This window comes from Schistocerca nitens, chromosome 1, assembly GCF_023898315.1.
Source record: "Schistocerca nitens isolate TAMUIC-IGC-003100 chromosome 1, iqSchNite1.1, whole genome shotgun sequence".
NCBI classification, from domain to species: Eukaryota; Metazoa; Arthropoda; class Insecta; order Orthoptera; family Acrididae; genus Schistocerca; species Schistocerca nitens.
The window spans coordinates 620,897,563-620,969,651 of NC_064614.1; positions in this window are offsets into that span (position 1 = coordinate 620,897,563).

Consider the following 72,089-nt stretch of genomic DNA (forward strand, 5'->3'; position numbering starts at 1 on the left):
TGTGTACTGGTCAGGTTCGCAGCACCATATCGGCATGGGTAGTATCATTATAGGTAGAGTGTTTGGGCATACCTTCGATTCAAAAGCGTACATATCACTCTCCCTGATATACAGGTGGTCCATTGATAGTGATGGGGCAAAATATCTCATGAAATAAGCGTCAAACGAAAAAACTACAAAGAACGAAAATCGTCTAGCTTGAGGGGGAAACAGAACGGCGCTATGGTTGTCCCGCTAGATGGCGCTGTCATAGGTCAAACGGATATCAACTGCGTTTTCAAAATAGGAACCCCCATTTTTTATTACATATTCGTGTAGTACGTAAAGAAATATGAATGTTGTAGTTGGACCACTTTTTTCGCTTTGTAATAGATGGCGCTGTAATAGTCACAAACATATGGCTCACAATTTTAGACGAGCAGCTGGTAACAGGTACGTTTTTTAAATTAAAATACAGAACGTAGGTACGTTTGAACATTTTATTTCGGTTGTTCCAATGTGATACATGTACCTTTGTGAACTTATCATTTCTGAGAACGCATGCTGTTACAGCGTGATTACCTGTAAATACCACATTAATGCAATAAATGCTCAAAATGATGTCCGTCAACCTCAATGCATTTGGCAATACGTGTACCGACATTCCTCTCAACAGCGAGTAGTTCGCCTTCCGTAATGTTCGCACATGCATTGACAATACGCTGACGCATGTTGTCAAGCGTTGTCGGTGGCTCACGATAGCAAATATCCTTCAACTTTCCCCACAGAAAGAAATCCGGGGACGTCCGATCCGGTAAACGTGCGGGCCATGGTATGGTGCTTCGACGACCAATCCACCTGTCACGAAATATGCTATTCAGTACCGCTTCAACCGCACGCGAGCTATGTGCCGGACATCCATTACGTTGGAAGTACATCGCCATTCTGTCATGCAGTGAAACATCTTGTAGAAACATCGGTAGAACATTACGTAGGAAATCAGCATACATTGTACCATTTAGATTGCCATCGATAAATGGGGGCCAATTATCCTTCCTCCCATAATGCCGCACCATACATTAACCCGCCAAGGTCGCTGATGTCCCACTTGTCGCAGCCATCGTGGATTTTCCGATACCCAATAGTGCATATTATGCCGGTTTACGTTACCGCTATTGGTGAATGACGCTTCGTCGCTAAATAGAACGCGTGCAAAAAATCTGTCATCGTCTGGTAATTTCTCTTGTACCCAGTGGCAAAACTGTACACGACGTTCAAAGTCGTCGCCATGCAATTCTTGGTGCATAGAAATATTGTACGGGTGCAATCGATGTTGATGTAGCATTCTCCACCCCGACGTTTTTGAGATTCCAGCTTCTCGCGCAATTTGTCTGCTACTGATGTGCGGATTAGGCGCGACAGCAACTAAAACTACTTGGGCATCATCATTTTTTGCAGGTCGTGGTTGACGTTTCACATGTGGCTGAACACTTCCTGTTTCCTAAAATACATAACTATCCGGCGAACGGTCGGGACACTTGGATGATGTCGTCCAGGATACCGAGCAGCATACGTAGCGCACGCCCGTTGGGCATTTTGATCACAATAGCCATATATCAACACGATATCGACCTTTTCCGCAATTGGTAAACGGTCCATTTTAACACGGGTAATGTATCACGAAACAAATACAGTCCGCACTGGTGGAATGTTACGTGATACCACGTACTTATACGTTTGTGACTATTACAGCGCCATCTGTCACATAGCGAAAAAAGTGGTCCAACTAAAACATTCATATTTCTTTACGTACTACACGTACATATAATAAAAATGGGGGTTCCAATTTAAAAAAAAAACGCAGTTGATATCCGTTTGACCTATGACAGCGCCATCTAGCGGGCCAAACATAGCGCCATCTGGTTTACCCCTTCAGGGTAGACATGTTTCTTTCTTTGTAGTTTTTTCGTTTGACGTTTATTTCGTGAGATATTTGGCACGGTCACGATCAATGGACCACCCTGTATACCTCCCGCAACGTGAGGGTACGTCCAGCATTGGCGCACGCGATCCTTTTGATGGTCCAGGTGTTATGGTGTGGGGAGGGCATAATGTTACGTGAGTGTACTGACCTCCAAATCCTTGAACACGGTACACTCACGGGTCAACGCTATTGTGGCACTGTGCTCACTCTCCAGGAGCGTCTTTTCAGGTATACATTCGGCCCTGACTTTATTGTTATGGATCACAAGCGCGATCGCATAGGGCAGCGCAGGTGGAGGAGAGGATATTCGACGAATGGGGGGGGGGGGGAGGGGGGTTGGGAGATATTGCGACAAGTGGAACATCAGCGACCTTGGCGGGTTAATGTATGGTGCGGCATTATGGGAGGAAGGATAATTGGCCCCCATTTATCGATGGCAATCTAAATGGTACAATGTGTGCTGATTTCCTACGTAATGTTCTACCGATGTTTCTACAAGATGTTTCACTGCATGACAGAATGGCGATGTACTTCCAACGTAATGGATGTCCGGCATATAGGTCGCGTGCGGTTGAAGCGGTATTGAATAGCATATTTCATGACATGTGGACTGGTCGTTGAAGAACGCACGTTCACTGGATCTGACGTTCCCGGATTTCTTTCTGTGGGGAAAGTTGAAGGATATTTACCATCGTGAGCCACCGACAACGCTTGACAACATGCGTCAGCGCATTGTCAATGCATGTGCGAACATTACGGAAAGCGAACTACTCGCTGTTGAGAGGAATGTCGGTACACGTATTGCCAAATGCATTGAGGTTGACGGACATCATTTTGAGCATTTATTGCATTAATGTGGTATTTACAGGTAATCACGCTGTAACAGCATGCGTTCTCAGAAATGATAAGTTCACAAAGGTACATGTATCACATTGGAACAACCGAAATAAAATGTTCAAACGTACCTACGTTCCGTATTTTAATTTAAAAAACGTACCTGTTACCAGCTGCTCGTCTAAAATTGTGAGCCATATGTTTGTGACTATTACAGCGCCATCTATCACAAAGCGAAAAAAGTGGTCCAACTACAACATTCATATTTCTTTACGTACTGCACGAATATGTAATAAAAAATTGTTCCTATTTTAAAAACACAGTTGATATCAGTTTGACCTATGACAGCGCCATCTAGCGGGCCAACCATAGCGCCGTTCTGTTTCCCCCTTCAAGCTAAACGAGTTTCGTTCTTTGTAGTTTTTTCGTTTGACACTTATTTCGTGAGATGTTTGGCCCGGCCACGATCAACGGACCACCCTGTATAACTGCTCTCTTGTAGCATCAGACACTGGAGTTTGTTGAGTATCTTCGCAACTCTCTCGAGGCGACGAAACGATCCAGTGGCGAAACGCACCGCTCTTCGTTCAACCTCCCTCTCTGTCTTGTATTAATCCCACCTCAAAAATGTCCCAGACTGATGAGTATTACTCAAGAATTGGTCGTATCGGCAGTAAGTACATTACGTATTACTGACACCATCCTTGAAATTCCTTGCAGATACTTCGTTTTATATCCGGTTAATTTGTATCTAAAGTAATTTCTCAAAGTTTTTATACTTTCTTGCTATGTTCTACCCCCTAAAATTGTGCTGCCTTATCCTCTAAACGTTCAAATTTGTTCTCATCATTTTTTGTTGTTTTTCCGTTTTACAGATACAAATTTCATGCCGCTACACATCACTACTAGGCCGAACTCATATTTCTGGCCAAATAAGCAATGCAGTGTACTCTTTTGAACTTAATCTTCATGTAAAAATTATACATGCTGGAACTTCATTACCTATTTTAAGTGCACCTCCACAGTCACTCTTCCTTCATTGTTCCTTTCACCTAGACCTTATTTTACAGCTATTTCACATTCATTTTTCTCTTCACTTATGACACCTTTTGCAGTTCTTCTGCATTCTTCAGTATTATAAAATACAGCAAACTAATATTTAAAACTTGCACGGAAATCAGAGGACAGTCGAAGGACATGAAAAGGAAGCAATAGTTGAACAAGGAGAGAGACAAGGCTGGAACCTGTCCTAGTGTTATCTCCTCATTGAGTGGCAGTAACGGAAATCAAGTAGAAATTTGCTTGAGATTTTGCATATGACATTGTAATTCTGTCAGAGATGGCAAAGGAATTGAAATACCAAGTGAAGGGAATGGCTAGTGTCTTGAAAAGCAACAAACGTAAAACAATGGTGACAGAATGTACCAGAATTAAATTAGGCGATACTGAGGCAATTAGATTAGGAAAGGAGACATTAAAAGTATAAGATCAGTTTTGCTCTTTAGGCAGCAACGTAACTGACAGTAATCGCAGTAGAGAGAATATAAAAAGTAAACTAACAATAACAAGACAAGCGTTTCCGAGAAAGTGAAATTTGTGAACATGGAATGTAAATTTCAGTGCTGGAAGTCTTTTCTGAAGGTATTTGTCTGGAGTGTAGCCTTGTGAGAAAGTGAAACTGTGGCGATAAACACTTCGTACAAGACGAGTGTGAAAGCTTTTGACATTTGGGGCTACAGGCGAATGCTGACGATTAGACAGGTAGATCGGTTGAAACGTCCCCTTGGAAAAATTTATGAATTACTGTGCTGGTAAACCCCTTACGTTATTTGATTTTCAAACAACTGAGCAAAACTGAACATACTCAGACATTTCTCTCTTTACTTATTCTGATCATCACTAAACTGACACGCAAAATTTTAGCGCAACGCAATCTGACTTTCAATAATCCCTACAAAAGAATGGCCCTGACTGACAATAGCCTATACCTTTCATGAATCACTTACCTCACAAAAATCTTCGTTACTCGAACTACTGCAATACAGCGAGCGCCAATACTGGCAGCTAAATAAAAGATTCTAACTACTGATGGCACTAACTACTGATAGGCATAGTTAGCAAATTAAAGATTTTTATAGAGAACAAGCAATGTATTTACCTTAATAAAGTTCAAAAGTCATAATATCTTAAAAATTTACTGTCTCTGATGGACACACGTCCAGATCATCCGCTCTCAAAACTTCGCCATCTCTCTTCCCACATCCACCACTGCTGGCGGCTCACCTCCAACTGCGCAACGCTACACGCTGTTAACAGCCAACTGCCCAACACTACAATAGCAAATTGCAACAATGCAAACCAGCCACAGACTGCACATAGCACAGTCAGTGATTTTCATATAGAGCGCTACGTGGCGATACAAACATAAAAACCTAAACAGCCTACTTACATAGCCCCCATGCTCCCCACAAAAAATTTTACAAAGTGTTTTGGGCAGTGGCCAATACAGATTTGAAAAAAAAATTCATAATTACAATAACAAAGAAATCAAATGCACACACTTCTTGATACACTGTTCATCAAAAGAAAAAATCGTTCTCATAAAGATAGTCCTGATCATTCATCACAGTATAATTACATTGCACAAAGTCTGATCAGTAAAAGAAAATGCACACGCAAGAAGTGGATTTCTATGTTGTCTTGAAGAAGTAGTGTTGTCCTTCCAACGGAAAGACAGTGCTAACTCTTGACATGCAGACAGGTAATGGGCCACAACAAAGCAAACCCACAGCAGAGTCAGTCTAAGTTGAAGGATATTGGTAGGTAGGTCATCACAGAGCAGACCCACTGTGGTCCTGCTAGAGATTATGGTATTGGTGGGCCACCAGAAGTGCAGACCCACTGCATACCTTGTAGAAATAATGGTACTGGTGGGCCATCAATGATGCAGACCCACTGTGGTCCTTGTAGAGACAGCCAGCAGCCATCTGTTGTGACTGTGCAGGTGCACAATCACCATCGAAGAGGCTTGCGAACAATATAGCAAGTCCATAAACCACCACATGTGCACTCACAAAGTTTTTGGAACTGTCCTTAGAACCAGCAATGCTGTTAACCAGTCCCTTGCTGAATTATTAACACACGTGCAAACACTAACAGTCCCAACTTGTCACATATTGTGCATATACTATGACCAACGGAAATGTGTGCACTGAAATGGATGCTTACAAGTTACTTAATTTGATGAACTGGTGTCAATTAAAATTTTAAATTTACGACATGAGAATACAATTACAAAGATACAAAATACATCATTAAAAAACATAACAATACAGATAACATTTGTGGTAATACAGGCTTTACAAAAGAATAGAAATATACATATACATCAGTGTTACAGGAATTATGACATGAGTAAATACATAAAAGGCCAGATTAACTTTCGAAACATCAACGTCACATGTGAGCATTAAAACAAAACAGAATAAATAATGTCTAAACATCTTTACAAAGTAAATAATATATTATAAATGCAAATTATATTTGAGGATAACAGTATTCCTCATCATAGTGAATGTAGCTGAGTATTAGAAAAATTATACAACATAAGTTTTATCAGATAAACACATAAAGACAGGAAGAACACAAATACACAAGGTACACAGACACATAGTGGAATAACACAAAAGGACAGGACAGGGTTTATTTTCAGTGTGACATTTGGTACTGCAGTCCAACCCAAAATTTCATTTCATAGATGTTTCCTCTTATTTCACCTTTTTTTTTTATACCTTGTCAATGCATTTCTTCCAATTATCACAACTCATTCTCTTATATAGTCTACCCCTTCTTAAGCTAACTTAAATCTACTGAGCTCAGATGCTAAACTAAGGGACGAGGCAATGCAGCATCACAAAACAATTAACACAAACAGCAATGACAAAAAATGCAAATTGGCAAAGCAAGCAGCAATAAATATAAATTAGCAAAGCAAATGCAACATTATCACTAATATGAGCCAATGTGCAGCAAAAAGAAAAATAAATCAGTAGTAAAACTGGCTTAATAGAATGTAAAATTCAGTAGAACTATGTCTGGCAAACAACAGCAGCAAATGCTATAACTTATACCTAAACATGACAAAGCTCAAGCACAAAAAAAATATTACAGTAAAAATGGCCATGTTTAATACCTATGTCACATCTTAACACTAGAGTGGTGCATCACGATAGCTTACTCTAGCAGACAAGTTGCCAAATCGTAAAAAAATTATTTATGCAATTCCTGTGAAGGGAAATGTCTATTTGTGTTCCCTTTTTTTAAGAAAGTAGATCATAAAATTATTGTTTAATGGATCTGTAGACAGAAAATGTTTACATTAGTACATCTATTACATTTTATATTAACCAATGCTGCAGTGCAGCTAGAAACTAGATATTAAACAAAATAGGCAAATATATATACAAACCAAAGCATGAAACATCATTCACTAGCCATATGGCATTTCATAAGGCAGTAAAAAAAAATCTCTCAACTGGAAAGACAGTAATCATAATCAGGTGTATAGACATAAAATATTTCTCATCATTTCATTAGGCATTTCAGTAAATATCAGAAAGTATTTGAGATGCTTTCTACAAAGAAATGCCAATAGCGAGGTTAATGGCCTCTTTTTTTTACCTAATGGCTTTTCCTCCAGGCGACTGGCACTGCTCGGCGTCCACAACTCATTATGTCAAGGTCACTTAGCTTTCTTACCGAAATATTTACGACAGCAGTTTCTGCTACAGCGACAGTCTCATATAAAAATTTCACAGGTCGAGAATTTGCGTTACAAATGTGCAGAAACAAAATCGTATAAACATAACAGTGTCTAAAAAATATTCGTCGACATTGTGATACATTCACGCATTTACACACATTTCATAACTCTTAAAGTACGATTCTTGGTTTCCAACATCCTTTTTTACAAATCAGTGTCCCTAACCACTACTCATTATTCCTTACCTTATTACACATATACATATTCGTCGACACTTCTTCAATATTTCATTATAATAAATACGTAGCATAATCAAATTCCTCATATAACATCAGCTTATTGATCATAAACATACCTCAACAGCATAATACACATCGTCGTCGTAGTAATAACATCATAACACCTCAGTCAAATCTCAAAAACGTCGTAGCTTTCTGGAATAATTTCAAAACCTAAAAAAAAAAAAAAAATTCTCTGCTCATGTCAATAGTGTCATCTACCTCAAACGTAATTTAAAAATCATGAGCCCATACCAAATACATCATTCAAAGCTCTCATAGTATCACAATGGTTCCAAAAAAATATGAACAGTTCATGAAGTACAGACAAAATAAAATTTCATAAATGTGAAGTTATCCAACTGTGCAATTATTTAAACATCTGTCACTGATGTAGTAAAATAAATGTTTGTCTCTCTCAGTTAAATGATCAGATAGCTGTGTAATTATGTGTTAGAGAAATATGGTACCGATGTGTAAAGTTGTATAAGCAAATACCATATTAGCTAGGGCTCCTTGTGCTTGCCAAACACATGGTACACAAAGTAATCGTGTACCTCCCTGAGGATTAGTGTAATTATACCCCCAGGTGTTACAGATTACAGCAATGGAATGAAGTGTATCACGGAAAACCTTTGTATCTTTGTAATTCAAAAATCTTTAAAAATAAATGTTTTAAGTACAAAATTAATCACTCAATTACATGTACTGTAGCGCTAAACTGTGCGTCTTGTTGTAAGATAATCTCTGTCATTAGTTAAGGGTAAAAAAATGTGCCAAGTGTCGCAATTATCGTCGTCCGTAAGCAAAATTCTGTAGAAGTCAATGTACTTACCTCATAATAAACAAAAGCGAAATGTTATGCGTATAGATATCGTAGTTATTACGTACAGTACTGTGATCAAGAAAGTACTATACGGTAATGTATTGTTGTGCTATGAAAAAGGCTGTCTCATTGTAGCTATACCACAAAAGTTACTACTAAAACATGTTTTTCTTTCCAGAACAATTCAGAAAAACTGTGCAGATACAAAACAGATACACCGCAAAAGCAACAATGTAAATTGTGTCACACATTAGTAGTGTCGTGATATAATCGTGTAGCTGTCAAATAAACTAACCACTGTGTCATCTGATATCTCTCAGAAAGCACTTTAAATCAATAATGTATTTTCAAGTAAATCAAAATGTTGCATTAAAATCTCATTAGCAGTACTGGTGTATGTTCTAAGTATGTAAGCCTTATAGTCGTTATGTAATCGTGCAACTAACAAGCAAGAATGTACACACAAAATAACACCGTGTCCTCTGATCACTATAAGAATGCATTTGTAATTACTGTCTAATAGTTCTCTAGGTTTTTGACTGGATAGTTAACTTCAAACGTTGTTGCATGTTAACAGTTTCTAAGTGTGACAAAGCGTACTAGTAACGTGAAGTGAAAAATTTAATATCAAAGAGTAAGTTAAAAAGCAGATTATCTCTCAATAAAAGGTTTTACATGTGAAATGTGGTGCAATCCTTTAGTCTTCCTAGTGCGCCGAGTTTCAAGTTCAGAGCAGTTAACATGTTGTATACGTCGGTAAGGAATGCTAAAATTTTTCTCAAGGTTAGCGTGAATGTTATTTTTCTCTGAGCCAGCAGGCGCACTTGGCTGCCTGCGCTGCGAGTCATTGTCTGTCTCTTTGTTGGCGCGCGTCGTTATTAGGATTAGAAGACCTAATTTCTACAAATTCACCTTGTCGAGAGGGCCCTGCCCTATTTGAATCCCGCCAGTTCTGATGAAATTCAGGTCTGTCGTTTTGTCGGTAGTTTACATAGTTTCTTGTTTGTCGGTCATGTGGTGGAGAATTTCTCCTGGAATCGTAACCACGCGGTGGACCATTGCGTCTGAAGTTATTCTGGTCTCCATTGATAATAATTATTTTGGTTCCCATATTGTCTGTGTCTCTGATTGTCTCTGTGATAGTCATTACCACGGAGAGGTGATCTTACCCTGTAATTATCACTACTCTGCCAACGGTTGTCATGCGGCTGGTGTCTTGTTTCGGTCACGATTTACGTTGTAAGAGCAGCCTTGTCGTGTCAAGTTATTATTTCTTTCATCGCGGAATTGTGACGGATGTGACCTGTAATTGTTGTGTTCCTATTTTCGCGTCCCGCGATTGTCAGTGTCAACTTCCAATTCTTGTAACAATCACTGAAAAGCTTCTATGTCGTCTTTGCAACGTCCTGCCAAAATAATATGTCGTAAATGTTCAGGCAATTTGATTAAACAAATGCGGATGAGTTCTGAGGGGCTGTATGGATTTGACAGGTACTGATTCTTGTGCAACATGTCTTCAAAATATTTCACAAGACTGGAAAATTCAGATTGTTCGAAATGTTTCATCATTATGATGCTATGTTTTACTTGGTCTTGTGTGGCTTGAGACCAATATGCTGAGAGGAAGGCATGATAAAATTCTCCTTCACTGTGACAATCGTGAATGACCGATCGCATTCTTACAGCTGGTTCATTCTCTAAATAGCCACACATAAATTCTAATCTGTGCTCTAATACCCAGTTGGAAGGAAAACAATGAGAGAATTGATGAAGCCATGCTTGTGGATGAATGTCGTTGCCAGAATTCTTAAATGTTTTGAATTTACGTCTAGTAATGAACAGCTTATAGTCAAAGTCATCGTGTCGGCGAGTCGCGTATCGGTCATTGTTACGTCGTGTCGGCGGTTCCATCTCAAAATTCGGTGCACGTTTCCAATTTCTTTCATAATTTCCGAAATGCCCTGTGTTATTATTTTGTGGCTTTTCCGTATTTCTAAGTCCCTCTTCCTGCATTGGAGCGCGAGCGTCCTCTGAAATACGTAATTCTTGTATTACTTGTGCCAACTGATCTTGTACTTCCCGGATTTCTCTTTTGTACTGTGTATTGATTTGATTTTGATTTTGTTCGAATTTTCTAATTTGTTCATATCCTTCTGTGAACTGATTTCCTCAGTGTGTTTTTCTGAACCAAATTTCAGTGTGTCCATTTGTGTTGAAATCGTATCTACTGTGTCCTTTAAGTTTTCCTGAGTTTTTGCAAGTTGCGTAACCGAATCGGTAGATGCAACTGAGTCAATTTTAACTTGCAAGGTGTCATGATTTTCATGAACAATTGTTTGCAGTTCCTTTATGGCTAGTTCGTGATTCTGTAATGCATTTTCATGACGCAAAAAAATAGGTTGGAAATGCTCACAAATTTGTGTTTTTACGTCATTACAGACTTTTTGACATTTCGATTCGATTTTAAGAAACTCAGCAGTTAGACCTTCACGTGTTTGTTCAAGCGTGGTGTCTAACATTTGAAGCTGTTGCTCCGTTTGTCTCTGATGTTGTTCCATTGTGTCTAACTTTCGAAGATTTTGTTCCATTGTGTCTAACTGTTGCTGTGTTTGTCTCTGATTTTGTTTCATTTGTTGCATTAATTGCAATAATAATGTATTAGTGTCTGGAATCTGTACCTCTATACTTTCCGGCAGTGCATTTGCACCGGCAACATTCACATTTTGACAAGCAGAAAATGTGTCTTGACTTATTTGAAAAAACGGTGAGGACTCAAAACCTGAATCTACAGTATTTGCAATATTGTGTCCTGTCATTTCGGATTCCTGAGGCGAGCTGTTGCCGACCGATCGATCGATAATGCTTCCCTGTTCACTAATTGTTTCACTGTCTACACCATTATTTGCCGCCTGCTCCATTTCCCTATGCACAATTACCAAATTACTACGTTGAATGTCTGTTAATTCATTACACGGTGGTGCTGATAAGCTACAATTGTCGTCACTATCATTTCTCAATTTACTTTGGAGCCTAATGTTACGTTTTTCACACGCCATAATTATCACGTATTTCACACGATAACAAGAAGAGCACAATTTGAAGAGGAAAAACAAGAAAACACATTAGCATAGCACTGAAAATAATATCTCGTTAATTGCAAGCGCAGCTGCGAAATACTTGGTGCAAATCTACATGCATGCCACAACTGTTTTACTGTACAACAATGAAAAACTACAACTACAAAGGAAATTCTCTCTATAATTACGCGCTAGCAATAAACAATAGCTACACTAATTACACAAACTACAAGAAAAATTCAGAAGATTCCAGTGAGGTAGCCTTGGCTAAGGGTCGACATATGAAACGTCCCCTTAGAAAAATTTATGAATTACTGTGCTGGTAAACCCCTTACGTTATCTGATTTTCAAACAACTGAGCAAAACTGAACATACTCAGACATTTCTCTCTTTACTTATTCTGATCATCACTAAACTGACACGCAATATTTTTAGCGCAACGCAGTCTGACTTTCAATAATCCCTACAAAAGAATGGCCCTGACTGACAATAACCTATACCTTTCATGAATCACTTACCTCACAAAAATCTTCGTTACTCGAACTACTGCAATACAGTGAGCGCCAATACTGGCAGCTAAATAAAAGATTCTAACTACTGAAGGCACTAACTACTGATAGGCATAGTTAGCAAATTAAAGATTTTGATAGAGAACAAGCAATGTATTTACCTTAATAGTGGTCAAAAGTACAAATTTACTCTCTCTGATGGACACACGTCCAGATCATCCGCTCTCAAAACTCCGCCATCTCTCTCCCCACATCCACCACTGCGCAACGCTACGCGCTGTTAACAGCCAACTACCCAACACTACAATAGCAAATTGCAACAATGCAAACCAGCCACAGACTGCACATAGCACAGTCAGTGATTTTCATATAGAGCGCTACGTGGCGTTACCAACATAAAAACCTAAACAGCCTACTTGCACGGTTTACCATTGAGAAGGTACTGAATCTGATGAGGGGGGGGGGGGGGGGAGAAATGTATGGTACAACTTGATTAAACGAAGGGATATCGGTTGATAGGACACATCCTGAGGTATCAAGGAATGTGCGTTCGGTCATCATCAGTTTTCTGCTATATTAGGTCCTTTGCCTCTACATTTTCTGCGATCCATTTCTTCCTTCTTAGGGCTGTAGCATGTTGTACCGTCCATCACGTCATCCAGTATCTGAAATCTCTTCCTTCCTCGCTTCCTTTTCCCTTTTACGTAACCTTCTAAAACTGTTTTTATCAGTCCTTCATTCTTTCTTAATATATGCCCAATCCAATTTCTTTTTCTTCTTTTTATTACCTCTAGTAACTGTCTTTTCTCTTCCCCTCTTCTCAGTACTTCTTCATTTTTTACTCTGTCCATCCAACTTATTCTTTCCATCCTCCGCCATGCCCCCATCTCAAAAACCTCCAGCCTTTCTCTGTCTTTCTTCCTCAAAGCCACACAGAAGAACATACAAAACATTTTATGAGTTTTTTCCTCAGTTCTCTGTCCAGACTGCTGTAGAAAATTCTGTTTTTCTTATAAAATGCCTGTTTTGCCATTGCTATCCTTGTTTTAATTTCTGTGCTGCACTTCCAATCGGTGTCTATCCTGCTTCCGTTTGGTAATGGAGGCTAAAAATTGCAGACGGAAAGCAGCGCTTGACTGTCGTTACGCACAGATTTGCACCGAATAGTTTGGAGAGCTACAACAAACCAGTCTCCGGACTGAAAACTACATTAACAACAACAACAAAATTGTAGGGATGGAGGGCTATGCATCAACTGGATCATCTTATCAGCACTCTATATTCCGTAGACGCCACAAAGAGTTTCTTACGACGCAAATTTTTGTATGAGCCACAGCGTATTGGTAAATACCACCAATGGCCTTTGTACTCGCGTAGGCGCAAATTTCGTAAATCCGCCTGCGGTGACGAAGCCCTGCCGGCATGCGTGCAGAGGCAGATGAGGACAAAGTGAGCACATCTGGCCCGGCCCGCCGGTGTCTGCGCAGGCGAACCTGGCACCACTTGCTCGGTTTTAGGGCCCCCGTTGCCAGCAATTGCACCACTCTGAGCTGTTAATTTCTCTCTGCGTGCCCTAGAGCCCAGGCAAGTGTTCCCATCACAAATGCAAAGTATTTTGAAAAGAGTCATCCGTTTCACATGACTACATTTTCTACAAGAGTTAACGTAGAAGTTATAGGTATATTTTAAGTTACGCACCGAAACTCGATGTTTATCTTGGCGCCCGTTGTTCAAGTGGTTGCCGTCAGAGCCTCCCTCGAGAAGCTAGCTCGCTCGCGCACTCGCCATTACCCAACGTGCGTCCAGTCGAGATGTAAACGGAACAGAAGACGTTTTGCGCTCTCCATATCAACAGGTGCAATTCAGCTTCATATTTACGGCGTCATTTCTGTCAAGAGACCGGCACTAAACCTCCTATAACGTAAAGGGCGTGTAGATCTAGCGCTGCACCACTGGTTTCCAACGTCGCCTGATCTCACGTTATGTGATTCTTTTTCGTGGGGGTCTGTGAAAGACTCCGTCTACGTGCCACCCCTTCTAACCACTTCTGGGCGAACTGCGTCACAGCACAGCAGCAGCAGTGAATGAAATAACTCCAGACATGCTACGATGGGCGTTCAGTAAGTAATGCAACACATTTTTTCTCGCTCAATATCGGCTGAAAAAATGCGGAATTTGCTGTGGGACATCAGCCTCTATACAGGATGGTCCATTGATAGTGACCGGGCCAAATATCTCACGAAATAAGCATCAAACGAAAAAACTAAAAAGAACGAAACTCGTCTAGCTTGAAGGGGGAAACAGAACGGCGCTATAGTTGGCCCGCTAGATGGCGCTGCCATAGGTCAAACGGATATCAACTGCGTTTTTTTTTTAAATAGGAACCTCCATTTTTATTACACATCCTTGTAATACGTAAAGAAATATGAATGTTTTTGTTGGACCACTTTTTTCGCTTTGTGATAGATGGCGCTGTAATAGTCACAAACATATGGCTCACAATTTTAGACGAACATTTGGTAACAGGTAGGTTTTTTAAATTGAAATACAGAAAGCAGGTAGGTTTGAACATTTCATTTCGGTTGTTCCAATGGGATACATGTACCTTTGTGAACTTATCATTTCTGAGAACGCATGCTGTTACAGCGTGATTACCTGTAAATACCACATTAATGCAATAAATGCTCAAAATGATGTCCGTCAACCTCAATGCATTTGGCAATACGTGTACCGACATTCCTCTCAACAGCGAGTAGTTTGCCTTCCGTAATGTTCGCACATGCATTGACAATGCGCTGACGCATGTTGTCAAGCGTTGTCGGTGGATCACGATAGCAAATATCCTTCAACTTTCCCCACAGAAAGAAATCCGGGGATGTCAGATCCGGTAAACGTGCGGGCCATGGTATGGTGCTTCGACGACCAATCCACCTGTCATGAAATATGCTATTCAGTACCGCTTCAACCGCACGCGAGCTATGTGCCGGACATCCATCATGTTGGAAGTACATCACCATTCTGTCATGCACTGAAACACTTTGTAGTAACATCGGTAGAACATTACGTAGAAAATCAGCATATATTGCACCATTTAGATTGTCATCGATAAAATGGGGGCCAATTATCCTTCATTCCATAATGCCGCACCATACATTAACCCGCCAGGGTCGCTGACGTTCTACTTGTCGCAGCCATCGTGGATTTTCCGTTGCCCAATAGTACATATTATGCCGGTTTACGTTACCGCTGTTGGTGAATGACGCTTCGTCGCTAAATAGAACGCGTGCAAAAAATCTGTCATCATCCGGTAATTTCTCTTGCGCCCAGTGGCAGAACTGTACACGACGTTCAAAGTCGTCGCCATGCAATTCCTGGTGCAGAGAAATATGGTACGGGTGCAATCGATGTTGATGTAGCATTCTCAGCACCGACGTTTTTGAGATTCCCGATTCTCCCGCAATTTGTCTGCTTCTGATGTGCGGATTAGCCGCGACAGCAGCTAAAACACCTGCTTGGGCATCATCATTTTTTGCAGGTCGTGGTTGACGTTTCACATGTGGCTGAACACTTCCTGTTTCCTTAAATAACGTAACTATCCGGCGAACGGTCCGGACACTTGGATGATGTCCAGGATACCGAGCAGCATACATAGCACACGCCCGTTGGGCTTTTTGATCACAATAGCCTTACATCAACACGATATCGACTTTTTTCGCAATTGGTAAACGGTCCATTTTAACACAGGTAACGTATCACGAAGCAAATACCGTCCGCACTGGCGGAATGTTACGTTATAGCACGTACTTATACGTTTGTGACTATTACAGCGCCATCTATCAAAAAGCGAAAAAAGTAGTCCAACTAAAACATTCATCTTTCTTTACATACTACAAGAATATGTAATAAAAAATGGGGGTTCATATTTAAAAAACGCAGTTGATATCCGTTTGACCTATGGCAGCGCCATCTAGCGGGCCAAACATAGCGCCATCTGGTTTCCCCCTTCAAGGTAGACGAGTTTTGTTCTTTGTAGTTTTTTCGTTTTATGCTTATTTCGTGGGCCCGGTCACTATTAATGGATCACCCTATATATATATTAATGAAATGACCAATGTGGACGACCTGTTGCAATTTGTCGACCCGTTGCAACAGACAGAGTACTCCTTGAAGAAAGACGATGTAAAACGGACGAAACGTCTTTTGTTTTAGTATGCTAATATTTTAAGTATATTATATGGTGGCCAAAATGGAATCGCAGACCATTTCGCCGAACACTGCACTTGCTGTGAGTATCTTTTTGCGACTATAGGAGCCACTAACCTGCAACTACGAATTCAGACAGATCGAGGTAACAGCACTTTCAGATCTCCACTATGTATTCTTTGTCAGATATCGATAAAATGAAGAACTATGTAATATCTGCATGGGTTATAATATTTTATTTTTCCCATTAAACTTTTCGACATTTAGATCATCATCAGATGGAAGACATCTTCCACATAATGGTTCTTCCTGTAAAGGCATTGGCATTTTTCTTACAGCAGTAAGCGAAGTGGAACTGCTGTGTGTAGCATGTTAAGAATAATGGGATACGTATTGTATAGTGGTACGCATAGTTATGTAAAGAGTAGGAGATAGATAGAGAGAGGGAGGAGGAGCTACGGACAGAGGGAAGGGGAAGGAGGAGCTAGTCAGAGAGGGACGCGAAGAGGAGATGCACAGAGAGAAAGGGGGAGTGGGGGTGGGGAGAGAGAGGTGCGCATTTATGTGAAATGAGCGTATGCGCGCGAAGCCGCGGGTAAAAAGCTGGTATATTATTAGTTACAAACATCAATTGTCCTATCACATCACCACGTGGAAGCCCTGAAATTACCTCTACACCCGTCGACTCTGTCCCATTAAGAGGGACGTGTCGAGTTTCACCTACAACGAAATCCTAAATTCAGTTAAAAATATGATCTGCTGCTCGTAAGCTAGTATTTTGTTCATTAAACGATAGTGTGGAACTGTATCATATGCCTTCCTAAAGTAAAAGAACACGACATCAACCTGGGCGCCCACGTCTACGGCGCTCCGAGTCTCATGGACGAACATAGCGAGCTGAGTTTCGCAAAATCTTTGCCTGCGGAAGCCACGCTGTTTTTTGTACAGGAGATTTTCGCTCTCCAAAGACGTTATAATACGTGAGCAGAAAGCATGTTCCATAATTCTACAACAGATTGACGCGAACGATATAGGCCACTAATTATCTGCGTCTGTCCTTTGACCCTTCTTGCTCCAGTAACCGACGGTAAACTCCTGCTCGAAAGATAACTGAAAGGAGACCATTATCTCTGTAGTACCTCATAGGCATCTGTCCGATCCAGCTGCTGGAACATGATTGTCACATATCGCTTTGCGATTTTTATTTCAGCTCTGTTACGATTACTTGATAATTTACTGCGTGTACTTAGTGCTTTGCTGGGAGTGGAAAGTTAACTAGTCTCTCATAGGAAGCGAGTGAGTCTGGTGTGCATTTCAGTGCACCGTTTGATCAGCAAGAGGCTTTCACTGTGTATCAAAACCAGAAAAGCGCCCAGTTTTCGCAGCAAGGTACTGTTTCCCGAAATGTTATTATTGTCAGGCCCCGGTGCTGACCCACTGCAATAGGCACGGTGCCACCAGCCCCCGCATTGATCATCTGTGGGTATCTGAACGTGAAATCTTTGCTTTCCCTCAAGTTTATGGACTGTTCGTTTCGAAGTATCACCCCTACCAGCAGACGTGGCACCAACGATGTTAACCAATGGAGAGAGACTGTTTGATACCAGTAATAATCTGATGAATCATAATATGCGTCTTTGTACGGCTTGAGTGAGAAGAGACTCAGCGTTCTCCTGGGTAAAGGACAGCCTCGTTTGTCATACTGGCAGCGGCGTTCAGTCACCCCTCCAACAGGAGTTTGGAAATTGTGGGCAGTTCAGGTGAGAGAACTTAGATGTAGAAGTCTGTTCGTATCCCGACTTTCGTCTCGTTCCAACTGGCGCCCACTCGCTGTTCTTTGAAAATGTAAAGTGTCGCTCAGGTTTCGGCACAATCCATCCATTCTCTATGCAGCTCATAGTTAACTAATTCTTTTACGCGTCTTGTGTGCTCAATTCCTGGAATACAATATCTATCTCGTTTATGTTGAATTTGCGAAATGGAGTGTTATTCCTTTTCCTTTCTGCAGTCTTGGAATAAAACGCAAGTCCCACAGTTTTTAGCATAATTTTTTACCTTAATTTACTCAGTTTTTAAGAACATGACTCAGCACTATCTTGTTGTCAGTCTTCCACTTGACTTTGCTTAGAAACAAACGCTTAATTTTCATAGCAATCGTGCCACCATTCTTTCCTTTAGTTCCGTCTGTGTCCTGTTGCCAGAACGTCACAGTGAAGTGTATCTTAGGATGCAGAAATTGTAGCAACGATTTGCTAATCTTTCTTTCTGCGTGCAAAACAACTGTGGCCGCATCATAGGCATTGCTAGCTTGGCGCTTATGAACCGCGATTTCCTTGTACACACATCAAAAAAAGTTTTGCATTACCTCGGTTCCGAGAGTTCTGGAACCTGTACAGAAAATTAGAATAGAGATCAACATAAACATCATTTCCGCCCTTTTTATTGCTCATGAAAACCACACATTGGATGATGTACCAACATACAGTGAGACCTTCAGAGGCGGTGGTCCAGATTGCTATACACACCGGTACCTCTAATACACAGTAGCACGTCCTCATTCATTGATGCATGTCTGTATTCGTCGTGGCATACTGTTCACAAGTTCATCAAGGTACTGCTGGTACAGATAGTCCCACTCCTCAACGGCGATTCGGCGTAGATCCCTCAAGAGTGGTTGGTGGGTCACGTCGTCCATAAACACCCATTTTCAATCCATCCCAGCCATGTTCGATAGGTTTCATGTGTAGAGAACATGCTGGACACTCTAGTCGAGCGATGTCGTTATCCTGAAGGAAGTCATTCACAAGATGTGCACGACGGGGGCGCGAATTGTCTTCCATGAAGACGAATGCCTCGCCAATATGATGCCAATATGGTTGCACTACCGGTCGGAGGATGGCATTCACGTATCGTACAGCCGTTACGGCGCCTTCTATGGCCACCAGCGGCGTACGTCGGCCACATATAATGCCACCCTAAAACAGCAGGGAACCTCCACCTTGCTGCACTCACTGGACAGTGTGTCTAAGGCGTTCAACCTGACCGGGTTGCCTCCAGACACGTCTCCGACGATTCTCTGGTTGAAGACATGTGCGACACTCATCGGTGAAGAGAACGTGATGCCAATCCTGAGCGGTCCATTCGGCATATTGTTGGGCCCATCTGTACAGCACTGCATGGTATCGTGGTTGCAAAGATGCACGTCGGGAGTGAAGTTGCACATCATGCAGCGTATTGCACATAGTTTGAGTCTTAACACCACGTCCTGTGGCTGCACGAAAAGCATTATTCAACATGGTGGCGTTGCTCTCAGGGTTCCTCCGAGCCATAATCCGTAGGTAGCGGACATCCACTGCAGTAGCAGCCCTAGGGTGGCCTGTGCGAGGCATGTCATCGACAGTTCCTGTCTCTCTGTATTTGCTCCACGACCGAACAACATCACTTTGGTTCACTCCCAGACGCCTGGACACTTCCCTTGTTGAGAGCCCTTCCTGGCACAAAGTAACAATGCGGACGCGATCGAACAGCGGTATTGACCGTCTGGGCTTGGTTGAACTACAGACAACACGAGCCCTGTACCTCCTTCCTGGTGGAATGACTGGAACTGATCGATTGTCGGACCCCCTCGGTCTAATAGGACTTGCTCAAGCATGATTGTTTACATCTTTGGGCGGGTTTAGTGACATCTCTGAACAGTCAAAGGGACTGTGTCTGTGATACAATATCCACTGTCAACGTCTATCTTCAGGAGTTTTGGAACTGGGGTGATGCAAAACTTTTTTTGATGCGTGTATTTTTCTGTGCATGTAGTCTGGGGGCTGGATTTATATATCTTGTGTTGCGTGTGAAGATTTTTTGCGTATGAAAATTTTTGCATTTGATTAGGCTTATTTTTTATATGATAAATTTACAGAAGCAATATTTCCCAGTCTTTAAGAAATGGTTCAAATGGCTCTGAGCACTATGGGACTCAACATCTTAGGTCATAAGTCCCCTAGAACTTAGAACTACTTAAACCTAACTAACCTAAGGACATCACACACACCCATGCCCGAGGCAGGATTCGAACCTGCGACCGTAGCAGTCCCGCGGTTCCGGACTGCAGCGCCAGAACCGCTAGACCACCGCGGCCGGCCCAGTCTTTAAGAGCCAGTTCTTTTACTTTATTTGTTAGGAAGCTCTTTCAAGAGAGACATGAAAGATAATTAGTCAAGAAGTTTATATGGACCCCTCGGAACTTTCTGAGGGGAAAGCATTAATGTGAATCCCATCACCCGAGACCCAGGAAACCACACTATTTACGGACAATGTGAGACTAGTACAGTTCAGAAAATGGAAACTACCACAGCACAGAGCAATTCAAACTCTGGAACCGTGGGTTACACTCCATTCTGGATTAGGCGGATCTTAGAACAAGCAGAAGCAGGTAGAAAGACAGGAGAAGCAGACAGAAAGAGCAGGGACAGCAAGCAGAAGCCGGTAGAAGGAAAGCAGAGTTAGACAGAAAATAAGCGCAGTCCGATAGCGTCTTAGGAAAGAGACTGAAGCACTATGTACAAACTGAAAGTCGTCATTCCGCTTAGGCTGTACCAAAACTCTTTATGGTTTATATACCACGATTACAATTTCAACATGTTGTCATCGTCAGATGGTTTGGAAGCAATCGGTCGTCACCGTTGTCGTTGCTGTTGTCGCCGTATCCCCTTTCTCTTCCTCTCCAGCCCTTCTCTTCAACTCCATTTTATTTAATAATTTTTTTCATTTCTGTTCCTTTCTGTCTACATGTTCAGAAACATGATATCGTCTCTGTATGACGAGCGTCTTTCCGCTCTCAGGTTCATGTTCACAGTCTGTTAGATCTTTTAAACTTTTCCGCGATTTGTTTCTTCCACCACGCTGGTTACATGGGACTTGTCTTATGAGTCTGTTGTGAACATAGGTTTTATCATCATGTCAAGTCTTTGCGGTTTTTAACCTACTGTAATAATATGTGTTTTCGCGTGGTGTTCTGAAGAATGGAGATGTTTATTTTATACCACCATCTACATCTACATCTACATCTACATGACTATTCTGCAATTCACATTTAAGTGCTTGGCAGAGGGTTCATCGAACCACAATCATACTATCTCTCTACCATTCCACTCCCGAACAGACTGCGGGAAAAACGAACACCTAAACCTTTCTGTTCGAGCTCTGATTTCTCTTATTTTATTTTGATGATCATTCCTACCTATGTAGGTTGGGCTCAACAAAATATTTTCGCATTCGGAAGAGAAAGTTGGTGACTGAAAATTCGTAAATAGATCTCGCCGCGACGAAAAACGTCTTTGCTTTAATGACTTCCATCCCAACTCGCGTATCATATCTGCCACACTCTCTCCCCTATTACGTGATAATACAAAACGAGCTGCCCTTTTTGCACCCTTTTGATGTCCTCCGTCAATCCCACCTGGTAAGGATCCCACACCGCGCAGCAATATTCTAACAAAAGACGAACGAGTGTAGTGTAAGCTGTCTCTTTAGTGGACTTGTTGCATCTTCTAAGTGTCCTGCCAATGAAACGCAACCTTTGGCTCGCCTTCCCACAATATTATCTGTGTGGTCTTTCCAACTGAAGTTGTTCGTAATTTTAACACCCAGGTACTTAGTTGAATTGACAGCCTTGAGAATTGTACTATTTATCGAGTAATCGAATTCCAACGGATTTCTTTTGGAACTCATGTGGATCACCTCACACTTTTCGTTATTTAGCGTCAACTGCCACCTGCCACACCATACAGCAATCTTTTCGAAATCGCTTTGCAACTGATACTGGTCTTCGGATGACCTTACTAGACGGTAAATTACAGCATCATCTGCGAACAACCTAAGAGAACTGCTCAGATTGTCACCCAGGTCATTTATATAGATCAGGAACAGCAGAGGTCCCAGGACGCTTCCCTGGGGAACACCTGATATCACTTCAGTTTTACTCGATGATTTGCCGTGTATTACTACGAACTGCGACCTTCCTGACAGGAAATCACGAATCCAGTCGCACAACTGAGACGATACCCCATAGGCCCGCAGCTTGATTAGAAGTCGCTTGTGAGGAACGGTGTCAAAAGCTTTCCGGAAATCTAGAAATACGGAATCAATTTGAGAGCCCCTGTCGATAGCGGCTATTACTTCGGGCGGATAAAGAGCTAGCTGCGTTGCACAAGAACGATGTTTTCTGAAACCATGCTGATTACGTATCAATAGATCGTTCCCTTCGAGGTGATTCATAATGTTTGAATAAGTATATGCTCCAAAACCCTACTGCAAACCAACGTCAATGATATAGGTCTGTAGTTCGATGGATTACTCCTACTACCCTTCTTAAACAGTGGTGCGACCTGCGCAATTTTCCAATCTGTAGGTACAGATCTATCGCTGAACGAGCGGTTGTATATGATTACTAAGTAGGGAGCTATTGTATCAGCGTAATCTGAAAGGAACCTAATCGGTATACAATCTGGACCTGAAGACTTGCCCGTATCAAGCGATTTGAGTTGCTTCGCAACCCCTAAGGTATCTACTTCTAAGAAACTCATGCTAGCAGCTGTTCGTGTTTAAAATTCTGGAATATTCCATTCGTCTTCCCTGGTGAAGGAATTTCGGAAAACTGCGTTCAATAACTCCGCTTTAGCGGCACAGTCGTGGGTAACAGTACCATCGGCACTGCGCAGCGAAGGTATTGACTGCGTCTTGCCGCTTGTGTACTTTACATACGACCAGAATTTCTTCGGATTTTCTACCAAATTTCGAGACAATGTTTCGTTGTGGAAACTATTATAGGCATCTCGCACTGAAGTCCGTACCAAATTCCGCGCGTCTGTAAATTTTAGCCAATCTTCGGGATATGTTGTTGTTTTATAATGTTCGGTACCATGTTGCCGCACATGACGACATCATGTTGTTAAGTATGTACCGTTACCGCACGAATGTAATTATACAATCTTCTTTTTTATTATGATCGAAAATGTGAACTTCGTGTAATTTTTTGGGGGTGGAGAGGGGGTGGAGTGGGGGGCTGGTTGCATCCAGACCACCTGATGATGACAAAGTGTCGAAATTGCAATTGTGATATATAAACAATAAAGATTTTTGGTGTAGTCTAAGCGGAATGACAACATTCAGTAGCTTTATCAATGTTGTGGACCCACTCCTTGTCAAAACTACGTACAAAATTTGAGTCTACTAAACGAGAAGTTGGAAGACGTAATGAAGATGGTAGAGGACTATTTGTCTAGGCTGCGACCGGCTGAATCGAGCTTGGACTCGTTAAAGAAGAAAGTCGAGGACGTAAACTCCTCATATTCGCAAAGGGTGCAGAGTTTAGAGGAGCAGATCGTGTCTGGTGTCATGGAAGCAGTTCACTTCTCCTATACTGAGGAATTTGTCACGCTACGACGAGATGTGGACAGATTAAAGGTGGAGGGTGAGAGATCATGAACCGTGGCGCCGGCGATGTCAGATGTAGAAAGAATTCTGCGGCACATACCCGAAAAAAGTAATTGTAAGACACCTTAGTCCAGTGACGCGTTTTCACCAGTGCAGGCAAGGCCTATGGCAAGAGGGGCATGCGTTGCGTCAGAGGCTGTGTCCGTCACCGGGCAAGATTACGAAACAACAATTTGTTTTCGTTATGAAAATTTCTCACGTACACCGCAGGCGAAGATATGCAAACAAAAGCATCGATCGGGCAGTTGATGGATAGCTTATGAAAAGCGTGGAGGTTCAGCAGAACTTAGAGTTTATGACCAGGCATGTGAGCTGCGAAATAATTGAACGAGAGTTTGCCAGTATGAAGAGACTGCAGAACGTTTGCAGAGTTTGATAGGGATTTATGAAACGGTATTGGTCAACCGCGGAACAAAATCGATTGTGCATAAGCATCATAACAGTCCTGCCACTGACAGCAATGCGAATCCAGACATGCCCGACGTACTCTTTGAAACACATGAATGGTGGCGAGCTGATACTGCTCTTCATCCATATTATGCCGACGGAACAGAGGAGGTTACTGCTCCGTGTCCAGAAAGGTGATCTAGAAGGATTCAGATTGATTCTAACGAATCTGGACGAGTATGTGAGGGAGGACAGAAGAGAGAATCTGGACACCAGTGCACTAATTCACATGAGGATGAGTTCGCGAGCGAGAATTTTGGTTACGGGGCGATGGCAACTGGTGTCAGAAGCAGAGAAGCAACTGGCGTAATCAGAGTCTAGGAAACAATGGTGATAGATTCCGTCAGCCAAATGCTGTGAAAGGCCATCGAAGAGAGTGGAGAAACGAAGGGACAGATATTCGAAATCCAGCTCGCAACGGAAATTAACAGACTTGAATGAAATATGAAAGTATTTATTCAGTTGATTTTCATTGGTTTGTCTAGCGTTATTTTATGTCTATACTTAGACTTTTAGACATGGGTGAGTTTAATTCTGTGTTCCTAACCAATCAGTATTTGTTTGTGCAGCCTGTTTGATATACTGTGAACGGGTAAACATGCCGCCCATAGCATCTGTGTTATGATGATTTTGTGTGTGGACAGAAGTATTACTTTTTTACTTCTGGTAAAAATTCTGTGCATTAATAGTCACATGGGGCAATACCATGTTATTCTTGAGCACTGGCGCAGTCAGCAATGAGGTGTGTTAATGTATTTATTTACTTTTGCTTGTGAAGTTGTGCGCTGGGGCTCGGAAACAGACGCGCATAGCAAAACCTCATTGTAAGACGTGTCAGAGTATCCAGTTATTTTCCTGTTGACCTGTCTCCGTACAAACACATGGCTTGTTAATTCTGTAGTGCAAAAGTTAAATGTCTGTTTTTTTTTAATGTTATAGATGAAGTGTTGAAGCAGCGATCAGTGAGGATATCGGTGAGATGTGTCGATCATGTTTCTTTTTCTTTCAGTGATCTTGAAATGTGACGGAAAGGCTAACAATATGTTATCTATCAGCCTTCTTTAAAGTTTCTATGGGTGGTACCCTGTTTCATGTCGTTTGTGAGGTGATCAGTTACAGCATGAATATAATTTTCCGTGTGAAAGCTTTTTTTTGTGGATAGTTCCTCTCACTCTCATTAAGTTACGAAGGGTGAGTCTGGTTTTGCTTACATATAAGTTTTATGTGTATAGCATTTGGAAGATTTACAGATTTTTGATGATCTGAGTGGTCCAACGACACACTGCAGACCGTATTTTGTGGCATACGACTTACATCGAGACAAAATACCGTGAGTACTGCCGAAATATTTAAAGCTTTTGTCAGATGCCAGTTTTGCCCCAAGGAGCACCGAGTAATCTTTATCTCATTTGTGTTAGGGACTATCTTTTTCTCTGTGCCACTTGTGAACACTTACTACCTATGACAGCTCGAATATGTTTCTTTATCTGAATTTTCGCCATCCTGTATGAACTTCCTGTGGTTAGCAAACATCTCATTTACATTACCATTTGGAAAAACAAATAGAAAAGCGCTTGAAAACTTATATAATTTTTGGGCCTGACGTTTTAATTTTATGTGGAACTTAAAAAGAGAAATGAAAAAGGCCTTGCAGTTAAGAAACAGTACTGTGGAAACCGTATTTTGCATTACATTGCTCTGCTATTTAAGAAAGTGAATTATGGATTTCAATGTTAAAGATTTTTTTTCTTGAATTGCACGGTTACACAGATTGTCATTCCTTTCTAGAATCATATTTTGGCCAAGAAGTTCCATGCTAGGATTACCATGTATGATGTAAAACTGTGTGTGACTACAAAACTTGCTAATTGTAATCCTTCCCGACTGTTGCAGAAACGGGTGTTGCGGAACCAGGACGATGGAGTTCTTCCCAAGCTGTAGAATGCGGAGCCATCACAAAAGGAAGGCGGCTGGGTGATTAGGCGATCTTCGGCCACAGAGGGGGCATCAAAGGAAGATCTTTGTCACTGTGTCACCGCCGAGACATGGGTAAATGTGGCAGCCTCTGAGGCAACACTTTGAGCTGGCGTCATTTTACGCAAATCAGCCGAGAGAGAGACAGAGACAGAGACAGAGACAGAGACAGAGAGAGAGAGAGGAAGCTCAAGATGTGTGAAACCCTGTTGTTACTGAGAAGATGCTCAGATCGAGAAATGTTTGTCTTGTTTGCTGTGTTACATACACACATGGGCCACACTCCAATTTTCTGGAAAATATTCTCATTCGTGAACACTACTTATTTAAAAGATCTTAGCCCCAAGTAGGAGGTAGTCAAGTACAGATGTAGATAACTGCTTGTTTTGTAAATTGAACTTGTGGCAAAAGCTACCACTGAATGGAGCAACTTATGCTCACATCTGCTACATGTTACGGTATCTTTACTGAACAATCTCTGTAACAGGCTAATATAAAGAGCTACTATATCCTACTTTGAGGAGTAAGTTTCATTTTTTGACATTCTACCAAGAAATTAGCTTGTAGTTGGTTAAATAAACTGCATAATTATATAAAAGACATTTTTTTTAAACAAGCACATTAAACTTCAAACACATCTTGTTAGTTGTCATGGACCCACAGGTATATGAAACCTTTTTTGTGATCAACTGTATTTTTTCTTACAAAAAAATTTTTTGTTTGGATGTAGGGTTTTGTTACATTTAAGCAAACACATTTTTTGCTGTAACGTCGTAACAGCCTGATAAAAGTGGAAAAAGACAATTTTTGTACAACTGTACATACCGATTCCCGGCCGGATCGGAGATTTTATCCACTCGGGGACTGGCCGTTGTTGCCATCATTAATTCTTTTTCATCGACGCTTAAATCACCGAAGCGGCGTCAAATGAAAGACTTGCACCAGGCGGCCGAACAACATCAAATGGGGTCTCGCGGCTAATAATGCAATACGATCATTGCATTTCGTTTTGTATAATCAAGCACACACAATTGATTAATTTGAAATTAGTTAACAATATATCTTTGAAATCAACCCTGCGTAGTCAACACAGGCTGAGAAGTTACTCACTCTCAATTTCAGTTTTATCCAGGACTGAAGTTCTAAACCACTGAATGTTACTCTACGAGTTGTGGATTTTATTCTTTTTTTGAAGAGTGATAACAGAGTGACGTAACATACCGCTTCACGATTTTTACTTCAGATCTGCTACAGTTACCTGATAATTTATTGCGTGAGCTTGGTACTTCTACTGAGAGTGGAAAGTTATTCAATTTCTCCCAGGAAGGGAGTGAGTCTGAATTGCATGGCAGTGTACCGATTGATCAACAGAAGGCGTTTACTGTGTCTGGAAAGCAGGGAACGGCAACCTCTTCGGAAGCGACCAGTTTTCGCAGAAAAGTCCTGTGTCACGAAATGTTACTGTGATCAGTTCCTGGTGCTGATCTGTTGCAGCAGGCGCAGTGCCACCACAAAGTTCCCCTGTCCCTGTGGGCACTTGGGTGTGAAATTTGCGTTTCTGTGTGTACATCAAAAAGAGCCGCCTAACGGCGCTACCCTGCCCGCGTGAGGAAATTCGTTGCTTTTCCTCCAATTTATGGACTGTGACGGTTCGTTCCGAAGTATCGCCCCTGTCACCAGACATGGCGCTAACCATGCCAACCAATGGAAAGACACTGATTGGTACCAATACTGACCTGATAAATCATAAAATTCATCTTTGCACTTGTGCTCAGTTCTTTGAATTTTTACACTTAATGCTTGTCTCCTTTATCTTGAATTCGCGAATTGCCCAAATTAGGAAGTGTTATTCCTTCTTCTTCGTGCAGTCTTCCAGTAAAATGCAAGTCTCACACTACTAAGCATAATTTATGCTTTTGTTTACTCAGTTTTTAAGAACATTGCTCTGTGCCATTTTGTTGTCAGCTATTCAATTGACGAGTGCAAATAAAATTTTTGTATTCACAATCATGGCTTACATTTCGAGATCCCTGATTTCCTACAATTTCCTCAGGGTTAGGTGATCCGTAAAATACACTCCTGGAAATTGAAATAAGAACACCGTGAATTCATTGTCCCAGGAAGGGGAAACTTTATTGACACATTCCTGGGGTCAGATACATCACATGATCACACTGACAGAACCACAGGCACATAGACACAGGCAACAGAGCATGCACAATGTCGGCACTAGTACAGTGTATATCCACCTTTCGCAGCAATGCAGGCTGCTATTCTCCCATGGAGACGATCGTAGAGATGCTGGATGTAGTCCTGTGAAACGGCTTGCCATGCCATTTCCACCTGGCGCCTCAGTTGGACCGGCGTTCGTGCTGGACGTGTAGACCGCGTGAGACGACGCTTCATCCAGTCCCAAACATGCTCAATGGGGGACAGATCCGGAGATCTTGCTGGCCAGGGTAGTTGACTTACACCTTCTAGAGCACGTTGGGTGGCACGGGATACATGCGGACGTGCATTGTCCTGTTGGAACAGCAAGTTCCCTTGCCGGTCTAGGAATGGTAGAACGATGGGTTCGATGACGGTTTGGATGTACCGTGCACTATTCAGTGTCCCCTCGACGATCACCAGTGGTGTACGGCCAGTGTAGGAGATCGCACCCCACACCATGATGCCGGGTGTTGGCCCTGTGTGCCTCGGTCGTATGCAGTCCTGATTGTGGCGCTCACCTGCACGGCGCCAAACACGCATACGACCATCATTGGCACCAAGGCAGAAGCGACTCTCATCGCTGAAGACGACACGTCTCCATTCGTCCCTCCATTCACGCCTGTCGCGACACCACTGGAGGCGGGCTGCACGATGTTGGGGCGTGAGCGGAAGACGGCCTAACGGTGTGCGGGACCGTAGCCCAGCTTCATGGAGACGGTTGCGAATGGTCCTCGCCGATACCCCAGGAGCAACAGTGTCCCTAATTTGGTGGGAAGTGGCGGTGCGGTCCCCTACGGCACTGCGTAGGATCCTACGGTCTTGGCGTGCATCCGTGCGTCGCTGCGGTCCGGTCCCAGGTCGACGGGCACGTGCACCTTCCGCCGACCACTGGCGACAACATCGATGTACTGTGGAGACCTCACGCCCCACGTGTTGAGCAATTCGGCGGTACGTCCACCCGGCCTCCCGCATGCCCACTATACGCCCTCGCTCAAAGTCCGTCAACTGCACATACGGTTCACGTCCACGCTGTCGCGGCATGCTACCAGTGTTAAAGACTGCGATGGAGCTCCGTATGCCACGGCAAACTGGCTGACACTGACGGCGGCGGTGCACAAATGCTGCGCAGCTAGCGCCATTCGACGGCCAACACCGCGGTTACTGGTGTGTCCGCTGTGCCGTGCGTGTGATCATTGCTTGTACAGCCCTCTCGCAGTGTCCGGAGCAAGTATGGTGGGTCTGACACACCGGTGTCAATGTGTTCTTTTTTCCATTTCCAGGAGTGTATTAAAAACCAGTTGCATTTTTAGAATGTTACTTCAGCGTGATGAGTTTCGGTTGTATGCAGAGGCCATGCATTAGATTCAGGTATATGAGAAATTCGGAAGTGATAACAGGTGAATAGGGTTCACGTGTTTCATAGCAGGATTAATTTGTGCGCAAGCTATTGAGCTTCATTTCTACCTATTCCAGGTCTGTTATTGTGCCGTCATTCATGTTAATCGAGTCATGCGATCCGGAACAGAACATTTGCATACTTTCCATTTAGTTTCCGTTTGCACTTAATCATAGCTAATTACTTGGTTGGTTTCATTGGTGATCGTTCCGCAAAACATGCTTCATTTTATGACTAGTGTTTAATTTTTCACTTTTAAGCCCCTCCCCGCAAATAACCCGTTAATTTTCGTGATAGGTTTCTCCTGGGATAGAGTTGCTTAATTTGAATTGCTTTCCCACTATTAGGCAAGGGGTTGTTCAATATCTGTCACTTCAGCGTTCCTGCAAACACTGAAAGAAGGAGCCTCGTTATGATCTCCCATTGTGAAACGGTTTCAGAAGACCGAATGAAGTATTTTGGTATTGTCTCTGCAATCTCGCACTTCGACGCCAATATGGTCACTGAGTTACTGAGTATATGACATCGATAGGCTTAATGGATTTGCATATGACCAAAACTTCTTCATGTTTTAAGTCATATCGGTGGAAAATATTTTAGTTCCAGTCATATCGCTTCATTCAGCTTTTATTTTTCATCTTAGCTTTGGCTTCGCTTAAATCTGTTATAAAGCGCTCTTTGTTTACGTACCAGTTTTATAACGCGGGTTTTGTAGCATGGTGGGTCTTTTACATCCCTTAAGATCTTGCTCGGAACACATTTGTCTACGGAGTGTTGAACAATGTTTTTGAGGTTTGTCCATTTGTGCCCCACATCTTCGTCCTGAATATGTGATGCTGACTGCTCAGATGCTTTGCAGTTTGTGTCACGTTATTCTTGACAGTGACAAATACATTCCTACCTTTTTTACCATCCCTCGTAACATCCGTAGTCATTGATGCTGCCACAGCCTAATGATCACCGATGCCCTCCTCTGCGTTACCTGACTCGAAAAGTTGGGGTGTATTTGTCACTAGGTCTAAAACGTTACCCTGAATGGTTGGTTCTCTAAATACGTACTGGAAGTAGTTTTCGAAAAAGACATTCAGAATAATGTACCTTGAATACCTCTTTCTGGCACCAGTTTTGATCTCTCCAACTCTCTAGCTGACAAATTGAAGTATGTGCGTGTTACAAGAGTGTGACCAGGAAACTTATTTGCATTACTGTGAAATTTCGCTCTGAACCACTTTGCCACTACAGCTCCTGACGCAAGTGATCCGTAAAGGCAACCGATTATCATTTCTGACCCATCTCTGATGCTTAACTTCACTCAGATTATTCCACATTTGGAATCCGTAGTAACCTCACTAGACATTATCGTAGGCAGCCACCAGGATTTCGTTGCTATTCACTTCTGGTTGCAACCATCCTTCTGTCCCTTATACTTTCTGGGCACTGTAAGCAGTACTCATTCTGGACTTTACCATGGATGATCCTGCAGCTTACTAATATCATATTAACCTTTCCTACATTCGATGTACGAGGACGAATGTTGTCTGAGAGTAATGTCGCTGATTTTACTCCAATTTGGTCAGGCAGTTCGTCGTTGATCCCAAGGAGGGGTTCTTCTAACCTAAAAAGAAAATCCTTCGCACGCCACACCTAATCTAGAAATCCAGAACGAATGTCGTCGCAGAATCATATGAACCTCTGATTTAGATACGAGATTCACCACCGACATCGCAGGACAACGGCAGCTAAATCTAAGGGCTGACAAGGGACTCATAATTTAACTATCACCCAGTAGAGTTTCACTGGAATACTATGTCGGTTATGATAAATCGCTCCCGCTTTCTCCAGATCTTTGTTGACGCTGCACGTGGACAAAAGAACAGATCGCAAGGGTTTCCTGACATCCAACAGTAGGAGACTCTTTCTCACGAATTTATGTCATACGTTCCAGGTTCCAGTGTCCAAAGGCTTTGTTACTTACGTTTTCCAAGAGAATGGAGTGGAAAACTTATGGACGGCTGTAACTTAGTCATGACGTGTTACTGGCAAGTAACATACCTCGACGAAATTTCCACCACATACAGAAGGATCTGCTGCAATGAACTACAGAGAGTAACTGATAGGAATACGGAATGAGACGAACAGAAATGACACTTTTATTCAAAGACAGTAATTACACTGACGTCACGGCGACTCATGATGCTTCCCTGGACATTATAAAAGGTGGGAAACGATTCTTAATAGGGTGTGTGATCAGCAAGGATGGCAATGCACACTCTGCAACGTGCTCTCATGCTGGCCACAAAGTTGGCAAGGAGTTCTTGTGGTAGGGCGTTCCATTCCTGTACCAACGCGGTTGACAACTGTTGGATTGTCGTCGATGCATGTGGATCTGATGATGATGTTTGGTTGGGGCGCTCAACTGCGCGTTCATCAGCGCCCATACAAAGTCCCAATTTTTTTTCATAATCCAATTTTTTACACTGTACAAACTAGACACTGTCACGAATGATGATGATGAAATGATGAGGACAACACAAACACCCAGTCCCCGGGCTGAGAAAACCCCCAACCCGATTCCGCGTCCGGCCATCCTGATTTAGGTTTTCCGTGATTTCCCTAAATCGCTCCAGGCAAATGCTGGGATGGTTCCTTTGAAAGGGCACGGCCGACTTCGTTCCTCATCCTTCCCTAATCCGACGAGACCGATGACCTCGCTGTTTGGTCTCTTCCCCCAAACAACCCCCAACCCGGCCGTGAATCGGACCCGGGACCCCGTGATCCAAAGGCAGCAACGCTAGCCTCTAGACCACGAGCTGCTGACGCATGTGGATGTGCTGCAACATCTCCCTACCTCCCCCCACTCTCCTTCCCCCATTCGCCGAATATCGTCTCCTCCACCTGCGCTGTCCGATGCGATCGCGCTTGTGATCCATAAAAATAAAGTCAGGGCCGAATGCATACCTGAAAAAAACGCTCCTGGAGAGTGAGCACAGTGCCACAATAGCATTGACCGGCGAGTGTACCGTGTTCAAGGGTTTTGAGGTTACGCCCATGTAACATTATGCCCTCTCCACACCATAACACCTGGACGATCGAAACGATCGCGAGTGACAATGCTGGGCGTACCCTCATATCGCGTGAGGTATATATTGTCCAGTTTTCATCGAGCTTGGTTAATTGGCAGCGACACATCATGCGAAAGTTACTTTTGCTTTGCACACCAGTCTATTAATCCCTATCTTACAACGAACAAAAATTTTCTCACGCATGATGATAAATTACGATCATGATTTGTGGTCTGGTGCGTTAAACAGCGAGATCATCAGCGTTCTTGCTTAAAATAAAGAGCTATGAGGGTGGTGAAAGTCTTTGAAAAAATTAACAATACATTTGAAAACAGAGTTGTATTGACACACAGGAACTGAAAATACAACTCTGCGAGGCAATTCATCATTGATCCCAAGGAGGAATCCCGTGCTCTAGTAATCCACAACCGATATCGTCGCAGAATTGTCTGGGACCCAAACGTACCCTCAGGTCATTACATGAAAATCACTCAATTGAAATATTGTCGAATGAGAACAGGAAGTGTAAACTAAAATATGAAGCATTAGAAGGCTAGCTGAAGTTGTGAGTTGTTCCTCTGTTTGCTCGGACACTTTGTAGCTCCCTCGCTCGTTAAACACTCCGGTGACGAGAATTAAGTGCGGCCCTTCAGCGTGGCGCGGCGCCAACAGGTTTCCTGGTAACGCAGCACTGTAAAACGGGCAGCGAAAACAAGACGCTGCTGGCGGAGAAATGAAGTCTGCCAGAGACGATGCCAGGCAGCAGCCAATTGTAAAAATTATTTGCGCACAAGGAGCTCTTGCAATTGTCGACATGCTGAGAAACGTACGGACATTATTTATTTATTTGCAATTTTCTTTTAGTCTGTTATCTATATAACAGAAAGGACCGAATGATGCACATGAATTGGCATGAATGAATAATGTCAATACGTTAGTAACAACTAAGCATTAAGCTATTTAAGAGGAGAAAATCTACACAGAATAATAATAACAATAATAATGACTTAATAATAACTAAAAAGAAGTCTGCACACTACCGTTTGAGCATCCGACGCAGATATCTGTTCATCCGGAACCCAGAAGGAATACGCTACTGGCTTGTTACATTATGCGACATTGGTAGGTCGCAAATTTTGTAATTTATAGTTCTGGACTACACTACTAAGAGGGTAATCCCAAAAGTAAAGCCGGCCGGAGTGGCCGTGCGGTTCTAGGCGCTATAGTCTGGAGCCGAGCGACCGCTACGGTCGCAGGTTCGAATCCTGCCTCGGGCATGGATGTGTGTGATGTCCTTAGGTTAGTTAGGTTTAATTAGTTCTAAGTTCTAAGGCCAGACAAACATGTGGTTCCTGAAGAGGGGCAGCAGCCTTTTCAGTAGTTGCAGGGGCAACAGTCTGGATGATTGACTGATCTGGCCTTGTAACATTAACCAAAACGGCCTTGCTGTGCTGGTACTGCGAACGGCTGAAAGCAAGGGGAAACTACAGCCGTAATTTTTCCCGAGGACATGCAGCTCTACTGTATGATTAAATGATGATGGCGTCCTCTTGGGTAAAATATTCCGGAGGTAAAATAGTCCCCCATTCGGATCTCCGGGCGGGGACTACTCAAGAGGACGTCGTTATCAGGAGAAAGAAAACTGGCGTTCTACGGATCGGAGCGTGGAATGTCAGATCACTTAATCGGGCAGGTAGGTTAGAAAATTTGAAAAGGGAAATGGATAGGTTAAAGTTAGATATAGTGGGAATTAGTGAAGTTCGGTGGCAGGAGGAACAAGACTTTTGGTCAGGTGATTACAGGGTTATAAATACAAAATCAAATAGGGGTAATGCAGGAGTAGGTTTAATAATGAATAAAAAAATAGGAGTGCGGGTTAGCTACTACAAACAGCATAGTGAACGCATTATTGTGGCCAAGATAGACACAAAGCCCATGCCTACTACAGTAGTACAAGTTTATATGCCAACTAGCTCTGCAGATGATGAAGAAATAGATGAAATGTATGACGAGATAAAAGAAATTATTCAGGTAGTGAAGGGAGACGAAAATTTAATAGTCATGGGTGACTGGAATTCGTCAGTAGGAAAAGGGAGAGAAGGAAACATAGTAGGTGAATATGGATTGGGGGGAAGGAATGAAAGAGGAAGCCGCCTTGTAGAATTTTGCTCAGAGCATAACTTAATCATAGCTAACACTTGGTTCAAGAATCATGAAAGAAGGCTGTATACATGGAAGAAGCCAGGAGATACTGACAGGTTTCAGATAGATTATATGATGGTAAGACAGAGATTTAGGAACCAGGTTTTAAATTGTAAGACATTTCCAGGGGCAGATGTGGATTCTGACCACAATCTATTGGTTATGAACTGCAGATTGAAACTGAAGAAACTGCAAAAAGGTGGGAATTTAAGGAGATGGGACCTGGATAAACTGAAAGAACCAGAGGTTGTAGAGAGTTTCAGGAAGAGCATAAGGGAACATTTGACAGGAATGGGGGAAAGAAATACAGTAGAAGAAGAATGGGTAGCTCTGAGGGATGAAGTAGTGAAGGCAGCAGAGGATCAAGTAGGTAAAAAGATGAGGGCTAATAGAAATCCTTGGGTAACAGAAGAAATACTGAATTTAATTGATGAAAGGAGAAAATATAAAAATGCAGTAAATGAAGCAGGCAAAAAGGAATACAAACGTCTCAAAAATGAAATCGACAGGAAGTGCAAAATGGCTAAGCAGGGATGGCTAGAGGACAAATGTAAGGATGTAGAGGCTTGTCTCACTAGGGGTAAGATAGATACTGCCTACAGGAAAATTAAAGAGACCTTTGGAGAGAAGAGAACCACTTGTATGAATATCAAGAGCTCAGATGGAAACCCACTTCTAAGCAAAGAAGGGAAGGCAGAAAGGTGGAAGGAGTATATAGAGGGTTTATACAAGGGAGATGTACTCGAGGACAATATTATGGAAATGGAAGAGGATGTAGATGAAGACGAAATGGGAGATAAGATACTGCGTGAAGAGTTTGACAGAGCACTGAAAGACCTGAGTCGAAACAAGGCCCCGGGAGTAGACAACATTCCACTAGAACTACTGACAGCCTTGGGAGAGCCAGTCATGACAAAACTCTACCATCTAGTGAGCACGATGTATGAGACAGGTGAAATACCCTCAGACTTCACGAAGAATATAATAATTCCAATCCCAAAGAAAGCAGGTGTTGACAGATGTGAAAATTACCGAACAATCAGTTTAATAAGTCACAGCTGCAAAATACTTACGCGAATTCTTTACAGACGAATGGAAAAACTGGTAGAAGCCGACCTCGGGGAAGATCAGTTTGGATTCCGTAGAAATGTTGGAACACGTGAGGCAATACTGACCTTACGACTTATCTTGGAAGAAAGATTAAGAAAAGGCAGACCTACGTTTCTAGCATTTGTAGACTTAGAGAAAGCTTTTGACAATGTTGACTGGAATACTCTCTTTCAAATTCTGAAGGTGGCAGGGGTAAAATACAGGGAGCGAAAGGCTATTTACAATTTGTACAGAAACCAGATGGCAGTTATAAGAGTCGAGGGGCATGAAAGGGAAGCAGTGGTTGGGAAAGGAGTGAGACAGGGTTGTAGCCTCTCCCCGATGTTATTCAATCTGTATATTGAGCAAGCAGTAAAGGAAACAAAAGAAAAGTTCGGAGTAGGTATTAAAATTCATGGAGAAGACGTAAAAACTTTGAGGTTCGCCGATGACATTGTAATTCTGTCAGAGACAGCAAAGGACTTGGAAGAGCAGTTGAACGGAATGGACAATGTCTTGAAAGGAGGATATAAGATGAACATCAACAAAAGCAAAACGAGGATAATGGAATGTAGTCAAATTAAGTCGGGTGATGCTGAGGGAATTAGATTAGGAAATGAGACACTTAAAGTAGTAAAGAAGTTTTGCTATTTAGGGAGTAAAATAACCGATGATGGTCGAAGTAGAGAGGATATAAAATGTAGACTGGCAATGGCAAGGAAAACGTTTCTCAAGAAGAGAAATTTGTTAACATCGAGTATAGACTTAGGTGTCAGGAAGTCGTTTCTGAAAGTATTTGTATGGAGTGTAGCCATGTATGGAAGTGAGACATGGACGATAACTAGTTTGGACAAGAAGAGAATAGAAGCTTTCGAAATGTGGTGCTACAGAAGAATGCTGAAGATAAGGTGGGTAGATCACGTAACTAATGAGGAGGTATTGAATAGGATTGGGGAGAAGAGAAGTTTGTGGCACAACTTGACTAAAAGAAGGGATCGGTTGGTAGGACATGTTTTGAGGCATCAAGGGATCACAAATTTAGCATTGGAGGGCAGCGTGGAGGGTAAAAATCGTAGAGGGAGACCAAGAGATCAATACACTAAGCAGATTCAGAAGGATGTAGGTTGCAGTAGGTACTGGGAGATGAAGAGGCTTGCACAGGATAGAGTAGCATGGAGAGCTGCATCAAACCAGTCTCAGGACTGAAGACCACAACAACAACAACAACAAGTTCTAGGCGACTGTTGACCTCAGAAGTTAAGTCGCATAGTGCTCACAGCCGAGCCAAAAGTAAATTCTCCTGTTTTTTATAAGTACATAGTCCTGTTTATTTGTACAATGGTTTACATCAGTTTACAGCTTGAACATTTAGCCACTTTTCGACATAATCACCATTTCTGTCGATGCATTTTTGTAGACGCTGTGGCAGTTTTTGTATGCCCGTGTCATACCAGCTCGCCGCCATACTTTTCGGAAAGTTATGAACCTCTTCTGCTTGGTCTCAGGTGTGAAGTGGCATGCCCAGGTTTCGTCACCCGTGACAATTGAGTCCAGAAAGTTGTCCTTTTCGGCTGCAAGGCGGTGAAGAAATGCGCAGGAAGCATCAACTCGTTGCCGCATGTGGTCCTCAGTCAACATGCGTGGCACCCATCTTGCGCACACCTTCCAGTAGCTCAATGTTTCCGTTAAAATTCTGTTAGCGGTACTTCGGGAAACCTCAGGAACCAACGTGCAGAGATCATCCAGGGTGATCCGCCGATCTTCACGCATGCTTTGCTCAACCTTCAACACTGTCTCCTCAGATATTGACGGTCTCCCGCTCTCTTGTTCATCGTCAAGTTTGGTCCGACCAGCTGCAAACTCTCTATACCACTTACGAACATTTTTGACATCCATACACGACTCACCATACACTTCCGTCAATTGGCGATGGATTTCAATCAGCGCAGTGCCCTTTGCGTTCAAAAACCGTATAACTGTGCGCAATTCGCACTTGGCGGTAGCATCCAACGGGAGCTCCATTCTCAATGGCTGCGAAGCCAAGACTGAGCACCTCAGCGTGGCGTGCGCATGTTTACATACAGCACACGAAGCATTCTTCATAACAGTGTTACCAACTGCCACACAAACAGTTCTGTACTTATAAAAATACAGATGACATTACTTTTGGGATTACCCTAGAACAACACAATGCTACACAACACTAATGTACTTGGTATTAGAATCAAGCTGAATCTCTCATTTGTCTGGACGGTTAACCCCCGACGCGCTGAGATGCAACTCAGGATTCACAGGGACTGCGCTGCTGTGCCACCCGAGGTGTACAGAATGGCAGATGGCTGTCAGGGTCTCAGGAAGTCCTTCCAGGACCTCCCCGAGGCTCCTCTCCTCACTGCTTCCAGAATGCTGTTATAGATGGGTGTTCTGACGTGGCGCGTCTCGTAATCATGATGTAAGGTCTCTTCCTGGTTATCTGTTAGCCACGTAGGCTTGCAATTTATAAGTCGATATCATAGCTGTAAGCGATTTCAGCTTATGCCAGAGTTCCTCATTCCTTACAGACAAAATGTAAGTTTACTTCTCATGCGGATTCTGAACGTGATTCCATTCACGAATGATACAAATAAAGTCTATAACGAATTACGCTGACTGTTACGGATGAAGAAATGTCACTCCGAGAATATTAGAAAAAACATGACCTAATGCGTATGGTTTACTTTTATTTGTATTGACCTTAATCTACGCAAGCAGTAAGCTGATGAGTGCAATGGGATCAAATTGTGTTTTTCAGAGGAAACACGGAGTTAATAATATAGCCGCCAACGGCATTGAGAATTCCTCATGTCAACACATTCCAGTATTGAAGAAATTATGCCTTAGCAGTGAAAACTAAATTACTCGGTCCAATATTTTGTAAGTAGTTTCTTCGGAAATGTATCGTGTCTAAAGTTTTCAAACTAAACAAGGTATCCGTTTTTGAATTGAATAAATATTCTCATTTACGTCTTGCAGAGGCATACTACTGTAATTTCGCGATGAGCTCTTGGTGATGTAATTAGCCTGTTTGTATGTTGGCAGCCCTATAGACCGTATTAATATGGCTGACAGCGCTCTGCGCCCTCGGCAAGAGATTCTGTGGTTGGACGGACTAGCAGTTAGCGAGTAGACAGTGAAGGGTTTGGACATGATGTCTTAGTGGAGACTCAGTGTTGGTAGGACATGCATTGTAAAATGAGGATGGATGTAGTTGGTAATGTTTGGGTAGTGGGTTTATTGGCAACTATATAATTTTTGGAACTGGATGTCACATGAATAAGGTAAAATCTTCTAAATACATTTTTGCTCTTCAGCGAAATCTTTCTTTTGCTAAGCATATGCCTCCTAGTAGTTAGAGTCTATAGTAGTTAGAGTAGCTGGCTGTAGCTGCTGCTTGCTGTAATTGCTATGGTTCGTGTTATGAAGAGGTAAGTGACTTATGAAAAAGTATGGGCTATTTTTAGGATTTCTTGCAATTCAGGGTCATTCTTTTGTGTTAATTATATGAAGCCATGTTGTCATTGTATAGCAGTCAGACTGTGTTGGGCTTGTATATTGTGGGTAATAAATGAATAGGTTAAGTCTGAGTTGTCTTTGTCAGGAAAAATTCTGTAGGTCAGTGTTGAAATGATAAAAATAAGTAAAAAGACCAGCAGTTACACCCAGAAGTTTCAGTGGGACTTGCCCCTTGTGGCTCGAAAGTGGGCAGAAGTCTTTGCTCATCAAGTTACGCTTCAACACTGACGACTTTGACGCGAATGTTTCGAATTTGAATACCGATTTGAATCTGATAAAGACATACTCATGTTAGAACAGTTTTTAAAACTATTTTTGAGTATTTTAACATCTCATGTCATTTACAACTAAAGGAGGACAGTGAATCCACTTCGTACGACATCATCTGATAGCTGATTACTTGGAGACTTCTTAAAAAGGACAGCTTCTAGCCGGTCTCCTCCTTGCTGGTCCAGCGAGCTTGGTTCGTGGGCAATATTGAGATGAGAACTCATTGTCGTCCTACAATCCAAAGAAATATAGGCGGGAGGCAGTGTCTGGTAAAGAAAAAGAGAATCTCATCCCGAGCCGTAGGCACCATGGCCCGTTTCGTTTACAAGTGGTACTGTCAATAAAACCAGTTACCACTGAGCTTGTGAAGTTTACTTATTTCAAGACGGTGTGACATAGTAGATTTTCACACAGTTTGAGAAATAACTTGGCCTAGTTCGTAGAAAGAGTCCTTGACGGATGGTAGCCCATTCAGAAGGGACAAGCCGTCTGCTGTCAGTCCCTGTTGAACAATTCATAAGATCATTACAATTACAGGTCTTCACCTGTAATTGTTATGATCTCTAATAAGATTTCTAACAAGAAAAAATGTTCAAATGTGAGTGAAATCTTATGGGACTTAACTGCTAAGGTCAGCAGTTCCTAAGCTTAGACACTACTTAACCTAAATTATCCTAAGGACAAACACACACACCCATGCCCGAAGGAGGCCTCGAACCTCCGCCGGGACCAGCCGCACAGTCCATGACTGCAGCGCCTTAGACCGCTCGGTTCTAATAAGAAATATGCCACTCGGGATTAGTAATACAATGTCCACAACAAAGATGGCATTCGTTAATAGCGACGCGAAACACCACAAATGATATCTGTACCCATTGTCTTCAAAAAGTACTTGTCTACAGTCGTAAAATTCTCAGAGTGAAGACAAGACCAGGCAGGCGTGATGTATCGACCGAATTCCTTCTGTGCTCGATAATGCTACTAAAAAAGGAAAGTTGTGACGTTTTAGAAACTCTGTAACTCCTTCCCACTGTGAAGTAAAAGTTTGACATTTGGCTCACAGGTGCCTATAACCTTCCTCTGTAATGCTGCAAAGACGTGGCGCCCTGCGACGTCACCCTCTGGCTCGGCGACGCTTCACGTGGCAAGTGTCAACACACGCGAGGAAAAAGCCGCAGCTCAGACGTTCTTGTGAGGTGTAAGGTGGGTTAATGAAGTAACATTGGCACCAAATTCCACCAGAATTCCGCCCAGCGCCATTGTGAGCCTGTCACACGGTGGGAACGTCGTCACGGCCCGTACTACCCACATTTCGTCCCTTCTTTTGACACCTTTGCGACGGAACACGAATGGTGACGTCCATTGTTGAAATCACGCGATTTTCTAGTTGGTGGCCGAGGAAAACATTTCAGACATACCGCCACTGAGAAACGACAGGAAAAGTCCTCAAGATGTAACCTCCCCCTCACTTATCGACCTCAATGACAGTGAAAAATTAAACCGCGTGTACCTAATGGAAATTTGGGAAAAGCAATCGTCACCGAAGTTAATCTGTCGGTAAAGAGGGTGGAAATGGTTACATCTAAATGAAAGGAAAAATGCAAATGAAATTGGTGGAAATTAATTTTGAAAAGGGGTAAAGTTAATAAAGAAAGTAAATGTGCGGTCGTTACGTTAACAATTAACTGGCGTTAATTAGATATTTGAGATTTGGGGAAAATTACGGTCGCCAGTCCTATGGACAACTATTATAATAACTGAAAAAGAAAGGTTATTGCACATATAATTAGCACTAAAAGCGTGGCAACTGAAGATTGACACGTGTTGTGTGAAAACTGAATGTTTGTCAGAAGTAATAAATTTCGCTACACTCTGACTTAATTTAGCAAAAGAATTAATAAAACCGGAAAATTGAAAGTTAATTTAGTGACTGAAATTAATAGTGAGCTTTGTTTCTGAAGCACTACGGAATTCAGTAAAATAAGGTTAGTGTTGGGCTACCTCACCAATCATTTCAAAAGCTACTTGAATCTATGCAATTTAGAAATAAGAGATTGAACTTTGAACTTGAATTAAATGATTCTGAACAATTAACAATAGTAAAATTTAGTACGTACCAAGCTGAGCTGCAGTCACAGGTAAGCTACAATATGGTAACAAAACTCGCACTCTTAGTTTGTGCTTGTGTAATCTAATTATTGTAGCCAGCTATGAATACCTTAACTGAACTTTGAAATTAAAGCAGTGAACTCGAATGATATTACTTTAATGCTGGCGTTTGAATTTTAACGACACCCGGGTTCATTCCGGAAAGGGAAGGGAAGGGACCCTGCTTGGTAATGCAGTTGGGACAATGAGCAACAAAGGTTCGTGCTAAGTTGCTGTAATTTTGTGAGGCAAATGGAACAATTTTAGAAGCTGAGGTCTGCCATACAGTCTAAAACTTTACGTGCTTCCAGTCTTCCTTGTTGGTTGATTGAAGGTTTGAAGTCGTCGGTCGAGGAGGTGGTGACAGTCACTCATTGTCGGCTGTCGCTGTTGCAGAAGCTGGATGTTGGCGCGCCTTCTCGACACCGTCACCAGACGAATCGGGCTCAACGACACTCGGGTTCATTCCGGAAAGGGAAGGGAAGGGACCCTGCTTGGTAATGCAGTTGGGACAATGAGCAACAAAGGTTCGTGCTAAGTTGCTGTAATTTTGTGAGGCAAATGGAACAATTTTAGAAGCTGAGGTCTGCCATACAGTCTAAAACTTTACGTGCTTCCAGTCTTCCTTGTTGGTTGATTGAAGGTTTGAAGTCGTCGGTCGAGGAGGTGGTGACAGTCACTCATTGTCGGCCGTCGCTGTTGCAGAAGCTGGATGTTGGCGCGCCTTCTCGACACTGTCACCAGACGAATCGGGCTCTTGATGTGCGCCAGCTAATGCTTCCCGTCGGCGACACCGTGTCAGAAACTATCATAGCTAGTCGAGCACAATTACATGCTGCCAAACCCCGAAAGCGCGGCAACTCGCGGGAGCGTCACAACACACCTGCTCCACCGCTCTACTCCAGCCAGACCCTCTCTGCCCGCGCTCCACGCGGCAGAGTTAACACTACCAAAGATCCTAAACACTTTGGTTCTCCACACGACATGTCGATGTAATCGTTCGATAGCATAGTTTTCCCTAGGCAAGACCCAGCGTAAAAATACAAGTAATATTTACAAAACAAACCAATTATACATCGACATAAATGCATTAATAAATATATATATATATATATATATATATATATATATATATATATATATACAAATAATAAAACAATTACGGTATATAAAGACACAGAAACGTCATATCTTCAGGTAACAAAATAAGAAAAAAATTTATATTACAATAGATGGAAATAGGAGGATATCATTGAAACCATCTTTTCCTTTGTGGCGTTGAATCAAAACACTTTTCACGGTCGAAAACAACAATTCGCAGTGCAGTGAACAATAGTACGATGTACTTGACAATGTTCGACACTGCTGACAGCCCCCGGACGATTTAACCCTACTCTAAGGACATCGTGGGGCTGCAACACCACAGACCGTGATCTGACCGCTTTGGAGTGTAGTCTTACCGCAGTTTTTTGCGCTGCATATGGGTTGGAACCACAACCGACCATGGAAACCATTCGACAGAATTTGAACGTGACCCGAAGCAGTGAAGGGTAATTATGCTGTATCAGCCTACCTGTTTCTCGTACTCCTGTGGCGTGATGAAGGCGGGGTGCAACAGTGATTGTAGGTGAATAAAACGGCAAAGGGTCCCCTTAACACTCCTCCAGTTCGGCAACATCCTCGGTGCCATCTATGCAACTTTTTTGATCACGCTAAAAATGTATTGTCAGAGACTTCGAATTCACTCAGCTGAATGGTGCCTCACGGCTCTGTAGCACCTGAGGGCGGGCACCTCCTTCGACACCCCTTAGGGGGGCGCGAAACAGCAGGGATAAGAAGGCAGGAACACTCATCGCTGGTTCAGATCACGCTCAAATTCCGGCGAATGTTTTCGAATGGTCCATTGTGGGTCCACCCTGTATACCAGAGCAACATATTGCTGACACTCCAAAGGGGTCAGATGATGCTCAGCGGTGTTGCAGCCCCGCGATGTCCTTAGAGTACGGCTGAATCGTCCGGCGGGTGTCAGCGGTGTCGAACATTCTCAGGTACATCGCACTATTGCTCACTGTACTGCCAACTGTCGTATTCGACAGCGAAGTGTGTGGGAATCAGCGCCCCAAGGGAAGGGGTGTTTTCGTTGACGCCCTATATGCCATCTCTTGACGACTTTTCGTGTCGATTCTGAACGGTGGTGAGTCTGAAATGTTTTCCACGGTCACCTATTGGAACACCGCGTGAGTTCAACGCTGGGTGTCGCGATTTCAATTCCACTGCAGTGGCGTCAAAAGAAGGGGTGAAATGTAGTTAAGAGAGGTTGTGACGACCTTCACGGTGGCGTTGGGTAGAAATGTGGTGAACTTTGGTGCCAATGTGACATCATTAACACACTTCACACGCCACATGAACTTCTGAGCTGTGGCGTTTCTTTCGCATGTGACGACAGCTTGCTGTCTAAAAAGTCGGCCGCGTGGGATTAGCCGAGCGGTCTCAGGCGCTGCAGTCATGGACTGTGCGGCTGGTCCCGGCGGAGGTTCGAGACCACCCTCGGGCATGGGTGTGTGTGTTTGTCCTTAGGATAATTTAGGTTAGGTAGTGTGTAAGCTGATGACCTTAGCAGTTAAGTCCCATAAGATTTCACATACATTTGAACATTTTTTGGAAAGTCGCCCGAGGGTGACATCACAGGACGCTACTCCTTTCCACCATTACAGAGGAAAATTGAAGCGCCTTAGAGCCAAATTTGAAACTTGTGCTTCGCACTGGGAGACGCGCAAAAGAAACTGGTACAGGCATCTGTATTCAAATACAGAGATATGTAAACAGGCAGAATACGGCGCTGCGGTCGGCAACGCCTATATAAGACAAGAAGTGTCTGGCGCAGTTGTTAGATCGATTACTGCTGCTACAATGGCAGGTTATCAAGATTTAAGTGAGTTTGAACGTGGTGTTATGGTCGGCGCACGGGCGATGGAACACAGCATCTCCTAGGTAGCGATGAAATGGGGATTTTCCCGTACGACAACTTCACGAGTATACCGTGAGTATCAGGAATCCGGTAAAACATCAAACTCCGACATCAATGAGGCCGGAAAAAGACGCTGCAAGAACAGGACCAATGACAACTGAAGAGAGCCATTCAACGTGACAGAAATGCAACCCTTCCGCAAATTGCTGCTGATTTCAAAGCTGGACCATCAACAAATGTCATTGTGCGAACCATTGGACGCATCATCGATATGGGTTTTCGGAGTCGGAGGCCCACTCGTGTACCCTTGATGACTGCACGACACAAAACTTTTCGCCTCACCTGGGCCCGTCAACACCGACACTGGACTGTTGATAAGTGGAAACATGTTGCCTGGTCGGACGAGTCTCGCTTCAAATTGTATCGAGCGGATGGACGTGTACGGGTATGGAGATAACCTCATGACTACATGGACCCTGCATGTCAGCAGGGGACTGTCCAAGCTGGTGGAGGCTCTGTAATGGGTGGGACATGCTCAGTTGATGTGATATGGGACCCATGATACGTCTAGATATGATTCTGACAGGTGACACGTGCGTAAGCATCCTGTCTGATCACCTGCATCCATTCATGTCCAGTTTGCATTCCGACGGACTTGGGAAATTCCAGCAGGCCATTGTGACACCCCAAACGTCCACAATTGCTACAGAGCGGCTCCAGGAACACTCTTCTGAGTTTAAACACTTCCGCTGGCCACCAAACTCCCCAGACATGAACATTCTTGAGCATATCTGAGATGCCTTGCAATGTGCTGTTCAGAAGAGATCTCCAACCCCTCGTACTCTTACGGATTTATGGATAGTCCTGCGGATTCATGGTGACAGTTCCCTCGAGCACTACTTCAGACGTTAGTCGAGTCCATGCCATGTCGTGTTGCTGCACGTCTCGCTTTCTGGACTAGTTCTTTATGGTCACATGGTGCCATGTCAGAGGGAGAGTTTTCTTTCTCGTTCTTCCACGAAAAGTCAAACTGAAGCAACGAGATGTCATTCAAACTGTTTTGAGCAGATATGGATCCTTATTGTGTGACACAGAATTCTGAATTCTCCCAGATAAATACCGACCAAGTCAGGCCAAATGTACCTTGACATATCAACCTTTTAGCGATATTAAATGGCCACACAACATGTATCTTCTTCAAATGAAGATTGTCGGGCGAGATTTGGATCTCTGTTCATCCACTGTCTTAAACTCATCTCCCTCAGTGCTTTCATCCTGTTAGATGCGCATCGAGAATTCCAATTTAAAGATAACTTTCTTTAACATGATGGAGCGAAAAATGCTGTCCATTTCACATGTGGCCTAGTCCTTTGCAAAGCTCTCTCCTATGATATTATGCAAATGGCGTATTTTCCATATCTGGAAAACAAAAAGCCTGCAAGCAGTACTTAACGAGAACGCCCTGGTAATTGAACTGACATGTTGTGCACGTTCCTCCAATTACTCTCGTGACTGTTCAGTGCAAGCATGGTCGATGTTACATGTACGCGCAGTACTTACCGAGAATGCCCCGGTAATTGAACTAACGTGTTGTGCACGTTCCTCCATTTTCTCTCGTGACTGTTCAGTGCAAGCATTGTCGGTGTTACATGTACGCTTCCGCAACAGCTTCATCACCAGCTTTCCTTTAACTAGGGCTTCTTCCACACTTCGCAGAACACCGCCGAACGAAAGACTAACTTCCAAAGTATCTCCCCCTTTGGACTGCTACTATCGCAGCTCATTTGACTACGTTACCTACTATCAATCGACTGTTTCTCTCATCTGAGGCCACCACCATCACTCTAACACAGCATTCCCATAACTTGGGGAGAGTGCAATGATTAATCCCAGTTCCTTCAGTTTCCTAATTGTCAGGCTGATGTCCAAGTGGAAAGGTCTGGGCGCGGCACTGAGATGGCGCTCACATGAATGAAATCTTGTTTTAAGTATATATATATATATATATATATATATATATATATATATATATATATATATATATATATATATTTAGCAAACGTTAACTGTTAACAAATGGGCTCTGAGGTCAAACGTAGCCGTACGTACGACTTTAGAAATCAGACTGGAAGACGAGAGTCGTAAATACTGAATAACTGCTGCTCCCTAAGTTGCCACTTGAGCATAGTCCGGCGGAATGGATGAGTGTGTGCATGAATGATTCTGCGTTGTCTTATACACTACTGGCCATTAAAATTGCTACACCACGAAGATGACGTGCTACAAACGCGAAATTTAACCGACAGGAAGAAGATACTATGATAAGCTTTTCAGAGCATTCACACAAGGTTGGCGCCGGTGGCGACACCTACAACGTGCTGACATCAGGAAAGTTTCCAACCGATTTCTCATACACAAACAGCAGTTGACCGGCGTTGCCTGGTGAAACGTCGTTGTGATTCCTCGTGTAAGGAGGAGAAATGCGTACCATCACGTTTCCGACTTTGATAAAGGTCGGATTGTAGACTATCCCGATTGCGGTTTATCGTATCGCGACATTGCTGGTCGCATTGGTCGAGATCCACACCTACAACGTGCTGACATCAGGAAAGTTTCCAACCGATTTCTCATACACAAACAGCAGTTGACCGGCGTTGCCTGGTGAAACGTCGTTGTGATTCCTCGTGTAAGGAGGAGAAATGCGTACCATCACGTTTCCGACTTTGATAAAGGTCGGATTGTAGACTATCCCGATTGCGGTTTATCGTATCGCGACATTGCTGGTCGCATTGGTCGAGATCCAATGACTGTTAGCAGAATATGGAAACGGTGGGTTCAGGAGGGTAATACGGAACGCCGTGCTGGATCCTAACGGCCTCGTATCACTAGCAGTCGAGATGACAAGCATCTTATCCGGGTGGCTGTAACGGATCGTGCAGCCACGTCTCGACCCCTGAGTCAACGTTTGCAAGACAACAACCATCTGCACGAACAGTTCGACGACGTTTGCAAAAAAAAATGGTTCAAATGGCTCTGAGCGCTATGGGACTCAACTGCTGAGGTCATTAGTCCCCTAGAACTTAGAACTAGTTAAACCTAACTAACCTAAGGACATCACAAACATCCATGCCCGAGGCAGGATTCGAACCTGCGACCGTAGCGGTCTTGCGGTTCCAGACTGCAGCGCCTTTAACCGCACGGCCGACGTTTGCAGCAGCATGGACTATCAGCTCGGAGAACATGGCTGCGGTTACCCCTGATGCTGCATCACAGACAGGAGCGCCTGTGGTGGTGTACTCAACGACGAACCTGGGTACACGAATGGTAAAACGTCATTTTTTCGGATGAATCCAGGTTCTGTTTACAGCATCATGATGGTCGCATCCGTGTTTGGCGACATCGCGGTGAACGCACATTGGAAACGTGTGTTCGTCATCGCCATACTGGCGTATCACTCGGCGTGATGGTATGGGGTGCCATTGGTTACACGTCTCGGTCACCTCTTCGTTTAGAAAACCTGCACTGAAGTCACCGCAGACTAACATCTACTTGCTACTATGTGGTAGATAGCATAGTAAGGAATTCAGATTTCTCAGAAACAGTTCAAAATTTCCCATTGGGATCTATATACAGTTCCAATTAAAAGTGAACTATTTTTCAGTATTAATTCAGATGCACAGACATCTATGTGCTGATAACTATATAATGCATTTGTCTCAACGTTTTTTAACTTTTGTTCTGTCTTATATATCTAACAACTCCTCCCTTTACCATATTAGTTCTGCATGAGTAAGCTGCTAGACTGCAGAGTTCAATATGTAACCTATCTAACCCTGAGTTTACGTGGGGCTTAAATAAACACAGGATATTTATCGTTTCAGAGCTCTCTGAATTTTCCATGCAGTTATGAAGCTCTTCTAACTCATTGCTTAAGTCTCTAATATTTTGATGAAATAAGCCAACTTTACATTTCTCTGCTTTCTTAAGTACTTTGGGGGCTCTTCTGTTATTTTGACTTCATTCACAATAGGCTGCCTGAATCCTGATTCTAACTTGAAAAAGATACATGTCTGAGTCCATTTACCGCAGAGATATTGCCTTGTATGATGGTGGCCCCCATATAATTTCTGAAAGAAACTTTGCAACCTATTTTCCCCTCTCCTATTAAGGTGTCTAGTGTATTCTCATCTCTCAATTGTAGCAACAGGCATTACACTAGTATGAGATATCATTTCAGTCAGCAGCAGCCTGCTTAACTCACAGTTTCACAGCTTACAGCAGTATTAACCTTGGACCGGTCATGGCGATGTATGATCTCCACGAAACTCCCATTGGTTTGCTGGATGTATGCAGTTGCCTGGTTTGAATTTCATTTCGCATCAAATAAGGTATAATTAGCATTTGTTAAAGTAATATGGCATTAGAATTACAAAATTTAAACAATAATAAAGAAACAGAAAAAACCCTGGTGACCATCGTAAATAAACATTTTCATCTTTAGATGTCACACAGACACAAAACCACAACATAAACAATATAAAGAATGTACAGATGTATAAATTCAGTGCCTCGTAAGTCAAAGAGCATTCATTACCAGCTTTCATTGCGAATTAAATAAACAGATAACATGTATATAGGCGTTTATATCTCCACAACTTTTCCCCTTTTTAATACCACAATTGAAAAACTACAGAAATAAATAAATAAATAGCCCATAAACCTATATTTCAGCATATTTATTTGTTAGTGTATCGGTTTGGTGATTTGGTAGTTGTTTTCATGATTTAGGTCACTGAAAAATAGATGGCAGCAAAAGTTACTGTGCGTCGTCTACTGTGCTTGAGAAGATTCTGAAATACTTCATTGCCAGTGTCTTAGCTTTGTCACTGAGTATGTTCGTCCCAAGTTCTCTGTCGTCATAAAAATTTCAAGTTCTGCATAGAGGTTCAGCGCGTGGTCTCTGTTTACATCAATAAGTATTATTAGATTATTACCTGTCTTGTCGAAAGTATGTCCTGTGTCGTTAATATGAGAAGCTATGGCAGATTTATTGGAGATGTTGTACCTAAATGCATTTATGTGTTTCTTAAACGTAGTTTGGAGGCTGCTCCAGGTGCGATCCACATACTATATTGGTCATCCATTGCACTTTATCTTGTAGACGCCTGTGCTAGAAAATTTGTCTTTGTTGGATTTTATGTTGTGTGGCAGTCTATTACGTAATTCATTGCTGGTGACGCCTGTGCTGGAAAATTTGTATCTGTTGGATTTTATGTTGTGTGAGAGTCTGTAACGTAATTCATTGCTGGTGAGGAAAACGACTCTTATATTACGTGGTCTCAGTACATTAACTATTTTCTGTGAAATGATACCGATGTACGAATGCATTCTGTTCTACTGTCTGATTGCTGTTCTTATTTTCATTTCTGTCTATTCCTTCCCTGAGCCGACCGCTGTGGAAGAGCGGTTCTAGGCTCTTTAGTCCAGAACCGCGCGACTGCTACGGTCGCAGGTTCGAATCCTGCCTCGGGTATGGATGTGTGTCATGTCCTTAGGTTAGTTAGGTATAAATAGTTCTAAGTCTAGAGGACTGATGACCTCAGATGTTAAGTCCTATAATGCTTAGAGGCATTTCAACCATTTCAACCTTCCCTGAGTTTCTTGGGCGAAAACTATGTACGTATACTTCTTTCTTATAGCAAATTGTCTCCTCTTTCTACTCGAGCATTCACTTTGAAGCTATCTCTTACCGATCTCTCTTAATCAGTCTTATTACTTATCACTTTTCCATGTTGTTGTTGTTGTTGTCTTCAGTCCTGAGACTGGTTTGATGCAGCTCTCCATGCTACTCTATCTTGTGCAAGCTTCTTCATCTCCCAGTAGTTACTGCAACCTACATCCTTCTGAATCTGCTTAGTGTATTCATATCTTGGTCTCCCTCTATGATTTTTACCCTCCACGCTGCCCTCCAATACTAAATTGGCGATCCCTTGATGCCTCAGAACATGTCCTACCAACCGGTCCCTTCTTCTTGTCAAGTTGTGCCACAAACTCCTCTTCTCCCCAATTCTATTCAATACCTCCTCATTAGTTATGTGATCTACCAATCTAATCTTCAGCATTCTTCTTTAGCACCACATTTCTAAAGACTCTATTCTCTTCTTGTCCAAACTATTTATTGTCCATGTTTCACTTCCATACATGGCTACACTCCATACAAATACTTTCAGAAACGACTTCCTGACACTTAAATCTATACTCGATGTTAACAAATTTCTCTTCTTCAGAAATTCTTTCCTTGCCATTGCCAGCCTACATTTGATATCCTCTCTACTTCGACCATCATCAGTTATTTTGCCTCCCAAATAGCAAAACTCCTTTACTACTTTAAGTGGCTCATTTCCTAATCTAATTCCCTCAGCATCACCCGACTTAATTCGACTTTTCCATATTAAAGTGAATATATTAGTCTTTCTAAAGTATATTGTGATAGAATAGTGCTTCTAGCTTGGCAGGCTGTTGGGTGTCAATATATTTCCTACTGCTACTTGTTTACAAACTAATTAATTGCGTAATTACAATATTTGGCGGTTTTGTGCCAGTTTGCATACGTATTGCAATTCTGAGTAGCTGAATTGATAGCACACGTTCCCACATTTCACTGCAAATACACTCCTGGAAATGGAAAAAAGAACACATTGACACCGGTGTGTCAGACCCACCATACTTGCTCCGGACACTGCGAGAGGGCTGTACAAGCAATGATCACACGCACGGCACAGCGGACACACCAGGAACCGCGGTGTTGGCCGTCAAATGGCGCTAGCTGCGCAGCATTTGTGCACCGCCGCCGTCAGTGTCAGCCAGTTTGCCGTGGCATACGGAGCTCCATCGCAGTCTTTAACACTGGTAGCATGCCGCGACAGCGTGGACGTGAACCGTATGTGCAGTTGACGGACTTTGAGCGAGGGCGTATAGTGGGCATGCGGGAGGCCGGGTGGACGTACCGCCGAATTGCTCAACACGTGGGGCGTGAGGTCTCCACAGTACATCGATGTTGTCGCCAGTGGTCGGCGGAAGGTGCACGTGCCCGTCGACCTGGGACCGGACCGCAGCGACGCACGGATGCACGCCAAGACCGTAGGATCCTACGCAGTGCCGTAGGGGACCGCACCGCCACTTCCCACCAAATTAGGGACACTGTTGCTCCTGGGGTATCGGCGAGGACCATTCGCAACTGTCTCCATGAAGCTGGGCTACGGTCCCACACACCGTTAGGCCGTCTTCCGCTCACGCGCCAACATCGTGCAGCCCGCCTCCAGTGGTGTCGCGACAGGCGTGAATGGAGGGACGAATGGAGACGTGTCGTCTTCAGCGATGAGAGTCGCTTCTGCCTTGGTGCCAATGATGGTCGTATGCGTGTTTGGCGCCGTGCAGGTGAGCGCCACAATCAGGACTGCATACGACCGAGGCACACAGGGCCAACACCCGGCATCATGGTGTGGGGAGCGATCTCCTACACTGGCCGTACACCACTGGTGATCGTCGAGGGGACACTGAATAGTGCACGGTACATCCAAACCGTCATCGAACCCATCGTTCTACCATTCCTAGACCGGCAAGGGAACTTGCTGTTCCAACAGGACAATGCACGTCCGCATGTATCCCGTGCCACCCAACGTGCTCTAGAAGGTGTAAGTCAACTACCCTGGCCAGCAAGATCTCCGGATCTGCCCCCCATTGAGCATGTTTGGGACCGGATGAAGCGTCGTCTCACGCGGTCTACACGTCCAGCACGAACGCTGGTCCATCTGAGGCGCCAGGTGGAAATGGCATGGCAAGCCGTTCCACAGGACTACATCCAGCATCTCTACGATCGTCTCCATGGGAGAATAGCAGCCTGCATTGCTGCGAAAGGTGGATATACACTGTACTAGTGCCGACATTGTGCATGCTCTGTTGCCTGTGTCTATGTGCCTGTGGTTCTGTCAGTGTGATCATGTGATGTATCTGACCCCAGGAATGTGTCAATAAAGTTTCCCTTTCCTGGGACAATGAATTCACGGTGTTCTTATTTCAATTTCCAGGAGTGTATCTTTTAATAGAATTGTATCGAGAAGCGTTATCACCAGCGATACATTTTCTTCATTCTCTATAATCTGGTGTACTTACTTGTTACGTAGCACGTCGGTATCCTATTACAATACCCCTCTGTAATATTACTTGCCGCATTCCGCCATCTGCCCATGTTCAGGGCGGAAGCCATTACACAGGTACAAAAAATTATACTTTGCAGTTTTTTAAAAAATAGTTTCAGGTGATCATAATGTTCAGCATGCTAACTTAAGAAATGCCAGGGGAATCTCTCAATCACATAAGTTGATTTTCACAAAGTAATAATGAAGATTTAGAAAATTCACACTAAAATTGTATACTGAAGAAACTTTACTCAAAAACATACTAAACAAAGCAACCGTAACAATATAGTGAAGTATTACGTTCTTCAGTGTCAATAAAAACACATAAATCTTAGTATATCTCCTTCCCCACCTCCCCCCCCTCCACCCCTCAGAACTCCATGTCGAAAAGAAACAAAGTTTTGTAGCACTGAAAAACATCGTAATACAGTACTGGCGTTATTATAGTGAACATATAACTACATATTGCATAGCGCACAGAAATTCTCAGTTTGTGTTAAAACTGCATATGGTTGAACACTTAAAAAAAAATTCATTGTTAACCAGTGTTATCCATCTTCGATTGCTAATGCTGTCGGATTTTCCACTACGTCACTGCTGTTGTGTTGGGAATATTTTTCCCCATTATTGCTGTATATTTTGTGTCCAGCTGCCTGATTTCTTATTGCTGCTGCGTGTGGTAGTGTGGATAGGGATTATCGAAAAGCTACACTGATACCAAACCAGCATACGCGCCATTGACCATCTCTGCCACTAGGAGACAGACCTTTTCATTTCCTTTTTTGTTTGCGTATTGTACTTTTATACAAAAATGAACACAAGACGCACATAATATATGTATTTTAAGAGGAAAATAAAATGTGACAGGACAGAGCAGAGAGGAGAGGTTAGTCCCACCACCTTAGGCGTCCACGAGTGAAAATCTCGGTATGTTCATCGATCCATTGACGTCCGGACACCTTTAATGTTCTTAATTACACTCCTGGAAATGGAAAAAAGAACACATTGACACCGGTGTGTCAGACCCACCATACTTGCTCCGGACACTGCGAGAGGGCTGTACAAGCAATGATCACACGCACGGCACAGCGGACACACCAGGAACCGCGGTGTTGGCCGTCAAATGGCGCTAGCTGCGCAGCATTTGTGCACCGCCGCCGTCAGTGTCAGCCAGTTTGCCGTGGCATACGGAGCTCCATCGCAGTTTTTAACACTGGTAGCATGCCGCGACAGCGTGGACGTGAACCGTATGTGCAGTTGACGGACTTTGAGCGAGGGCGTATAGTGGGCATGCGGGAGGCCGGGTGGACGTACCGCCGAATTGCTCAACACGTGGGGCGTGAGGTCTCCACAGTACATCGATGTTGTCGCCAGTGGTCGGCGGAAGGTGCACGTGCCCGTCGACCTGGGACCGGACCGCAGCGACGCACGGATGCACGCCAAGACCGTAGGATCCTACGCAGTGCCGTAGGGGACCGCACCGCCACTTCCCAGCAAATTAGGGACACTGTTGCTCCTGGGGTATCGGCGAGGACCATTCGCAACCGTCTCCATGAAGCTGGGCTACGGTCCCACACACCGTTAGGCCGTCTTCCGCTCACGCCCCAACATCGTGCAGCCCGCCTCCAGTGGTGTCGCGACAGGCGTGAATGGAGGGACGAATGGAGACGTGTCGTCTTCAGCGATGAGAGTCGCTTCTGCCTTGGTGCCAATGATGGTCGTATGCGTGTTTGGCGCCGTGCAGGTGAGCGCCACAATCAGGACTGCATACGACCGAGGCACACAGGGCCAACACCCGGCATCATGGTGTGAGGAGCGATCTCCTACACTGGCCGTACACCACTGGTGATCGTCGAGGGGACACTGAATAGTGCACGGTACATCCAAACCGTCATCGAACCCATCGTTCTACCATTCCTAGACCGGCAAGGGAACTTGCTGTTCCAACAGGACAATGCACGTCCGCATGTATCCCGTGCCACCCAACGTGCTCTAGAAGGTGTAAGTCAACTACCCTGGACAGCAAGATCTCCGGATCTGCCCCCCATTGAGCATGTTTGGGACTGGATGAAGCGTCGTCTCACGCGGTCTGCACGTCCGGCACGAACGCTGGTCCAACTGAGGCGCCAGGTGGAAATGGCATGGCAAGCCATTCCACAGGACTACATCCAGCATCTCTACGATCGTCTCCATGGGAGAATAGCAGCCTGCATTGCTGCGAAAGGTGGATATACACTGTACTAGTGCCGACATTGTGCATGTTCTGTTGCCTGTGTCTATGTGCCTGTGGTTCTGTCAGTGTGATCATGTGATGTATCTGACACCAGGAATGTGTCAATAAAGTTTCCCCTTCCTGGGACAATGAATTCACGGTGTTCTTATTTCAATTTCCAGGAGTGTATTATGCGCCACTTGTGTTGAGTGTGTTTGGTTTTGTAAATATTATAAATCTAAATATCTAAGAGCGGGTTTAAACTGACGTCTTGCAGTATGATCACATGTCGCTGTATAAATCTGCTATATACGTCTATTTGTGTGTTTCAGGCTATTCTTAGGTTATTTTATAGTCGTGAAGTGTGTCTAGACTGCGTACGTTTGTAGTCTATATTTTCTTGTGCGGATTACGTTTCAAATGTGTCTTGACTCTTGTGCATTCGTCTATCATCATTGTTTACCGCGTGGAATTTTGTCTTAGCTCTGCATATTTTGTAGTGTGCAACGTAGTCATCTATTTAGGTACTCAGTGCGTAGTGCTGCAAATATTGTGTTGGCTAATGCGTTAAGTGTGTTCCACGCGGCTTCGTTACGCGCTATGTTGTATATGAATTCTTGTGTTAATGTGTTTCTGTGTTGTCCTGTTTACCCTAGATTACTGAACAGCCTACAGGTCAGGTCGGTGTGTTCCAGGATTCCAGTTGCCCCGCATGTACAGTCTGAGTGGTTGCTCAGTGTCACGTGGTGTAAATGGCGTAGCTCCTTTTCAGTCGCTCCTTATGTCAGGTAATATAATGTATACACGGCGCCCCTTTTCACTAACCTCCCATTCTTGTTGCCAGGCCTCTGGCTGCCTGTTGTTAATTGGAGCGCCAGTGATTTCTTCAGTCCTGTCAGATCCCCCATTTTCAATCAATATGAAACTGCACAATATCTGATCGTAATATCGACTGCGTATATTACTGGTACCACACACAGTGCTTAAAGTAGCATGCTTCTCTGCACTCGCTTGACAAGCGTTCTCTTCCTTGCGAGCTGCAGGCGGTGTGCCTCTTTACTCGCAGCGAAGCTCAGTACTGTTTTCAACGGACTTCAGAACGGATGCGGCCACTTGCAACCAAGATGGGGCCTGGGTACACCCTTCAGCACTCTGATGTTCACCATCCTCAGCAAGTACTCGGCCGAACCGAGGTGCCTGACAGAACACACCAATCGTTTACCAACTCAAATCTCATCCGCGAAACGATCTGTCACGTTAGGTGCTGTATAATGACCATGATTCTCATGAATGCTGTCACAGAAACGCAATTGCAGATGAAAACATCGAGCCAGTCCACAATGTGGTATTTGGCGATATTGAACTGTAGTATTTTATTGTATGTTAACCGGGGGCCTAGAAACGACGGAGAGGCACAGTCCCCGCCGCAGCCGCAGTGATCCACAACCCCACGACGACTACCGCAGTCCACTTCACCCCTCCGCCAACCCACACCGAACTACTCTTTCAGGGCTATTGTGCGGTTCGGCCCCCGGTGGACCCCCCATGGAACGTCTCACACCAGACGAGTGTAACCCTTATGTTTGCGTGGTAGAGTGGGGGTGTACGCGTACGTGGAGAACTTGTTTGCGCAGCAATCGCCGACATAGTGTAGGTGAGGCGGAATATGGGGAACCAGCCCGCATTCGCCGAGGCAGATGGAAAACCGCCTAAAAACCATCCACAGTCTGGCCGGCTCACCGGACCTCGACACAAGGTCCGCCGGGCGGATTCGTGCCGGGGACCAGGCGCTCCTTCTCAGTCTGGAAAGCCGTGCGTTAGACCGCACGGCTAACCGGGCGGGTACGCACTGTAGTATAGTTTGTAATCTGTGCAAGATGGCTGCCGTATTTGTTGGATGCTGACTAAAAGCATGTGCGAAAATGAATTTCTCAGCAATGTTTTCACTGCTTTAAAAAATACACAACTATTTTTAGCTTTGTTTATTGGAAATAAGAATGGATGCCAGTGGTTCTAATATGCATATATGTAGCTTGATTTCGTGATTAAATTAGAAATTTCCAGGGGTAATGGAGAAGGGTAAAAGCATCAGTCTGAGGTAAGGGACCCTGTTCCGAAACGACCAAGATGAAAGATATAACCGAAAATCGTTCTGATATTTCTGCCACTCAAATAGATGACCCAGTACTGATGTTGCTAAGACTGTAGGGTAGGCAACTTCCGGAGGTAGTAGTATGGACCAAAACATGAACAAAAATTGTAAGGCGTCAGGCAAATCCAACACTTTCCATGAAAACCCTGACATGATAAGCAAATCTGGCAGTATGTCACATAGCTCCGAATAAATCCTGACATTAAATTAACCAAAGTAATACGATCAACGAGTGAGCAAATGGAATACCACAGACTAAAACACAAGAACGCCTAAATGCATGTCATACCTTCCCACCGTAAAACAGACGCAGTTCCGAGGGGAGAAACGAGAACAGAAGCCGAGAGCAGAATCGTATAGGCTAGGAGGCCCTACGATAAGGGACGGACTCCCACGTCGTCAGCCGACCGCCAAAACCACCCCCCAGCCCATGTTAAAAGATAGAGCCCTCCAGAAGAACAGTATAGAGCTTATAACAACACTAAAAGGACCACGCCAGCTGCAAGTTTTAGCGTGAGACTATTTTGCGTCTCTGTTACGTTGCAAACGTTAAAAACATTGCCCCACCACGAAAAGTATAACGTTTCTCATTGGATAGACAGAATTTTGTAGGCGGAGCTTAAGGTTAACATTGAGACCCTGATTGGTCAGTTGAAAACACAGCCAGATAGTTTTTTTTTTAAACCAACTTCGGTAAATTGTAGTATGGAGAAGTTAGAGGAGAGTTGCTTCCAAGACGGCGAGTTGTGTGGAGCTGTGCCGCCCGCCACCCCCTGACGCTGCCTAAACACTGACAAGGTAATGAACGCACACGATGCCGCATTGTTGAGCGCATAAGGCTTCACTCAGAACTGCAGAAGTCTCATCTGTTACATCCCCTTTTTGCGTAATACTAGTGTCGATCATCAATTAAAGCTCATGGTATTCACATTTGCTAATTGAAGTTAAAATCTGAAACGCAATGATTTTTCTGTTATATAATTATTGAGAAGCCACATCAGCCACTGTAATTTACAACAAGTTAAATAAGTAATTAAAGGCAATTGAGGGTCACTGTAGACCATTTGGTAGTTTTCTCTTTTATGAAACTTAATTTAAACCTAGATTATAAATGTGATATGGCATAGGTCAGCCTTCGATCCATTGTAGAACTTGGAAACCCATTCAGGGAATATTCGTTCACATTTTTGTTGAACGCAGTTGGTTTTTATCATCCTGTATTAAAATATTTCCTTTCATCAACAGCGCAATTTATAAACAATGTTTTGTGAGTAGAATAAAAATTCCAATTGTAAACTTAACTGCTTTTTCGACGTTATTTTACCAGTTAACTAAAAATAGGAAAGCCTTGAACCCCTTCCACTAAATTTAGTTAGTATTAAGATTCTTTTACAGGGAGTGCAGTGGAGCTGACGCTGAAATCATTAAGTATTTGATTATATCATCGCTAGTCTCACTGAACTCTTCTGAACTCTACATGTCATGTGTGGTCTGGCGTCTCCTTACCAGCAACAGGTCCCAGGTTCAAACTAGTCAATTCCCTGAAAAACACGCTCAGAGTGTCGCTGCGCGAAAGTGGTAGGGAGACACGACTTAGAACAAACAGACACCACGCAGAATGTTAGAGAATGACGACCCTGCCAGGATGGTAAAATACCATGATTGAAGGTCGACCACATGCCCAACTAGATCAGAAAAATATCCTGTTAAAAAAAATCGTAATAATTTTTTTAATGGCATAAATAGTTGAAAACATTAGCTGCAGCGATAGATGGTAAGAAAGTATTCAATAGAAAGTGAGACATTCTAGCAGAGACAATAGCATAATTAAGTTATGAATTTTAATATTGTTAGAATTAATTTTTGTCTCCAATGCAAGCACACAGGTGGCGGATACATCGTTGACAAGTTGGTTCTGACACAACAAGTAAGTGAATGGATTGTCAGTCTTGGGTATAATAAGTATCAAGTCGTGTGAACAAAAAGTTTATGAAACGCGTGAGATCGTATGAGAGCATGTTGACGCGAAGTAGGGCGCGTGAATTGCTTTTAAAACAGAAAATAAGGGATTCGGAAAGATTAGCAATGGCAGATCGAGACCTTGACCGATTTGAGGTAGAGACCCAGCATGAAGAGGAACAGAGAATAGAGGACAGTACAACAGTCGATGCAGTATCGCGAGAAATAGGACAGATAACGCACCATAACGAGGATAATGTACGCCAAGGCATAGAAAACATAGGTCAGCATACGACAGAGGAGCAGGAAAGTAGAGAGACAGTCGATGAGGATTTGAATCAGAACTCCCTCACCACAGAGTACAAGGAATGCGAGCAGAAACGTGTCACCGCACAGTTCAATGCAATCGGTTGCAAACCAACACTTGGGCGAAAACACAGAGTGTAGGACGTCGGAAGAAAACGCAATAGGACCCACCAATCTGGCAGAATTATTACAACAAATTACGGAAACCATAACAAGGCAAAATAAAGAAATAGCGAACCAAATTCTAATTCAGAATGCAGAAACCACGGGACAAATGCGTGAGATTAAAGAACAAAACAAAAAAAATTCAGTTACACCTAAGTCATATTGAAGACGAGGCAAAAGAATCTCGAGAAGTGATAGGAAACTTAATAACAGGTCACAATCAATTGAGAACAGACATTGACAAGGTACAAGCGGACATACAAACATTGCGTAATGACACTCAGGACGAGATCAAAACATTACGTAACAACACCCAGGGAGAAGTCAAGAAACTACAGAAACAGATAAACGTAATTACTAGGCAAGCAGTAGGTACAGCGCGAAAATTGTTGAAAACAGTGTGTTACACAAACGCATCACAAAAGCAGCGCTGAAAAGATATGATAACCGCATAGTCAAAATAGAAGCGCAAACGAAGCAACAATTTCAGAAATTGCGAGCAGAGTTGTTGCAAACCATTGAAGAGCGTAGTGAACAAGATCGAACAAGCACTGAGTCTGCAACCACATCCGTATCTGTAACAGCACCGGAAAAACAAGCAATTAACGAAGATATCATGCATTTGCGATTCCAAGGAAATCAGACAGCCTGCACAGCAACAAACACGTTTCGAAATTCTTGATGAGCAAACGGCACCAAAAACACATGCAGAACCACAAATGTATGTTTCAAGACAGTCTGGATCGTGCAGTGAAGAGGCAAGCTTAGCCAGACAAGATACCGAATCAATACGTGACAATGGAAAGCCAGGTAGCGAAGAGTACAGTGCAATGCATTCAGCTACACGTTCACAACCGATGGAAGAAAATTATTGCGTACCACTTCAACGATATTACGCAAGGGTAGGCGAAAGTTACAGTGGACAATATCCAATGGATCTACCACAACCGGAAAGAACGACGGGAGAAATTATCAGAAATAAAAGTGGAGAAGAATCGCGAATTTCATATGGAACCATGACGAAGTACGACGATCATTTCCTCACAGTCAGAAAATTTCAACACTTTCGAGAAGGAAACTCATTACATCCACGAATGTTAGAAAATGTCTAATTAACATGGGCTATAATATACAGGGTGAGTCAGGAGGAAAGGTACACGCTTTGAGGGGTGATACTAGCGGTGATTCTGAACAAAAAACCTCATAATAAACATATGCCCTTTTTTTAACCGTTTCCGGGTAAACCAATGAAAACTATTAGGAACGGGAAACGTGTAGCGTCCTCTTTACTAACTGTGTCAGTATGCAGTTCACTTGCGCGTGGTGCAGTTGTTTATCTCACGTCTCACTCCGACAGTGCTTGTCGTACTGCACGGTACTACAGTTGTTTTTATGTGATCAGCGGATACAGTTTTGTGCAGTGAAAATGCCACGGATCTTCACACATGCAGAATATGCTGACATGGTGTTTGTCTATGGTTTGTCCAATGGGAATTCCAGAGTTGCTGTGCGAGAATACCAACAACGATTTCCAAATCGCAGTGTGTCAGATAGCAGGGTGTTTAACTGGGTGTTTCACGGATTGCGTGAGCGTGGTACGCTTCCCAGCGTAAATGTTGTATCTGAAAGTCCCGTACAATAAACTCTTAATGAAGCTGAGAACATTCTTCAAGTAGTGGAACGCAACCCTACTACTAACTCTAGAGGAATTGCTGCCCAACTTGGTATTCCACAAACACGAGTATTAGCACAGTACAGTAGCACGGTCTGTATCCCTTTCATCGGCAGAATGTACAACATCTGCATGAAGGAGATGCTGCCACCCGGCAAGAATTCTGTCAATGAATCATTGCCAATGAGCGATTAATTCCACGTATTCTGTTCACTGATAAGTCAACATTTACCATCAACGGAATCAACAACACGTGCAACTCTCATATATGGGCAAATGAAAATGTGCACACTACTGTGGAAATGAATTTTCAATGTTTCTCAGTCAACGTGTGGTGCGGTATTAGTGATGACCAACTCATCGGTCCAATTGTTTTAGATAACCCTCTTACTGGGACACCGTATCTTCAGTTTCTTCAAAATGTGTTACCAGAATAAATGGAGGATATCCCTTGGGCAACACGGGCTGGTATGTACTTTCAGCATGACGGAGCTCCTCCTCATTCCGTACGGCCAATGACAGTCTCTCAACACAACGTTTCCTGGTCGTTGGATCGGTCGCCGTGGAGTCATTGCTTGGCCACCGAGGTCACCCGATCTTACCCAATTGGATTACTGTTTGTGGGTGTGGCTGAAGAGCTACGTCTACAAGCGCAGAGTGGACACAAGAGAGGAACTTCTCGCTCGTATTTTACATGCTTGTGCCCAGGTAAAGGAATGCAAAACTGAGCTCCGATCGGCGACACAACACCTGTCTACAAGAACAGCAACATGCATTGAAATTGGCGGTGGACTGTTTCAACATCTTCTGTGAGGGAACGTACACAGTTAAACAAACCATAACATAACAGTATCTTAATTTACCGCCACCTCCACCTTTCCCGTTCCTAGCTGTTTTCATTGGTTTACTCGTAGTCGGTTAAGGAAAGGGCATATGTTTATTAGAAGTTTTTTGTACAGAATCACCAGCAGTATCACTCGTCAAAGCTTGTACCTTTCCTCTCGATCAACCATGTATAAATTGGTTTATCTTCGCTATTGTGAAATACATCTCTCTTACAGCAAGCTCTTTGGTTTCCATATTTTTGGAGGAGGTTGTATGGAAGCAAACAAGAACAAAATCCAGTAAACATGGGGTCTAAGATGTACACGTAAAGAGCTCTGAGCACTTGTTCATCTTCGTTGCTGTAAAACAAATATGTTCTACTAAACAAGTGCACGTAGCTCTTCAGGTGTGCATTTTGGAGCCCTTATTTGCTGGACATTTTTTCTTGTTTTGATGCATGCTACCACCTCTAAAAATATGGAAACCAAAGAGCTTGCTGTAAAAGAGATGTGTTTCAGAGTGGCTTGGAGGAGACGTTGCCAACGTAAACTGCCGCGTTGTTATCCTATTCTCTAGCCTGGCCAAGTTACAACTGTAGTATTCTGACCACTGATAATGTTGTATTGTTTGAAAAATAACTTACATTCAAAGCATGATTTTCCACGCTCTGTCGTCCCAATACGGTTATCCCTTTCTGTAATTGATGACATATTTCAATTTTTAATGGAAGTAACATTTACTTAAATCCAAATCGTCCGCAATAAATCAACCTCATGCCAAAATTGTTCTAAAAATGTTGTCATTTGTGAAGTAGCATAATCTAAATATTTTAATGTATTGTGTGTGTCTGCATGGCGTTGGTGGTCAAGAGTCCCCACCTGGGGAAGTTCGGCCGCCGAGTTGCAAGTCTCTTCAATGGACGCCACATTGGGCTACTTGCGTGACGATGATGATGAAATGACGATGAGAACAACAGAACAGCCAGTCCCAGAGCGGAGAAAATCTCCGACCCGGCCGGGAATCGAATCTGAGTTTGCTACGTGGCAATGAGACGCGCTGAGCTCTCAGATAAGGAGGCGGACTGTCATCTGTTAACTAAAAGCTGCTACCTCGCATCGTGTACTTGACATGTGACCCACAATGCACAAAGTTGGTTTGATAACTTAATGAGTGTCTCTGCTGCGTAGCTCTATAAATGGTTGAATGTTTATGTTGACACGTGTGAGAGAAAGTGAATGTGCCAACTCATTACAGCTGCCTGTTATGCACTGAATAATCATCGTTGTACTTACCAGAGTCATCATAAGAAGCGGTGTCTTGCCAGTTGATTTTTTATTACACTATGAAATAGTGATAAACATAAGATTAACTGGTCTTTCTAAACTTCCATTATCAACATTCTATGCAGAGTTTCTCGAGACAAACTGATTGTGCTAACGAGTTGTAATTAATGTTGCGAAGACAGTCCGCTAACTTTCAAACCACGGTGGCGCCTAGCAGGAGGCAAGATTATTGATTGTGCGTCTCTGCACATTGTGTTACAGCGTCACAGTCACTGCTAGGCAGGGAAATTTCCACCGTGCCTAACATTTAAAAGTTTTCTGTTGTATCCTGTGGACGAGGGCTCACAGTATTGTAAACAATGATACATCCTTCGCTGGTGAGGATATAATCGAAAGCTGCCTTGATTTTATTCGAGAAATACATCATGTTTCTGTGTTTTTCTTCCTTCCCATTGCAAGTTTCTCTCAGAAAAACACAAATATGATACGTGAAGTCAAAAGCACTAATTACAGTCACTTGCATGACGTAGATATGTGTTTGTCACACAAATAGGTGGGTGAAAGCCACATACGTTTCAACGTTGCATCACAACGTTTCACAGTTAAATGATACACGTGTTGACTGGTTCTTCATATTTACAAACATCCACGTTTTTGTGCTTTTCATTTATAAAATCGTCAGGCACTTAATGAATTTTGCATTTAATAAACAATGCATACTCGTGGTGCAGTCTGATCATAATTCACTGTTACCACACATTTTAATTATTTATACACTAAGCACAGTGGGGTGACAAAAGTCATGGGATAGCGATATGCACGGCGGTAGTAGCATCGCCTACGCAAGGTATAAAAGGGCACTGTTTTGGCGGAGCTGCAATTTGTACTCTAGTTATTCATGTGAAAAGATTTCCAATATGATTATGGCCGCACGACGGGAGTCAACAGATTTTGAACGCGCAATGGTAGTTGAAGCTAGACGCACGGGACATTCCATTTCAGAAATCTTTAGCGAATTCAGTATCGCGAGACCCACAGTGTCGAGAGCGCGACGAGAACGCCAAATTTCAGGCATTACCTCTCACATGGACAACGCAGTGGCCGACGGCCTCCACATAACGACCGAGTGCAGCGGCATTTGTGTAGAGTTGTCAGTGCTGACCGACGAGCATCACTGTATGAAATAACGTAAAAATTAGTGTGGGACGTACGACGAACGTATCCGTTAGGGCAGTGCGGCGATATTTGGCGTTAATGGGCTATGGCAGCAGACGACCGACGCGAGCGCCTTTGGTACCAGCACGACATCACCTGCAGCGCCTCTCCTGGACTCGTGACCATATCGCTTGGACCCTAAAAACTGGAAAACTATTGCCTGGTCAGGTAAGTCCCGATTTCTCTCGGTAAGAGCTGATGGTAGGGTTCGAGTGTGGCGCCGACCCCACGAAGCCATGGACCCAGGTTGTCACCAGGGCACTGTGTAAGGTGGTGGTGGCTCCATAACGTTTACATTGAACGGACTGGTTCACCTGGTCCAACTGAATCGGTAGTTGACTGGAAATAATTATGTTCGGCTACTTGGAGACTATTTGCAGCCATTCATGGACTTCATGTTCCCAAACAACGATGTCATTTGACCAGCCCACAATGGTTCGCGATTGGTCTGAAGAACATTTTGGAATTTTCGAACGAATGATTTGCCATCAAGATCGCCTGTCATGAGTCCCATCTAACTTTTATGGGACGTAATCGAGAGGTCAGTTCGTGCACAAAATCCTGCACTGGCAACACTTTCTTGATTTCCCTAAATCGCTTCAGGCAAATGCCAGGATGGTTCCTTTGAAAGGACGCGGCTGATTTCCTTCTCCACCGTTCCCTAATCCGAGCCTGTGCTCTGTCCCTAATGACCTCGTTGTCGACGGGTGGTTAAATACTAATGTCTTCCTCCTCCAGCATGGCTCAATATTTCTGCAGGGGACTACCAACGACATGCTGAGTCCATGCTGCACTACGCCGGGAAATAAGAGGTCCGCACATTATTAGGAGGCATACCGTGACTTCTGCCACCGCAGTGTAAAACTGTAGTGCGTTTAAAGGTCGGGACACACACGTCAGGGCCGTGTCAGGGCCGAGCGTCGGACGAGTGACGGCCGTGCTCCGGTCCGTTCCTGCAGGGGCCACACACGACCGGGGCACGTCCGTGTCTTCGTTGTTCCTTGTAGTGACTTGGACGCGGTGATCTGTGTTTCTGTTTGTGAAAGCTGTAGAACATGTTCACTAATTTTCGTAATAGTTAATTAGGACTTATAGCACTTGCTTTAGACGAAGAGGAACAAGAACGAAGGCAAGCAAGAAGAAGAAAATTATGGATCCACAATGCCTGGAAAACAAGACCAGTACAGGGAGAGTTTCGAACATTATTTTCTCATCTCATAACTGATGAGACTAAGTTTTATGAATATTTTAGGATGACGCAGTACACCTTCTGTGAACTTTTAAAGAAACTAGAACCAAGACTGAGAAAAAACGACACTTTCTGGAGAGTATCAGTTTCACCCAAAGAACGACTGGCTGTTTTTTTAAGGTAGGTTAAAGAAAAGTCATTGGATAACAATACGCTTAGCGTCCCAAAGAGTAAAACTTTACCCGGAACTGATGTTGAACTTCCAATGGTAATTGTAGGCGATGAAGCTTTTCCTCTCAAAACATACTTGATGCGACCATATCCTGGCAGGATCTTAACAAATAACAAGGCTATATTTAACTATCGTTTGAGTCGGGCAAGAAGAATATCCGAAAATGCATTCGGTATATTGCAACAGAAATTTCGAATATTTAGAAGAATCCTTCAGGGAGATTCCAATAACCTTACAATGATTGTGACGGCTGCGTGTGTACTGTACAACTTTATTCGAAAAATGGAAGGTTATAGGTTGCCCGAACAGAGGATGGATCAAAAGGAAACTGCTGAGGGATCCGGAAGATCATCAAATATTCGAAACCTACCTCGAATTCGTGGGAGATCAACAGATGCTGCATTTGCTGTACGAGAACAACTCAAAAAATTCCTGCACTCTCCACAAGGGACTGTGGAATGGCAAGAACATGTCGCCTTGGCGATATAACGATGACATAAACCAAACATCTGTTTGTAAAATAAAAAGTAAATAAATATCTTTCGGGTATTAAAACTTGTGTAGTTTTTTATCATACCTTTGGCTTGTAGATCTGTTGCAATTGTCTTCCAAACTCTGTCTTTGTGCTCGATTTTCCTGTAGTTGTCACTTCCCTGATCGTAAAGATCAGGAAACTTACGAACTTCTTCTATTAGTCGTTCCACATCCATGTTTTGTACACAGAACAGTGTTGCGCAGTTGCACAGCTCACAAGACAACTCTACCGTCAGGCCGTGTCCGTCACGTGAAAAATTAAACATGGCGAATCCCGCCCGGCCCGGCCCGTTGAAGTTCCCCGTGCACGGCCCGGTCAAGTGGGGCCCGCTACATTTGTTTTAATGGTGTATTTCGTTGTCCGGGTGACGGCCGATACTCGGACGTGTCTCGGCACTGACTCGGTCCGGACATGTGTGTCCCGACCTTAAAATAAGTTGCAGCTTTTGACATTTCAGTACGGAGCGAGTGGTCGGTAGCGTAGATGCCAGCCGCGAGCTGAATGCGCAACCCGTTAAGCTCGCTTGACTGGATGAACAGCAGACCGCGCACCCGGCCGATATGGAATCTTTCTCAAGCAATTTTAAACAAACTACTCGGTAATGAATTCTGATTCTTGCATATTTTATAGCTTCATTCGCCAGCTTCATGATGAACTCCTATCATTTCGTTAATGCTCATAGCTATTGTGGTACTTTGGTTTTAGGTAAACTACTGCACGAAATTCTGAAAGTATGCAGTAAAAAACATAAGTCGCTATGAATTTGCGTTTGGTGCGTGTTAGGTCATGTATTGTGACGTATGAAATTGAGATCACGCATTGATTTATTCTTTAAACTTTGAAGGATATCGCTATTTGTCTCCAACGTCGAGGAAATGGAATCTATGTAAAGGGCTTCGTCACGAACGCACGCGCTAGTGAACAAACCAGAATGAAATATTCATAAATCCCTCGTGTCTCATAAACAATCTCAGATATCAAAAGGAGATTTTGGCAAATGATGCAGAGAGGAGAGTATTTTGCTATATTAGTGATATGCGAAACTTCCATATTCAGCGCTACAGTTGTTTAGATGAGATAATGTAACTTTCATGGACCATAAATAGATGGTGAAAAGAAAATTGCTGTGGGTTTTGCAATAGTATAAATGAAGAAGTTGAACGTTTATTTTTATACCGAGAATGGCCTTCCTCGTAACAATTGACGTGATTTGCCTCAGTTGCTAGTTTAATAAGACACTGTCTTAGGATTCTGTCACAATTTCAACTGCATTAGAATGTTAAACAGTTGGATATTTGTGAACTCTGCTGTGTTGATGAAAAAGAAGCAGATTTTAACATGGCACAGGAGAAATTAGGTATTACTCGAAACTCGTCACAGGGTTGCATAATCCAAGGACGAAAATCAAGGACAAAATTCGTTGATTGTAAAGATGTGGTTGAAACACGGACCGATATGTTGCGTAGGCGACCATTGGTTTGCATTTCGGTTGAATCTTCATCATTACTATACAGAGGTAATTATGAAGATGTGGTTGAAACCTAGAATCACACAATGTTCTTTCATCTTTCTGATTAAGATTTTAGTTTGTGTACGGTATTGCGTAAACGTCCACAATCTATTGCGCTATGTTTTGAAGTGTCACAACTACTACATTTTTACGCCTCAAAACACACGTTTCTGATAGCTCTTTCATTCTTTGGACACCCTGAAAACTAAATTTGATGGCACGGTGAAAATATTTTTTTCAATAACTGAAAACTATCACCAGAAAATAAAAGTGAGGGAGACTTGGTTTTTAAATACGTACTATTGAGTAATCTGATCAATTATAATACTCATTTGTATGCTTTCTACAAATGATAGGCATTGTTTACTGTTACGTACCTACAACGCATTGTACTTACCCACACACTTTGCAAATAACTTCTTGTTCGTTTCTTCCACGTTTAATACTTGGAAACGCATCAATATATTCTTCTCCAAAATGTACTTTTCGTTTCGACATTTTAAATTTCAAATTCTGTGCAATAACAACACCAGAAGCACACTTCGCACTGCTGAATGTTAACTTTACACGACCCTTGACACGACCAAAGAATATCAGATACCAACAGCAGAGACGTAAACCAACAGAGGAAAACTGAAAGAATCGATTATTGCACTGCTTCCACAGTCCGTTCCGAAAATAGCCGAGCGATTCTGAAGTGACACGTAATATCAGCACAGGTTTCAACGACTATTGTCAAGTTTGCAGGAGTTGTGCAACACTTGATCGGTGGCCAGTGGCAAAACTTGCGTAAAAATTTTTTTTTTACTTACTAGCCACTTTTTTCGCGGACATTTTCCTCTTCGTCCAGGACACCCCTCTTCGAACATTAAATCGCGAACTGTCCTCTAAATCCGCGACGTATGGCAACGCTAGTCACAGTTCTTTATTATCCATGTCTCCTCAACTATCTTCTTGGTATGGCTGAAACTCGAGACCAGTCTTGTGGTGTAACATTTGAAATGGATCTTTTGTCAGCATTTCAGCCTCACAGAGCGTAAATTTCTTGTTGTATTTTCCCACATTACAGTTAATCTAGACGCGTATATTCTTATTCTGTTTTCAATGGGCATGATACGGAGAAAGCCTGATTAAACTATGCCCTTTAGCGTTAGCCAGTTCGTCGACCTGGAAGCGTAGTGTACTTGGCATGTACAGCACTACAAGTTCCATCAACTCGACCTTGTACAAACTACATTCAACTTCATCCAGATCATTTCCGTCTACCCGTAGTAAAATATCTGCTTTCCTCCACTGCATTATTGGAGCTTGATCTATCACAACAGACTGGTCCATTATTGTGGTCGAATTCGGAATAATGTTTTGTAGGAGAAAATTATCTCCACAGCTGCCGAACATGTTCTTGAACGACAATTTTTAATGCGAACCTCAAATATCACTTTTCAACGAGAGCTAATGAACGTATAGGTGCATCTAATGCGCGACAGCAGGTGGTTCTGTTTGTCCACGGGGTGGCAACAGGGACGCTGTACCATCCGAACTGCTGGCGGCGTGGTACGGAAAGCCGGCTCGCCATTGGTGTTACCTGGGCGACGGTGTCTTGTCCCCAGCGGTGAGCCAAATGTCGAAAGTCTCAACTAATTTTAAACGCACTATAAAGAAATACTTTCTCCTACAATGAAGATACTTTAACTTCCAGATAAATCGATTTTCTTTACTACAAAGAGTTTTTAGCAGCAATTTGTAATGCAAATGCGCCTTCAATTTTTTGTCTGTTCACCATTATGCTTTTCACAATGATTTACTGCTCAAGGAGAATCATGATATTTCTAGTAAAAATTCCCAGATTTCATGAAAAGTGTGTTAAGCAAACAATGAAATGCCCTGAGTACATACTAAGCACGTTTAAGGGTTCTATCACTTTCCTATTTAAGAGCCTGAACACTCGAGAACATCTTCGGAACGTTCCTGAAGTTCAAATCATTCTTCAGCTTCTTCAACCACAGGTCCAGGGCCTTTCAGTGGGATATCTCGACTGGAAGACGAAACACGTAACGTGAGCGTTGCGTTGAGAGTAGTGGTCGTACCACTCGAGGAGTGAAGTGCAGAGACCTTCTATCGCGGCCCCTATGACACAGAGCCGTCTCGGGGCGGATACATTATCGACTGGCCGGACGGCGCGCTGAATGTGTGGCTGTCGCGGCATTTTTTGTCCTGAGTCGGTACATTTGTAAGCAGACGGAGCGTACTTTTTTTTCGTTCTTTACTTCTGTGCATTTCGACACGAATGGGAACGAGTTCCGAATGGGTGTCTTGAAACATTATAAATAAGACAGTAAACTGGAAACAAAATAAAGTTAGCTTAATTAAGATTAAGCGACGGGTGAGAAGTCAATTCAGATTTTCCTTTTCTGTTTATATGTTTGTAACTACACTTTCGCGCGGAGTGTCGAGAGAAACTTTTACCGAACGATGGAAGTGCGTTGTATGAGTAATAACATGAAATACAAGCCATGGACTGCAACAACCGGCAGCAGCACAGGACACAGCGTACATTATGATCTGTAAATGAAGATTTGAAATTCGACACAGAGCAACCGACTACTCATGGAAGTTAAAAGGAAATGATTGGGAAAAAACCTAGCCAAGTGCGAGTAGAACTCTCACAATGAGGATTCCATACAAACTTAATTATGTATACAGGGTGTTTGGGAATTCCCGTTACAAACTTCTAAGACTGTGAGTGAGTACATAATACCACGAATAAGAACCCATGTCCAGATACTTACGTTTTCCGCTCTACGACGGTTTCCATTCAGATGTTTCACTCATCCACTTCTGCTTGAGGAAGTGAATTATGCGTGACGCAGTACACTTAGGTGACAGTTCGAAAGGAAACATAACGAAACATCCATTTATCACTTAAGGACATTTGTTTGTATAAAAACTTAAAAATTACGTGTTTACATTATTCCAAAACAAAAAGGAAGCCAGTACTGCACGTAAAGAACAATATCGACGCTTTACAGGAACGTCTCCATGTGGCAACCTACAACGATGTTACGGACACTGTACCTACGAAGCATCTTATGGTACACACTGTCCATCACACCTATTGTCTGTTCAGTTGTTAGTGCAGCGGCCAGAACTCGTGCCAGCAAATCCATTCTCTACAGGAGCCTAGTAAATTAAACTTTGCATACGACCCCACGAGAAGTAATCCATAGGAGTTAAACCCATCGATCGTGGCGGTTGGTCCCGGCTGAGGTTCGAGTCCTCCCTCGGGCATGGGTGTGTGTGTTTGTCCTTTGGATAATTTAGGTTAAGTAGTGTGTAAGCGTAGGGACTGATGACCTTAGCAGTTAAGTCCCATAAGA